This window comes from Neltuma alba, unplaced genomic scaffold, assembly GCF_004799145.2.
Source record: "Neltuma alba isolate B1F8T4 unplaced genomic scaffold, ASM479914v2 tig00012081_pilon, whole genome shotgun sequence".
Taxonomy (NCBI): domain Eukaryota; kingdom Viridiplantae; phylum Streptophyta; class Magnoliopsida; order Fabales; family Fabaceae; genus Neltuma; species Neltuma alba.
The window spans coordinates 767,471-837,571 of record NW_021636640.1 but is presented as its reverse complement, the minus strand read 5'-3'; the positions used below and the strand labels follow the sequence as shown (position 1 = coordinate 837,571).

The following is a 70,101-nucleotide window of genomic DNA, read 5'->3' as shown; positions in this document are numbered from 1 at the left end:
AAGATTAAACTAATATCTATAATATTTTCTTGTCATTCAGACTACAAAAGTCAATCTATTATAAAATAATGTGATTGACAACATTTATAATGGGTTTGACAACTGCACTAATGATATTTACCAAAAACCAGAATGTTCTATGACAGTAACTATATTTAGTGCTACCATGATTGAGGAAAAAGAAGATCTAGCCGTGTCTTCTCTCTCTCTCTCAAGAAGATGACTCATAGTTGTTATATTTTGGTTCCCATGGTTTCTTTTGATTCATAAATATAAACAACAAAGTTTCGCAATGGCCGCTATTTGAAGAAGAAGAGGATCCGTTGTATAATGGTGTGCTCCCAAAATCAATGGCGATGTCTCTTCTCTATTCTAAAATATTTCAACTGCGTCTCCATTGTCTAACAAAACCCAGTGAAAGAATGATGCAGCCACGGCATTAATTTCCCATACAAGCTGTGTCTCTCTCGTAAAAAAGACGACGAAGAGAGAGAGGATAAGGAAATGAGAAAAAGGGCATGGAGGTAATTTTTCAAAATTTGCAAATTTCGATTGAATACCTGTAGGCTTATTTGTCTTTTGTGAAGTTAGAGTGACTTATTTGGGATTTTAGAATTCAATAGGTATTTATATGGGATTTTCCCTTTAATTTATATACTTTTAAAAATCAGTTCATTTAATTCATCTTCGAAATATAAAAACTGAAAGTACAGCACCAAATATATGATTGACCAATCACATTTTCTGATGGTTTTACCCACATTTGATTTTAAATGCATTGGGAAGATAAATGCTATAAAATAATGTCATGATGTATGATGGCAATCATGAATAGCAGAAAGCCGAAGACAAGGAGTAAGAAAGTGAAAATGATAAAAGCAGACACTTAAAATATAAAAAATACACAAATTGTTCTCATGGTCACTTTGTGAATAATTCTTTTATTATTTTTGTTTCCTTCAAAGTCCAACCTGGTTGGTGAACCCTCTTTTTATTTTATTAATATTACTTTATAAATAGAATTATATAAACGAAATATGTACGATTCTCCCCATGGACTAGTAAACTAATTAATAAATCCCATATGCAACAAAAGATTCTTGTTTTTTAAAATAATGAGATTGGCATGACATTGGTCCTCAACAGTGCTTCCTATTTTTAATTATTCCTTTAATTTATTTATTATTGTTGGATTCTTCATCCAAAGTCATCCCTTACAGTGGCATTAATTTCTCTTTTTTGATTTATAATAAATCAATGAACTTCATCGCCTTGATCTTAACATAAATAATTAAATATTATACCCTTTTCAATTTCCATGAAGACTCAATGAAATTTATCATTATGTTCGATGCTTGCCATTATTTTGAATTTTGGCACTAAAAATGATTAAAAAAATATTACATCTAAAGGATAAATCCACTTTTTCCCCTTTTGATCTGCAGAAAATCCCTCCCGAAAATGGGCATAAAAAATATGAATATTAAGAAACAGAAGAAAAGCTATTGCAAGAAAATGAAAACACTTTATTGATATTGACAAGGGAAGGGCACAAACTTTCATTAGTGATAATGTGATATGACAGAATCAACATGCACCGCTATGAAATCAACAGAATAAGAACAAAAGCTCACATTCCTCCAATATTTAATGAAAGGTGTTTGATAAAAACCAAATCATAATTTTAAAAGTGTTTTTATGATTTATGAAATAAATATATAAAAGAATTTGTTTTATTTTATAAAAAAATACTTTTTAGAAGTACTTTTAAAAATCATCAAACACCTCTTAATTCATAAAATAAATAAATTGAAATCAAAATATCGTCACAGTTATTTTCTTCTGGAAATAAGAAAAAAATTTCTTCAAGAATTATAAATTAAAAGTACTAGTACTTAATTTTAAGGAGTATTAATCAGTTGTCCACGTTCATATATTTAAAAAAATGCATAAAAATTGATTAGTTACGTAGTCGAATCTCATTTTTAATATAATATATATACCAATAAAAATGTTTTAAATGAGAAAATAATATAAAATCTGCAACTAAAAGAAATTCTAAATTTCACAAGCTAAAAAACTGTGGTAAAAAGGAAAAAAAAAATGAAAATTGAGAATTCCAGGTTTCCACCAAACACGGTGCACAGTATTTACATGAGTAGTTGTGGATGATAGATCCAATCATTAATTGAAAAAATCATTATAAAATCAGAAACGAACAAAAGCTTTGGTCTGAAGTCACCTTTTTCATTAGCTTCCCCACCCTTTTTTTTAATGTGTTCCCTTTATATTCTTCTCTTTCTGATCTGCGATTTGATTTGAGACCAAAGCCCAAAGTACAGAGAAAATAAAGGGGAGGCTAAAGCCAAGACAAGCGCTCACTGCTTGTTATTCCAAACACCAACTTCACTAATTCAGCTTCTTCCTTCTCTCTCTCATCAATTACGCATACTTACTCCTTTGCCTCTTGCTCTGAAACTTCTTTTCAAAACCCTAGTTCATTCTCCGATTTCTGAGCCAACGTCGGATGGGTTTTTGTGTGTAAAGTTTTTTAAGAACAGTGGGTTTTAATCTGATCACATTTTTGCTTCTGTAAAGAATTTCTGCGTCTTTTATATATATATTTTTACTTTAAAAATATCATCTTTAAGGTTTTCATAGTGTAAATTATTGCGGCTGCTTTGGTGGTTTGATTCTATGGCTGCGGTTGCTGAGATTTCCGGTGATTCAGCCGCTGCCAGCAAATTGGACTCAAAGCCGAGGCCTGATACCGAATTTAATGTACAGAAGCTTGTTGATATGTTTACAAAGCTGAATCCTCTAGCTAAAGAGTTTTTCCCATCATCGCATTCTCATAATCATCTTCGTCATCTGAGCTCTAATCAGTTCTTTCCCAACAATTTTCTGGTTAAGCCATCTGATAATGATAATTACTCAAACAATCGCAGGGTATGGTCATTCCTCTTTGATCTCCTTGATCTCTAATTTTCGTATTTTTTGTAGACGTTTTCTTTTTCGTAGTCCTTTTTGTTTTTTAATTCTTCTCTCAAAGTGGATTGTGTGCTGTACTGGAATTCATTTTGGACCCATTTTATTCTGACTTAACCCAGTGCTGCATACAATAGTTAAACCGATCATGTGTTTTCAGTAATTATAAGATCACTCAGACCAATTTTGTTCTCTGTAACTTTTTCCCCTGTAATTGTATCTAAAATATTACAAGAAGTGAACTCAGTCTATGCTCTGCGCAGTCTTTATTTATTTTGTATCTGGCAGAGCAAATGTTCAAACTTTTTTGCAAAGTGTCGAAACTCCCCATCACTGCCCTGCAGCTAGCGACTCTGATCGGTCAGCAGTTTGACTTTTCCATACTTTGTTATTATTTCTTATGTATTACACTGTTAGTCATTTGTTTTGATAGGCTTCAGTTTGCCCTCAAGTTCTCTCTTCCTTGAACTAGGATATCCTGAGATTTGGCATAGATAACTGCAATTTTCATCATTTTGACAATTACTGTTGACTGTTCACTGAGTTCTGTGACTAACTTCAAACTTAGAATACAGCATTGCTGATGAGGGTTAGGCATGTTTTTTACCACCACTAGATAGTGGACGATAGCATTTTCCGTCAGAAAGATGATAATATCATTGAGCTAACCTTTTATCCGGAGGTTAGTCTTAATAATATCATTTTTAATATCTTGCAGAGAAGAAGCAATTTTAATCAGGGAAGAAGGCTGAATGGAAGAGTGCATAAGGCCCAAAGAGAAGACAGCATTAGAAGAACAGTATATGTTTCTGACATTGATCAGCATGTGAGTTATATCGGCTCTAATAACTTCTTGATGGCATAAGTTGTCTTTTCTCATATTTTTAATTAAAGAAAATGTTTATCTACTTGAATAGTCTCTTGTCCTTTTATAGGTAACTGAGGAGCGGCTTGCTGCCTTATTTACCAGTTGTGGACAAGTAAGTTGTAACTCATGAATATTGGTTGATAACTTTGCTATATTTGTGGATCATATATAGCTGAAGTTGTGTTTTCTTCAGAGGGTCACACACGCGGAGCATCAGACATGCATCTCCTAATTATAATGCGTTCCTTTGTGGAACACAGTTTAATAAATTGAACTCTTCCTTCATGCATGGTTATCTCTATTTTTTCTTTTGTTAGCTAGGAACATAGCTTGCCTTGCTCTCTGGCTTCCAATACTTTATTTTAAAATATGCTCACGCAAGGGTCCGTTAATGGGGTTGGATACAGGTATTTCTTTGTTTTTTTTCACATAAGCTGGTTGAACTTTTCTCAGTTTGATAGAGCATCACTATGGAACTGATATGAAGTTTCATACTTTTCACAGTGAATCTGGTTTTCTGTTTCATTATTTTTAAGCAAAACAATTATTTGGACCTGTTCATTCGAAATTTGGATAAGCTTCTTAGCAATTATATGATGCATCTATTTTGGGTGTTGTTAACTCTCTTCAGTTAATCTTATGCGTTTGCGCTTGGAAGGCTGCACTTTTACGCTATTGCACTGGTTGTGACTTTTTTTTTTTTTTGAAATTGTTGAAGGTGATTGATTGCCGAATTTGTGGTGACCCACATTCAATCCTTCGCTTTGCATTTGTGGAGTTTTCAGATGAACGTAAGTTTAGGCTTGCAAATCCAGAGTACAGACAAACAAAAAAGGCATTTGCTTTTTCGAATCCATAAAATGTGTTTTCCATGGAATTTGTGTCAACAGGAGGCGCAAGAGCAGCTCTAAACCTGGGTGGTACTGTACTGGGCTACTATCCAGTCAGGGTTCTTCCTTCAAAAACTGCCATCCTTCCTGTGAATCCTACATTCCTACCCAGGGTTGGAATAAATTTCTTGTTCTTTCTATACTTTGCTGTAGTTAGATTGGTTTAATGAACACAATTTTCTGTTCCTTGATTCAGCTGCTTCTGTGCCATGTGATAATATAGTCCATTTGGTGGCTCATCTTTAGTGTTCATTTGAGGAAACTTTTTGAGGGGTTCCACTGACAAATGTTTAGCAACTGTCAAATATGTCATGATTTCGATTGATATGTTTTCTCTCTCTTCAATAATCGATTTCCAAGAAAAACTCCAGTCATATGTTATTGGCAATAATGCTTTCCATTACATAATATATCCTTCTTGTCAAGGGAATTTATGGTTCGAAAGCTTTTCAGTGCACTCAGTTGTTCCTTTTCTTTTGTGATGTGCAGTCAGATGATGAGCGGGAGATGTGTAGCAGGACTGTTTATTGTACAAATATTGACAAAAAGGTATTTCTCTTTTCACTTTGTTGGTATAATGCTTGCTTGCTACCTTTTGCTATCAATTTGTGCCGTATTTCTGTCAGTATAATAAAAAATCGTATTGGAGTTTTACATATATGATATCAGGGCTAATTTTCTCGACTTCTCACTGAATTTACCCTTCATATCTCATTGCAGCTTTCTCAGGCTGAAGTGAAGAATTTTTTTGAAACAGCTTGCGGAGAGGTCAGATCAAAACACTTCTTTCATGTTATTGGCTGGAAATAAGTTATTTGAGGAGTCAAATAGTTGACCTTAACTTCATAATTTACAGGTTACCCGCTTGAGGCTTTTAGGGGATCATGTGCATTCAACCCGAATTGCTTTTGTGGAATTTGCAATTGTAAGTCTTGAAATACCATCAAACGCTTCAATACTTTGTTGGAAAACAGTTTCTTTAATTATAAACGTGTTTCCGCCCTAGACAAGTTACTCAGCGTACCATGTTTGTTTCTGTTCGTGTTTGTTCTTCTTGTTGTAAGTTATATGACCTGGAATTTGTAGGAGTGTTATACTGCAATACTATGCTGAAGAATGAATTATCAACAGGCAACATTGTTGGTCTTTTGTTAGTAATAAATATTGAGCTTTTCTTAAACCTCTGCCCAATGGATAAGTCCGTAGAAGTACCTACCACGTTTAGTATTAAATTGATCCTTACGCATTAGTCACTCGTTATGCAGGCAAGATGGATTTATGCTTCGTACTTCTATTTGAATACATTTGCATTTTGCTTTTGCTTGCCTTTCTTTTTATGGCTTCTTTGAATTCTCCTTTATATAGTCTTATAGCGGTTGCATCTGTATGAAATTGAGTTTTTGAAATTGAACTGTCGAAGTCTCCAAGCATTTAATGAACCGCAATAAAGAACGTAATAGCTTCTTGTGGTTACTGCTATGGGTAGTTTTTCGTTCACTTGCACAAAAGAAACCATTGTCTTGTCTAATTAGTTCTTTCATCTTGAGCAGGCAGAAAGTGCTATAATTGCTCTAAGTTGTAGTGGGATGCTCTTGGGAACTCAGCCTATCAGGTTTGATCCGTGTGCCAGACATTACTATTGTTGTTGGTTATGGAAATGCCAACTGAGCTCAGTTGAATCATATTTGGTATCTTCCTCTTGATGTAGGGTAAGTCCTTCAAAGACACCTGTGAGGCCAAGGATCGCTCACCCAATGTCGTGTTGACTGCTCGGTCCGGTCCAATCCAATGCTAAGAGAGACTATTTAGCCAACTTTTCAACGGAGAGATGTGTAGACTGGAAGGGGCGGTGAAATTATCCTTTGTTTCAGTATTTCCATCTTTTCTGTCAGCAGCAGTTACTGTTTGTTGCCTTAAACTTGCCATCTTCATCCTTAGAAAAGTATTTGAACATGTCTTCGGATTTACTGAACGCAGTTCACCTGTCTTGAATGTTGAATTCAGCATATCTGAATGACGTCCTTCAAAATATCTTTAGTCACAACTCAATTGGAAGGGCAAAACTAAGGTGCAATTTTCATGTGTCTATGACTAGGCTCTCTAACAAAACATACTCTTTCCACTTCTTAATATAAGAGCTACATAACTAATATACAGATATTTAAAAAAATCAGTTAAGTTAGTTAGATATGTGTGTGTGCATGCGATGTGGTTTTCTTAGAATATCTTTTTTAATCATACACATTGTAATTACTTTTTAACGTGCAATCGATGGGGATATTTGGGAGAGGGAATTATAAATTTGAGAGATAAAATATATTGAGTTTTATATTTAGGATCAAAATAAATCATTTGTGTAGTTCTAATATTGAGGACTATGGTAGTGATGAGCAAATATTTAAGTCAGCATCATATGATTGGGTTTCTATGAAAACAATTCACATGTGCTGAATTTATTGGACAACCTAATCATAAATACTGACCTAACATTTTGCCTAGAAAGCCAGGTCCTGATTCATTGACTGGGAGATATATTCATAGGAAAAAAAATCTATTAGTGCAGAGGATTTTTGTTCTGAAACGAAACAGAGTACGTTGTTATGGCTGTGACATGTATGACCCGCAGGATTGACTGGAACAGTGAATTCACTTTGTTCTCCAATCTTGAGAGGAAAAGGAAGCATATCTAAACTATGCAGATAGAAGGGGGCTATGAAGAATCAATGCTCTGTGTGGTATTTTATTAATCCCGTCTGGCTGCTTTTGGCAGGGTACCTTTCTTTAGTTATTCCCTCCTTTTTTGGAATTGATTCCAGTTCTTCCAGGCCTTATCAATGGCAAGATGTTTTATAGATATAACTGACCTTGGTTGAGGTGGAGTAATTAAAAAATTATTAGTCTTTATACTATTATTATATATTGAATAAAGTAATCATTTATTTAGCTTTTTTTTTAATGGATCAAAGTAGTTCAACTAATTCACTAGGGTCATCTAGGTCACATAAATGTTACACCTGTGAGATTTTTTGTTTTAATATAATCAGGTCTAAACATCTAAATAAAAACTCCAAAGCTAACGATAAAACCTTAAACTGTTTGATTACAAACTCAAGTATCAATTTCTAGCCTATTAATAGAAATGTAGAAAACACAGCAAAACGATGAAAGTATGAGGTGGCTGCTGCATCTGCGAGCTCGTCGCTTAAGTCATGGCCATGGGGGAAAATTATTTAATGTACTGATTGCGTAAGTTATTTATATGATCGGTACGATAAAATCAAGTTATAAAAATGCAATGCATGGTGTATTAATCTATATCATAATTATGATTCTATCACGTAAATGAAATATTCTAAGAGCTTTAATTTTATAATTTTGTTTTATTTTAATAATTAGTAGTATGTGGAAACAGTAAAATGCTCTTATGCCATATGGTACCGGGATTATTCATTAATATGTTTTTAAATGTGTCATTGTGAAAGAAGATTTAACAAAAATACGAAAGAAAAATTTTAGTCACATATGAGAGTATTTAATTCCTGATGTATAACTGTTAAATTCTTTCTATTTTACTACTAAACCCACATAGGAAAAAAAAAAGATATATGGCTGAGTTCAATGGAAGAACTTAACATAATTATAAGAAACTGGATGTAATTATTATCGTTTTTTAAATATCGAATCATGCATCATCTTTCACATCCTGTTTTTTCAAATTTAGTTGCTTTACTATTTTGTAGATTGTGTTTCACTAGCAAATATGATTTTATAAAACGATTCATGCATCATCTTTCACAAATTTTGCGATTCATGCAACTGGATAATTTCACTAAATCCAACCATTTATTGTTCTTTATTTGGTACTAGGCATGGGTTAAGCGTATAAATACACACAATTACATACTGTGAAACAAAAGCAAAGAAATAAAAGATGAAGAGCATCCATATATTTGCAGCTGTAGCAGTACTCGTCTTGTTCATCTCTGGTATGCCTCATCTATAATTAACAACTTCGTACATATGTTATTGTCGGAACACACGATGATTGAGCTTTGTAAATCCCAGATTATGTACATTCTCTCTCTCTTGTCCTTATTACAAGACCTTTCTTGGTAAGACCTTTGTCTGATCTGAAGCATTACTTTTTGTGGGATGGATGCAGGGAATATTGCTGAAGAAGCGATGGAGGAGGGAGAATTTAGAGAAATGAATGAATTGTGTGTTACGGCGGAGAACTTGCCGGCGTGCCTGGAAGGTATTTGTGGCAGGTTATGCAAAGACAAGTATGGGACTGTTGGGACTGTCGTGGGAGAGTGTTCTCTAGAAAATGATTCAATCTGCGACTGCATTCACCCTTGCTAAGGCCTAAAACGATGGTTCTGTTATATACAAATTTAAGTTTGTCTTCTCTATATTCGTAGTTTGGGTTAAATGTCTATTCTTTCTCTCTCTAAACACTCGCGCATCTAAGTCCGGTAAATATCATTTAAAGTTGCGATTACTCATCAAATCTGAACCGTTCATATATAATTATAATAATATGAATGAATAATTATGAGAATTAAGTAAATCTTAGACATATAGTTAGCAGAAATAGGAGAAGTGTCTTAGAAGTTGACGCATGATAAGCTCTTCGCTTATTGTTTATATATTTTCATTCTATTTCTTGGTAGCCAAACAAGTTATATACATGTGATCTCTTGTGTCCTTCGAACCTCGATCCTCGATCCCAAGATATTTCCAACATTTTTCCCCTTGAAAGTGTTTTATAATTAACTAATACACATCATGTATGTGCAATATGTACATTCTAATATGTTAGCTGTATTAATTATAATCCACAAATAATACGATTTATTAGAGTTTATTTTATATATATATATATCCACTGTGAACCTCTCTTGCGCAGAGATACATACATAGTACAGTTAAAGTAAGAAGAAAATAAACATATTTAAAAAAAACTTCCGCTTCTTATTGCAAGGACCTAATAATATTTTTACATAAATTAATAAAAATAGTTAAAATAAATTATTTCTTACAAAATATCAAAATTATTCTCTGTGGAGAGTTTGGTTAAATAGTCGGGAGTGCGATGTGAGGAGGGAAAAAATATTTTAGATAAAACATGTTAGACCATTTGGAAAATTAATAGCAGATTTCACGTTTGAAAGCATTTGCAAATGAAAATGTTATTTGACTAAACCTCTATTTTTTTTTTTCTGAACAAAGACTAGACTTCCATTTAAATGAATGTGTTGTTGAGATTGAAAGGTAAGATTACTTTAGTGACCCTTATATATATACACCTAGATTTGAAGTTTTATTAAATCCCTTGATGTTACTAATTATTGTTAATTAATTATCCGAGTATTCTAGAATTCAGCTTCTGGAAAAGAAAAAAAGAAGAAGCTAAATGTTGTATTCAAACGGAATATAATTAGAAATTTTAAATAAAAGAGGGTGGTAAGGGGGAAAAAAGCAAGTTTCAGCTTCTAGAAAACTTAAGATTCTTTATTTAATTTCTTCATTCGTATATGTTCTTTTCTTGGACCATTTGCGACATGTTTGTCTCATCAAATTATCGCTTCTTTCTACCATATGTATCATTCTATAAAGGCCTCAAGTAATACGTCTTCTCTACGTTAAGTAGTTATTAGACATATAAAAAAATCGTACAAGAAACGAGGAAATTTCGAGGATGTAATTCTCGCGGATTCTAGATTGGTTAAAATAATTAGTCTTACCTACTTAATAAACTTCCAGATTATGTCTCTAAGATTAAAAGCAGAGTGGGAAGACAGATTAATGAGACAATTAATAACAATGGAACTAAACCCCCCCCCAACACACACACAAGCTTTTATGGACTATATTTTTTAATTGAATATATCGTATGAAGGTATAAATACACATGTTAATTAAAAATATCTGCTGCTGCTGTAATAAGGCTATTGGAGGGGAAAAAAAAACAATGACAAAATTGTATTTCTCCAAATGGCAGGCCAATTGCCGATTAGGTGTCCAAGTCAGCATAATAACTTGCCAAAACAGTTGTTAATTAGCTATATTATACCACGTTATCAATTTAGGATTAAATCATTAGACATTAATAATATAAGTACTAACTTGGTGTAGCCAGCTGGCGATGTGTTTAAAAAGTAAAAAGTTGTAAACTATATAAGAAGCTATTTTAAAATTAATGTACTTATAAACTATGGAGCTATTAGATTAATTTTTCAACTTTCCTTCAGGAAAGATCCCTAGAAGTTTCATGGCCACGAAAAATGTATATTCAAGTGGGTTAGAATAAGCAGCATGAGCCGCCAACAGAAAACATTCGTTATTCAAGTCTTTTTTTTTTTTTTTTTTGCCAAAGTTATTCAAGTCTATTATTGTATTATTGTAAAGCTAAATTTTGTCTATATGGATAGTTTTTCTTATATTATTTATTTATTTCTTTATCTATTCTTTTCAAAATGGGAAATTTGACTAATAATGTTTGACACGATAAGCTAGCTAGTTTTATACGACTCAGTTTTATGCAAGTGCTTACCCAAAGTTTGTTAAGCATCTAGAAGCAAATATTTTGTTTCTTATTTTGGATAAAAATAGATCTGTGTGGTGGTGAGAGGGGGGAAAAAAAGGGAAGATAAACAAAGTAAGTAAAGATTTTTTTTTTCATAATAAGAAAAAGTGCTCACGTTTCCTTATAACATGGTCATTATATGTGTATATAACTGATGACAGCTATACATGCCTCTTAGATTAATTTTCGTCAACATCAAAATATGTGACGTTTCTAATGATTCAAGCAATTTAGATATATAATACTATTCCGGTCCTTATTATAAGGCTCGATTAACTATTTTATGGAGATTAAAAAAATTATTAAATTATTTCATTATATATAAATGAGGCAAATTAATTCAAAAAAATAAAAACTTTAAAGTGATTTGATAACTTTATTAATCTCCCTAAATTAATTAATTAAGTCTTATATTAAAGACTAGGGATAATAATATCCTAATTTATTATACGCAGTTGAATATTTAGATTTAAGAACGCTAGCTCTTATATTTTAGCATTATAAACAGACTTTCTTTTGATTTTATTTATTTTTTGAAAAACAATCTTGAAAATTTTCTTCTTTTTACACGTTGAGATATTTTTCTATGCATTTCATAAAGGCTATATGTTGCTTTACCACCCAAGCCAAGCTCGAATATTAAGAATAGGATGGGATATATATGGATGGAAATCGAGAACTTAAATCATCAAAATAATGTATTAAAACAAAAAAATACATAGATTTTTTATATTATAATAATTCAACGTCGCCACTAAGTTTAGCTTCTGATAAACAAAAAAATAATTGTTTGTGTGTATCAGTGTATATATATACACATACATTCCAAACAATTCAAAGTGAAGAAGCATATATAGATTAAATTTCAAACACGTAACAAACAGCAGGTCTAATCTAACCTATCAAAATATTAATGATAACACGCCATTTTATTTTGAAGAGGTTTATTAATCCATACAAAAAAACAAACAAAGGCCTAAGCTTTTCAACCACCCATTATTGACACGTGGCTTCATGTTAAAACCAAACGATAAAGGGTTCGTGATGATCAATAAATAAGCTGCCTCCACATCCGAAACTCTGACCACACACACACACACACGCACGCACACAAATGAACTAATTAAACAAGCAAACTCAACTGAGTTAACCAATCAACGCGTCTGATTCTGACTTTTATTGTCTAGGCTCATCAAAGTGTCTCCCAAACTAAATCACGTGCATGGCGCGTGACAGGCTTGACCCAATCCTGTGACTTGGCCATTAAGACTGCTTCCTGATTCAACTAACTTCACATAACAACACGGCGACGGTCAACCGAGTTCATCTTTAAGATCATTTTCAGGAGTTTTTTTCTTCCCTGTAAGTGTCAAGCCCACCATATCGATCACCCTTTTCAATCTTCTCTCTCAAAAATTTATATATATTAAAATAGAAACCCAACTCATCAGAAGCAGCAACCAGAGAAGGAAAGGCGGCAACAGAGAAAACCCTAAAAAGTTACAGCGAATCTACTTGCTGCTGAATTCTGCAGTTTCTTCAAGTGTTTCTGAAGATGATGTCTGCAGGAAGAGGATACAGTAAAAAGCCTGTGAAGATTGTGATAATAAGTACACAGTATGTTCAAACTGATGCTGGGAGCTTCAAGTCGGTGGTTCAGAAGCTTACAGGGAAGGATTCCCATCATCATCATCACCATGTAGAAGAAGAACCTCCTCCTCCTCCTCCTCCTCCTTCTCGAAAAGAGGATTCAATATTATTAGAGCCCAAAGCTCATCAGAGTCATCATGAGGTTTCTGGGGGTGGGAGTTCCCGCGTTTTTATCAGAGACGTCTCCTTTAAGGAGTTCGATAGAATGTTCAGAGAGATGCCACCAATTCATGAGATCTGGTCTGGTTATAATCAGTAATTCTTTTATTTTGGTCCAATTCATTCTTATTCTATCATTACATGTCATGATGCAGAGATCTATATTTTTCATATGTATGATTTTTAATTCACTGATATATAATCTTTTGACGTAAGGGTTGGTAATACGTGGGTTCTAAATATATATATATATATATATATAATTAAGTCCGTATATATCTTCATAAATATTTTAGCAAGGTGAAGATTGAGGCTTAATTATTAAAAAAATGTTATCGAAGCTTGGATATTATATATATTATCAACCATTGAAGCTCAAATCAAATTATGATTTGCACGGTAGGTTCATCATATTTATTAGAATCGTCCGATCTTATTAACGTTCCGACCTAATAATTTTTATGAATTAAACGAAGTTTATTACTTGAGAATAAGTCTCAAGTGGATTCTACGAACGGCACGATATTTTTCTCCCACCGAAATTGTTGAAATGGCAGGTGGGGGTCCGGATTCAATGAACAACAAAAGAGATTATTTGACTTTTCTTATGGGTATCATGGAGAAACGAAAATGTGTTGTGTTTGAGAGTTTGAATTTCTAGTTTGTATATATGTTAATGTGCTGACAATTTCACTTTCTCACTTTGTTTTATGATATTCTTGTGCGTTTGGAGATCATTCTAAGCCACCTTTTTCATTTTTGTTTTGTGTGGGAGTTTGGGGTGGCTCCATTTCACCCAGTTTGATTTGAAATCTTGAGCCTTTAGTGAAATTTATTAGTTGATTATTATCTAATTTTGTGTTCAGTAATTTGCTATTAGCTTTATGTTCTTGGTGTCAGGGAATTCCAAGTTGCAGCAATCGAGATTAATTTCTAAAGCAGAAAGATTAAAAATTTAATTTGTATCTTATCATACTCAAAAAGTCAACATTAAGAAAATGTTGGTTTCTTTGTTATTTTCTTAGGAGTTTTTAGGGACATTCCTATAGGATTTTTCGCAGCCTCGAAAGGAAGCACATCAAGAACAACATCCTTTTGCATAGAAGAAAAGGGTTGAGTAAAGCTTGTGTTGTTTATTGCATATAACTTCAAAACAAGAAATAAAACTAAAAAAAGGAAGAAGAATAAAGTGGAGTTTTAATTTATTGGACAATCCCTCACTTTCTTCTACCTTTCTTCAATTTTTTGACATAACTCCATCATCTTTTCATATTTTCTATAAAGGACATTGAACTCACAAACTATGAATAGAATGATGACTTATTATAAATTTAGTACATATATGGATGATTAGCAAGGGCGGAAGCAGAGACAGATAGTATTATCGTCTTGAGCACAGAGTCCACCAGCTTCAGAATTAGGGAACTTTTGCTTGCATAAACTATCACACTGTGTGTTATTACAATTCACTGCCATCTTGTATCTCGTCCCACAAAGTTTCCCATTTGCATCAATTCCCTTCACTTCCTCTGCGCTCACAGTTATTTTGTTTTCTGCATATATACAGACATGTTAGAAATATATATAAGCGCGATTCATATACAAAATTAGAAGAAGAAAATGAATAGGTATATATCAAGTTCTTAGAGAGGACATATATATACATACCAGCTGAGACGAGAACGATGAGGAGAGCTAGAATAGCAAATGTGTTAATATTAGTCTTCATCTTCTTGGTTTCTTCAGCTTGGCAGTACACTGTACAAGAGTAACAATTAAGTTTGTGTTATATATATAAACTCTCGCAAATTAAAATTGATCATCTTCTTAATTATATCAGATCTCATGGATATGTGATTATAATAAATTTCCTTGTTTGATTTTTTTTCCCTTGTAAAACTGACCCCCAGAAAGGGATCAATTCAGATTCCCTGGGATTTTGTTTTGAAAGTAGTTTTAACAAAATCATTAGGATCCATATTTAAATGATTAATGAGATATTCTGACCCCACAATATCTTGTTTATGTGGGAATGCCGTGAAAAAGAAAGGATTTTCGATTTGATTGCATCCCAAATGAATATAAATAAATGGCCTAATTCTTAATAAGGATTTTCCACTTGATTTCGTTCAAATAAAAACACATCAGTTTGGCTAAAGAACGATTTCCTCCTTTTTTCCTTTCTTTATATTTTTAGCGCCTCAAGGCAATTACTAAGAAAAAAAAGAAGAATTATAATGAGATATCAAAAAAAGAGAATAATTACCAGCAAGTCTCAATGATAAGTGAACAATTATTATTTGCTACTCTAAAATTTATTGTTCTATTATCGCGAGGACTTTTTAATAAGTTTGTTTTTTATTTGAGATTTCATCACAATTCTCGCTAAAAAAAATGTGTGCAATTAATGGCTTTAATTTTTTGTTGATAATTTGGCAAGAAAAAATATTGGCTTTCGAAATATTTTTAAAATAATATTTATTTTTTGTGTCGATGAAAATTTAAAGTTAAATATTAATTACTAAATTCACTCGATGCCATAAATCACGTGAAAAGAAGTAAGACGGAATTAAGAAAGAGATGTTTTCAAGAAAAATCCCTTTTCCTCTTCTTATTAGGATCTCTTTTGATCTGTGTCCGCCCATTTTGTTATCGACATTAATTTAATAAACGCGTAATTAGGCCTTGGATTTACTTTTATATATTGGAATTTGATCTCAAAAGTAATTACATAATATCCTTCGTTGATGATTCTTATGAACCCTTTTTTTTGACTGAGTTATCATGATTATTTAGTAGTTGTTAATTTACTCATACATATGAATTTCGTGTTTTTAAAACCAAGATACTTGCATTAAGTATTTGTTTATAAAAAATTGTAATAAAAAAATTTCGATATGTAAATTACTAAATCTTTTTTTCTGCTTTTTTGGGGTAAATTACTAAATCCATGTCATCGTAGGTGGATCCATTTTTATATTAAAAATTTTTTTATTTGGAAAGGGGTTAGGCTCACCCACGATCCAAGGGCAGGGCGAAATCTCCCTTCCTCCTAGGTCATACCAATGTTGGGTAGGGCGAGCCGTCAATTACCCTCAGGCGTTTACCTAAGCACCCAGGAGCTAGGATGCCTCCCCAAGCGCCGCGACTGGAACCACAATAAAGTGGTACTCTTCAGGAATCGAACACATGCCAACTTAGTCATATGTCTCACCCTTTCGCCAGCTGAACCCACGGACGATAGGTTAGGTGGATCCATTTTGATCAAAAAGAAAAAGATAAAAGTGGATCCATTCATTAAGAAATTTCATATCGTAAATATAAATTGGCCCATTTTTATTTGTGGACTGGCCTATTGGGCCCAATAAACATAATTAACGCTTGGGCCCATGCAAAACATGAAAAGCACATTGGTATTGGGAAGAGCATTATAAAATACGAAGTAAATTTTTAATTGTAGGATTTAATTTAGTTGGCCACTGAGCCCACTTTTTCTTTTTTAACTTTTTGTGGTCCAATTTTCTTAAAATAAAAATAACTCAATCAGTTTAAAAAATTAAGTGGCCTCGCCGGATTCATTCTAGAACTAAGCAATGGCCAGTAACGAACCAGATCCAGAATCAGCTCTTGGATCCAAGAGGAGTGTCTGGCTTGGTTGACGCACGAGACCATAATAGTTTTAATCAATTTAGGTGAAGATTAGTACTATGATAATTGTAATTAATTAATTAATTAATTAATTAATCAATTATTTGGTTAGGTTTTCATGCGGCAAGCAACATACATAGGACAATAACAAACTGATAAAGCCATTGTTATACCAATTTATATACCGTAAGCCTAATGATGCCCAGTTCTGTTGAACAACAAGCCACCGATTTTTAACCAACAATTCTTCTTCCAACACAAATTAAATAGTTAATACTGTCTCAGAATCTACTAACCAATTAATTTGTTGAAAAATAATTATTTATAACAAATACGTGTTAATTTTTTTAAAATATCATTTCTAATTATATGTGTTGTAACTATATATCTCTTAATGGAAACTCTTTTACTATATGTAATTAATATGAATATTGTGGAAAAAATTATAAAATTGAAAAATAAAATAAATTAAAATCCTATATTTATGATCAAAATAAATCTTAGACAAAGTAATAGTTCTCGTGATCTTAAACTTTTAATCTATTAATTTTCTATATTAATGTCTCAGTTGTTTATTTCATTGTAATTTTTAATTATTTTTGGTGCATTTCATTTAATTTAGGGTAAAAGGATAACAATCACCCCGATTTTTTTATATGATGCATTTAGCATTATAACCTTATTTGTTTGTTGTATCTAACACATCAATGTTATTTTTTTTAATTACATTCAACAAAAAGAAAATAAAAATGCTAGATTCTATCATATAAAAAAAAAACGGGAGTCTTAGATGCAGTTGAAAAATACTTCTCCGGTTCTTAATATAAAACCTATTTAATTAATTGGATTAGATTAAGAAAGTTAGATAAGTTAGTTAATTATAAGAAATATAACATATTTTTCCTAAAACACCATAATTATCTTTCTTAATATCCTCCCTCTCTCTTCTACTTGATTATGGTTGAAGAAGCATCTATAAAGGTAATTTAAGAAAAATTGATAAATATGAGAAATAAATCTTATATTTAGAACCAAAATCAACTTAACAATTAGGTTATGTATTAAGGAGCGGAGAAGGAGTAATAAGACAAGGATGCGGAGATACCTTTATCCTATAATTCAAATAACAAATATGCTTCTTTCATTTGATTGGATACGTGGTTGACTGACGTTGAATTGAGTTTGGTAATCCTCTTGTTCAATATACGATCCAATTGTTGAGTTGGTTTTGGTCCTAAATATAAAACCTATTTTTTATATTTATTAATTTTTTTTAAATTACCCTTATAGATACTCCTTTAACCATAATCAAGTAGAAGAGTAAAAGAGGGTATTAAAAAAGATGATTATGATATTTTAGGAAAAACGTGTCACATTTCTTATAATTAACTAACTTATCTAACTCTTTTAATCTAATCAAATTAGTTAAATGCGTCTTATATTAAAGACTGGAGGAGTATAATATATTGAGAGAGATGCCTCGTGAATCAAAATGCAAATGAAAAATACAAATATGAAGAAGGAAAGTGGGCATAAAATAATAAGCTAGGGACAAGCGTCATGATTTTTGTATATTTGTTGATTGTTGATAAACTAAAATTCAACGTTGTTGAAGATATGATTAAAAATCTCCAAATTAGGAGACATCTTCATGGTCCATATATACCCCACTTGCTTCTCAGGAGTTTGAGAGACACCAACACTTAAGATGACCTTTCATTTTAGGGTAGGTTGGTAACTACCACTCCCCCCACCTTCATTTATCTATATTTATATCTCATTTTCCCCCACCAAATTGATTTCACATTATTGTAATTTTGATGCCTCTTTATGATAGTATTCCCTAACATCTCTTTCACATTTCTCACTAAAAAAAATTTGAACTTAAAAACTCCACTTTTGAAACTCATAATATATTATGTGGTATTAATTTTGGATTTTGAACTCTTTGTTATCAAAAATTATACCCATTTTTATTCACATTGCATGGAATATGAAAAATGATTAATATTGAACAATATTGCTCATTAATAACAAAGTTTTTTATGTGGATTTTTATCTCACACAAACATATATTGTTGTTGATGATATTTATGCAGGTTTTAAATGAAGTATTGCTCTTGAACACGATGAACTTTAATCGATTTTTTAGATTTTATATAATGCGCGATAAATCCATCTCATTAATTACGTTTTTGTTTTTTTCCCCCAACAATTAATTACGTTTTGAGAGGTTAATATTGTGCATGATTTAAAATTTTTAAATTAATAAAACTATATGTGTTTGTATAAACAACATGAGTAAAAAACCTGTATGAGGTTGATGAGCATGATATCGAACACTCTGACATTGACATTCAATTCAATTAATATAAGATTTAATGTATTCGGTAGTATATTTGGCTATAATTAGTTTCCAGATTAAAATTTTATAGATTTGTTAGGTTTATATTTAAGATTCACCTTTTTTTTTTTTGGGTACTCTTAGATATGTCTTATTTGGACAATCAATGAGATGAAGAAAGAAGTTTGTAGTAACCTTATGGATAATAGAACGTGCCTTTATGTTTTTTTTTTAATTTCTTTAAAATAGCGTCGACTTATAAGATTTTTTTTCCTAATATACCCTAACAATATAAAACGAAAAGAAACATTACTATGAGGTTTTGAAAAAAATATAATTGCAAACAAAAAATATCTTAGTAGCAGGTGAGAACTGAGAACTTCAAGGACGTCATAAAACCCATTAGAATCTTTTCATTTCTTAGACGTTGGTTACAAAATGTTGGGGAAAGTGTGGTACGAGGGAAAGAGAGAAATTTTTTTAATAAAATCGATTTAAAAAATTTAAAAGTAAAATTAAGGGAAAATTGTAAAAAAAACCTTAGAATTGCAAAAACACAGATAGGGACCCTTGACAACTTCACTTTGGATTTTGACAATTTCAGGACATATTATTCTTGTCAAAAACCAAAATGAGGTTATCAAGAGTTCCTATCTGCGTTTTTACAATTCAAAGGTCTTTTTTTACAATTTTCTCTAAAATTAAATGTTTTTAATTAATTTTTATTGTTCTTTTGTATTACTTCTTCTTTTGATTAAAATTTCAAAACTCCACTTTTTCAATTTTTGAAATAGAACCCGTTAAAATTTTCTTTTCCCTTCCTTTCTTTTTACTTTCCTCGTATCAAATAATAGGTATGCATACTTTGGATAAGTTTGGAATCTAGGATTTAGGGATTTTTTTTTTGGTATTTATGGTGAGAAACTTAACACATTCTAAATGTAAAGTTTATTTTGTAATCTAATTTACAAATCAAAATGAGTTTTGTATTTAAAACTAAGGAGAGTATATGTTTGGAATCGTTGTAAGATTTTTTAAAATAAAATTTTAAAAATTTTACATTGACTCATGTGGACGTGTTAATAATTACAGAGTAGCTTCATACGAGTCTTAAAACTTAAAAGGCATTCATAATTTTAAAAATAATTTTGTTGTACGCGAAATAAACATGCAAATACGCCGCATTTTCAAATTAAACTGGGAACGTACGCGCGGTAGGGCGCGTAAAGGTATGGTCCACATTGATTCTTTCCTCGTCTACTACTCCACCGTCCGTGCCTTGCTTCGCATACGTACATAAATCTCTCTCTCTCTCTCTCTGTGTCGCTAAGTTTCCGTCGGATAGAGCACAGAAGCCGAAAGGAACAGCAACAAATTTCTTTAATTATTTTATTTTTATATAAAAAAGAAACCAAATCGCAAACAAGGAACGAGAAATCTCTCTGTTTCTGATCGTGTTCCTCTTCTTCTGAACAAATCTCTCGGTCTTCATTTTCCTCTGCAGAGAGTTCCTCCCTCTCTCTCCCCCCCTTCTCTCAGGTTCTTTCCCGAATTCCAATCTTTGTCCATTTCGCTGTTTGTTTGCAACCTTCTGTTTTATCTACTGCTCGACGCATTTCTTTTTTCTCTCCCTCCTGAAAAGTAAAAAATTACTGTCTTTTTTCTTTTGCCCCCAAATATATGCTTGTTACAGCTGGTGGCGACTGGGAAGTTACGCCCAATCTTATAGTTTCACTATTCCTATTTTTTTCCCGCTTTATTGCGTTTCTTTACGTTCCCTTGATCTTGGCTCTGTACTTTGCCAATTGTGGCCATTGAATTCCTAAGCTCTGCAGTGTGGAAATTAGGGTTCTTGATGTTGTAATTGTGATTGATTGTTCATCTGAAATTAGTATGCAATGAGTCGCTTCTGTTAGTTTTCTCTGTCTTGTCTTGGAAAGTCAAATTAGGATTACCCGCTTTCTTTTACATTTGATGTTTGCTTCGTTAGTTTTTGGCACCAATGGAGGAATGCCTCTTAATGCCTCTTGACATTAAAATTGTGGAACATAAAAGCAGTCTGACTCTTGCGTAGCTCTGTTGACATGTGGGCCGAAGGATTTTCCCCTTGTGATAATTTTATTGAGTGTTCTGCTTATCTGTCGCATTCTTCATGCCCTGCAGGACTGTTGGGATGTTTTTTCTGCAACAATCTCCGTGAAAGGAAACGAACGAAAACACCCTGTTGATTGATATTGTTGTGTATAAAGGGTTAGGAATGTTGTTCATTGTTATTTCGTCATCAATACAGTCTAATTTGTGTATGGATGCCTTTGTCAAATGTACAAGTGAATAACGTTTGACAGAGTGGATTGCTATATTTGTTATGGTGTTTCGTCTTGTTGGAGAATTCAAATAACTGTTTATCCAAGAAGTACCAAGTTTTCGGATGGGTAATAAACTTGGGAGGAGGAGACAAGTGGTAGATGAAAAATATACTAGGCCACAGGGCCTGTATAATCATAAAGATGTGGATCATAAGAAGCTGAGAAAACTAATACTCGAATCAAAGCTTGCCCCCTGCTATCCCGGAGATGAAGAGTCTACTCATGATCGTGAAGAGTGCCCGATTTGCTTTCTGGTGCGGTTCATGTTCTTTTCCTTCAGTCTTAGATTTTATTTGCCTTTTTTTGATGCTGTCCCATTTGTATCAATCAAAACTTTAATATTTTGACTTCTTGACTGGGTAAATCTCTTTTCGAACTGCAAATTTGATGGAGGATAGAATATTTCAAGTTTCCAACCTTTTTTGTACTCTCAGGCCCAAAAAAACCTCTTTTTTTTTTCCTTTTTCCATGGAAGTCTATTCCATTTTTAGAAGTTGTATGTGACTTTTCTAATTATCATGTTTTTGTCTATTTAGTATTATCCAAGTCTAAACCGTTCAAGATGCTGCATGAAGAGCATCTGCACAGGTAATTATTTGCTTATCTTCACTAGAATATGTCTTTTTAATATTAGTTGTTTGCAATCTGATTTCTTTATTTTACCAGAGTGCTTTTTGCAGATGAAAGTTCCTAATTCAACTCGGCCTACACAGTATCCTGCTTCACCAGATTTTCGTCTTCAATACAAAATGATACAGCTCATATATTCTGTCTGTAAAATGTGCTTCTTTTTTTTTTTTTTTGGTTGCTTCTGTCTTCTAGTTGTAAGATAATTGTTTTCCTTAACCATGTAAGATGTCCCTTCTGCAAAACAGCAAATTATGCTGTTGAGTACCGTGGTGTGAAATCAAAGGAAGAGAAGGGGTTGGAACAGATTGTATGTTATCTGCCATATTCATTAAATATTGTTTATCACTGTATTTTCTGAAATACTTGACAATGAATAAGCTAATTAAGTTGTACTTGTTCTTTTTAATAAATTAGGAAGAACAGCGTGTCATAGAGGCAAAAATTAGAATGCACCAGCAGGAACTGATGGATGAAGAGGAAAGAATAAATAAAAGACAAGAAATAAGCTCTTCAAATGAAAATGTGGCTCCCATGGACGTTGGATACAGCTCAAATGCAGGTAGTCTTTCTACCAGACTACTACATTTTATCCCTATGAACGATCCTAGCAATATAAACAAACTTTTTCTTTCTATTCTATAGCGGCTGGATCTTCAATATCTGTTGTTGAAGGTGAGGAAATCATTGCTTCGCAAGATTCTTGTGCCGCCCCAATGGTTAGACCACCACCAGCTGCTAGGGCCAATAGGTAGGTGTCTTAGTTTTCATGACCATAGCTGTTTCATCCCCCCCCCCCCCCCAAAAAAAAAAAGGACTTCTTTTATAATGACTCTGTGTGATGCATTTTCTCTCTGATATTTGAACTGTGAGCATATACCAGATTCTTTATTTTATGAAGTATTTGTATATATGCAATGAAGACCAATAGTACTTACGGATTTGTTCTGAAGTGAATCTTTGTATTCGAGTCAATAATCTCTTCCACAGGTTGAATGATGATTCATGATTATAATAGATGACAAAAGTTGTAGTTTTAGCATGTTAAATGATGGTAACTTGTTAGAAATACCCGCAGACATTCTTGGTTTAGTATTGGAGCATCATTTCTTTTCTGTGGCTGAATTATTTTCTTCTACTGTTTTACCACTCTAGCATTCAAATCTGTGTCATGTCATGGACGTGTGGGCAATAATGCCTCAATATTCTTGATTTTCATGCATTTAACTTTTGAATTGGCAAATATTGCAGGGATGATGAATTTGATATTGATCTCGAGGACATAATGGTCATGGAAGCAATCTGGCTTTCCATCCAGGTGAGAACTTATGTTTGGTATGTTGTGTAGTGAAATGTCTTTTCAAAGAGAATTTCTCTGCAAAAGTGGTTCTGAAATACGAAACCTATGAACATATGTCACATTCTTTTCTTGGTTCAATGGTGCAAATCAATCTGGGAATATTTGCTTTTCTGTTGGTGTTGCTCAGGTACAGCAATACCTTGACATAAACAAAGTGCAAGCAAATTTTTCCCGAGGAGTGAAATATTTTGTTATACTATTTGTGTTGCATTCTTTTTGTCCTTTGCTTGTTTGAAGCGATTAGGGATGCAAGACGTAAATAGCTATTCTGATTGACCTTAGGTGACTGGTTGGGTTGGTCTTTCCTAAACAACAATAATAAATACCTAGGTGCATAAATTTCTTTACTCGTGAATTTTGATCCCTAAACAATTAGCTTTTAAATAATACCACCTCCAACACTACAAACTAGTTTTTTTATTTAGGACCAAAGATAGTAATGACTAAGAATTTATGTGCATCTAATTCCTATATATACCAGCCTCAGAAGTGTATGCCTTCTTAATTCATTGATGATTGGCTTTTAAACTTCCAAGTTCGTGTACAGTCAGCTTAGACCGAAGTCTTTATCATGAGATCCTGCTCTGTCCCTTTTGTGTCTTCCTTTTTAATGACAATATATATCAACTTATGCGCTGACCAAAACACACACACATTATACTACAGGAAAATGGCAGGCAGAGAAACTTATATCCTCCTTATGCTCCTTCTAGACAATACATAACTGATGATTACTATGTTTCACCTGCACTGGGTCCACAGAATGTATCATCATCATCCCCATCCGGTGGCCTTGCCTGTGCCATTGCTGCACTTGCAGAACGTCAGCAAGTTGGGGGTGAATCATCTATGAGCTCCATAAATGGAAATACACCATCTTTCAACATGCCACAAGAAGCCAGCGGCTTATATAGCAGGCTGGATAGAGACTCGGTTAATTATCTGCCTGCAGACAACTTGCATGAGATTCCACCGAATGAAACTATGGTCATGACTAGGGGTCATGGTGAATGGGGGATGGGTCATGTTGCACAGGTGGCTGGGGCAGCAATCGGCTATGGAGGCTCTGTTGCTACAGAAGATAGCAGTAGCATTTCCAGCCTTTCTTTACGACAGCTTGACGACACTGATGGAAGCATTGCAAACGCCACAGACCCCATAGTTCCGGAGAGTTTTGAGGAGCAGATGATGCTAGCCATGGCTGTTTCATTAGCAGAGGCACGAGCCGTGTCAAGTGGGCAGGGTTCTTCTTGGCAGTAGATTTTGTTCATGGGATTGTTTGTTTGGTTTTTGTGCTATAAATAGAAAATGCTGGCCATATCTGTTTGGCTAGTGGAAGCTTGGGTTGAGAGTTTGAGCGAAGTTCAAGGTGGCTGTGCAATTTATTGGAGGATCATTTAGTGATCCTCCCACACGTATATAGAGATCAAATGAAATGAGATGATTCCAGTTATAGTTGCTTAATGCCTTTTTCTATAACTGATGTTTTGCCCTTCCTGATCTTTCTTCATTGGGTTTCTGTAAATAATATTCCCGAGTTTCACTCATGCCTGGATGCCAATCTTTACAGAACAAGAAAGAAATTTAAACTGCACGTGATTAAAACTGACGGAAAGGCATCGCCTTGGCCCATTTATTTTGTCCCCCCCCCCCTAATGCTCATTAGTTAATGGTTTAATAGAGGCGATGGTTTATATAAACAAGATGAAGTTTCAAATGAGTTTCAACTTTGCCCGAAACTTTTTTATTTGGGGGTAATTTCTATTTGTAATATCAGTTTAATATATTAAGGAAATCTGTTAAAATTCTGAACAGATGATCATCTGAAGATTCAGCTATAGAAATTTGAACGATTGGTCCAGCCAATTAATCTATGATGTTAGAGACTTGCGTTGATAATGTAATTTTTTTTTAATACTCACTCTACTCTATAATATAAGATTTAGTTGACTAATTTATAGAGATTAAAGAAATTACTAAATTATTTAATTATAGTATATGTTACATGATTTCTTTAAAATTTTTACGTGAATTATTAGATATCACCTCCAGTTCTTAATATAAGATCTTATTTAACTTTTATTTTGGTTCTAAATATAAGACCCAATCTACTTTGTCTTTCATATTTATTTATTTTTTTTAAGATAGTCCTTCTAATAATAATAACTTTAGTCAATAAACTTGATTAGCAAAGATATTTTGGGAAAGACAACACCTATTTATAACAAATAACTAATTTAACTTATTTCTTTAATCTATTCAAATTAATTAACTAGCTCTTATATTTAGAACCGGAGATAGTAGCAACCAAGTAGCTCATTGCATAGATATGCTAAAAAGCGAGTCCATACAACCCACAGGGGGTTGAACAGAATAATGGTGTTATCGTTGAGACAGGGGTCTTTGATGAGCAAGCCAATTCGCGTATCTATTTGCTTTTCCAGAGAAATGATTGAAGGTAATAATCCAATCACATATGTTAAAATTCTGAATCTCTGTGATTGAAATTGAATGAATAAGCAAGGTGATTCTGGGAGTGTTTATTGTTGATGAGCTTCAAAGCTTTAGCAGAATCGCTCAAAACTGAAATTCTTGGAGCGCAAATGTTCTTCAAAGATTGGATCTTGATATCATCTAGATTCCTTTGGTGCTTGAGAAGACTATCGATTAGTCAAAGGAAGCATCATTTAGTAGAGCTAGCTGCATGTAACTTCCCAGATGGAATTGCAAACAAGAGCAAAAAGCCTTTGCTAAGTGATTTTCTCTGTACTCTAGTTTCCACCCACATTTTTTTTTTGAGTCCCATAGGATTCAATCCTCCGTAGGCAAAGAAAAGAAAGTACTACTTCCGATTCTTAATATAAGATCTCATTTGAATTTTATTTTGGTTCTAATTATAAAACCCCAATCTATTTTGTCTCTCATATTTATGTTTTTTTTTCAAAATAGTCTATCTAATAATGATAGTTCTAGCTAATAAACTTGATTAGTAAGGATATTTTAGGAAAGACAACACCTATTTATTACAAATAAGTAACTTAACTTATTTCCTTAATCTCTTCAAATTAGTCAACTATCTCTTATAATTAGGAGCGGAGGTAGTATTAAGTTTAGAGATTTTGACCAATTTACTCCAAACCTCTTTAATTTCAACGCGGTCATAAATCATGTAAAGGGGAGAATAAGGAAAGTTACAGTCAAAAGGATTAGTTTTTCGGCCTAAACTAAACCCCACAATTCTAGAGACATTGTCAACGAAGAACAAAGAAAGGCTTGGCAAGTCTTTCATTTTCCACCTTTTTTAACGTACAGTTCTTGGTTCGATATTATCTTTTACTATTAACATTTTTACAGTAACCCACAAAAATCTTCTCTGATTTTTAATCTTAATAGAAATAAAATTAAGAATTTTACTCTTAAACAACTAAATTAATGACTTTGAAGTAAGTTTTTAAGCGTCATGAAAAATAAAGCCATAGTACTTATTGTCATATCAGTAATATATCATTTCTAGAGTTTTTTTTTTCCCAATCAAAGGTTAAAGTAGACATAGTTCTCATATGTCAATAATAGACTGGCTCATCATCATCTCAAAATTAAAGAAATTTTATTGATAATTAAAATCCACTCTTTTACAAATTCAAAGTTCCCATAAAAAGCTAAATACGATATTATTGCTGGGTCCTGTGGGTCTCAAGTTCTCAGCTAATATAGTGAGTGCATCATTGTGTCAAAATCATGATTTTCGATTTGATATTTCACCGCACAAAGCTATGAAATTGATCAACTTCTTTGGTCAATAATAAGGGATGAACAAATTGCTTAAGAATACCAATGATTGATCCAATTATTATAATTAAACCCATTTGATTATATATATATATATATATATATATATATATATATATGGAGGGATATGGCCAGAATGTGAATAAAGGGTCAACTAATAATGAGGTTGGGGCATGAAGTGGTTGAAGAGTATCGTAAACATTTAAACATTCACATGCATTGTCTCTTTTCTCACAAATTTTATTTAATAAATCAGATCCACTTCCCTTCATTTCTTCCTACTCCACATGCATCCGCCATCATCACCCAACGTTGTCTTTCATGCAATTAATTAAATTAAATTAAATACCATGAGAGACTTTACAAGTTGAAATATCTCAGCCATATTCCAATCTCCTCAGATAAATTCTAGAAAAAAATTAAGAATTTATAGCTTCAATTTTAACCAAAAGATAGAATCCCACATTGCGTAAAAGTTGTTTGAGATGATTTCAAGGATAACTGATTTTTTTACTTAAAAGTTATTTTAAAGATAAAGAAATTTTTTTAGCTTATGGGGTTGAGCTTTTAGTTTTTCCTCATATTTTAACCTTCTAAACTAATTTTTGTTATTATTTTTTAAGAAAAAAGTATATTAAATATAAATCAAGTTATATTAATTAATTTTTATCTCAATTTTGATCAGTAAAAGTTAATTAGAATGAAAATCATTTTGCCAACGTTTATTGCAAACAAGTCAAAAAGATTAATGACTAATCAACCATATGCTCCTCCAGTTCTAAACATAAAACCTTTATACATATTAGGATAAATACTCCTCCGGTCCTAATTATAAGACCCAATTGACTTATTTGAGAAAATTAAGGAAGTAAGTTAAGTTGGTTATTTATAATAAATAAGTGTTGTCATTCTTAAAATATCCTTGCTAATTAAGTATATTGGCTAAAACTATCATTATTAGAAGGATTATCTTGGAAAAAAAATGCATAAATATAAGAGACAAAATGGATTGGGTCTTATAATTAGGACCAAATAAAAAGTCAAATTGGGTCTTATAATAAGGACCGAAGGAGTATCTTATATTTAGGACCAGAGAAATAACTTGTTATAAATATATTGAACTCACATGTAGAGTGTAGACTCTTAGTACCCAAGTTATAAAAATAAGGGGTGATTCCCCAAAAAAAAAAAAGTAACAAGAGGCTTTTATATTTTTAAAAATATTTTTTATTTTAATAATTTGCAACTAAATAGACCAAAAAGTCATGCACGCTCTCATTAACAATAAAATGAGAGCAACAAGTTTAGATGAAGACAAGGAAAAAAAACTTAGAATTTGGGTTGGCAATTGGCATACGGTCCCTGGAGTGATTATAGTACTTCAAATGTGTGGCCCCCACGTCTTCGGTCCTGTATCTTATATTAAGGACAATGCTCTGGGGACACATGTTTATTTATTTACATCAAAAAATGCCCCTTTCTTTAATTAAATAATAATAATAATAATTCGGTGGACTTTAATTCAGTGAATGAATAATGAATCCAAAGTCTTGAATTGTTTGCTTGGAATATAGTAGTGACAAAAAAATTATATGGTAGTAGGTGGACTTAAGGTAATTTAAAACCACCTTGTTACGCACAAATGTTCTATAGTATTGTGTTATATTGTACTAGCATTTTGATAGTCTTATCTCTCATAATATATATTTTTAAATATCCACCTTAGAACTGGTTATAAGATTCGCAGGATCACCAAGATTTCAGTCTTGTCGAGTGTCTGTATTTTCCATTATTACTACAACATGATTAAGCTATGGTTTATTCCCTGAAATTACATGATTATAAAGGGAAGATATATATATGATGATTAAGTAGCTAAAGTTATCAATCAAGATTAATATTATACAGACTCATTCTTAGATGATTCTGGTGTCAGGCACGTGGACATATTAATTGACAGGATTTGGGCAGATAGACAGAAAAAAATCAAGTGGAGAAAGAAACAGAGTCAGAAAACGCTTTTCTTTATTTGATGTCCATTGTCCTCAACTGAACTTTCAAACTTGAAACTCGAAAGCATTAAATTATTATTAAGGCTTAATTTCACTGACAAAATTTTTTGAAAATGGGAAAAGTTTTAAGCTTTAAAATGCATGCAACCAGCCACACAGCGTGGGAATAAAACAAGAGGAAAATGTCAAAGATATTCTGAGGAAAATAAAAAGGTTTTGAATTTTGGAAAGAGACAAAAAGAAGACAAGCAGCTCTAATGTGCACTGTGCAAGATACAGGTTGGATTTCCAAGTTAACATTTTCACATTTAATTATTGGGTGTCTTACTCTCCAAATTACCCTTTTGTCCTCTTCCTCTTCCCGTTTTTGAACCTCATTAATACCAGCCGCTACTCTCTCTCCCTCAGCTTTAATTCAAAATCATTCAAACTCCACTCTCTCTCCCTCTCTAGTCTCCTGTTTCTGTTCTCTTCCTAGCCTTTGTGAGCTTCTGGGCATTCCATCCCATTTCTTCTTCTTCTTTCTTCTTCTTCTTCTTCTCGTTTGAAATCAAAAGCTATCCCACCATTGTTCTGTGTATGCAGATACAGTCATAAAGGTGAGAACCTTAGACTATACCCTGCTTGTTCTTGGGGCCTGTTAGTATTGAAGTTGCTTTTAGATCTCGAGCTTATGGCTTTGCCTTACATTTGATCATTCTGTTGTTTGCTGTTTCTCTTGTGCAAGTCTTTTATGTTTGAATCTCCTTGTAAGGTGTAAAAGTTTCATGGCTATTGCATTTTCCTTTTGTTGCCCCATACTTTTTTCTAGCCAGCCAAACACACTCATGAACACGCAGTTGATGAATCAACATCATCTCAAGATCCACTTGATCCCCAGAAAATGAGATTGTTTCATTTCTTGCCTGCACTGTTGACCACTGTCTTTGCGAATCCCTTTTATTATTTGTCTATCTTTTCTCTCTCTCCCCCTCTCCCCTTCCCCACACACATTTTAAAGTCCAAACCTTTCAAATGTAACTCTTTTTTTTTTTTCAACTCTTGCGATAGTGTTTTACTTTCCTGAAAAGTTGATAATTATTAAGAAATTTAACTAGAGTAATTACACTTCATGAGATTAACTTTGAAAAGAATCATTATTCTTCTTGTTAATGTTGTGTTTAACTTTACACAGTTTTTACGTTCTGTGGTTATTTTCTGTGATTTTGTCCATATATTTGAGACTTTGATAGGACGCAACCTTTCTGAGCAAATTGATAAGTTTGATACTATCGTACTGATATAATAAGATATGGATGCTTGTATTTTATTTTAGTCCATTATTATTTTAGCAAAGCACATGCTAGTGCGCTGTTATTTATTGGATTGATATACCTTTTTCGTCTTCAAGGACAACATGTATGCATGCGTATCTGCTTTTACTTTATCTTTCCCAGCTTTGCAGTTCGCACACATTCAATGCTTCTGAAAATGTGATTAATCAAATATTTATTTCTGTTTCTAACTAAAACCCTAACTTAATTCTGATTCTGATTCGAACTCATTACACACTTAGATTATATATTATGCTCAGAGTATATTCTGCTTAAAAATCCGAATGTAGAAAGAGTTTGGCAGCAGATGAGGAATCAGTATCCTCAGTCTCAAGACATACAAGAATAAATTTCTTTCCCCCTAAGTTCAGAGGAAATATCGCCTTTTCTCTTGCTCTCCCCCCCCCCCCCGGGGGGGATGATTTGTGCTATCAACTTCACTACACCTTTCACAGAATTGTATGCTATTGTTTCTATAACGCAGTTGGAGAGATTTTTTTTTTTTAAAAGAAATGTGTAAAAGGGATTAGAGTATTTATGTGAGGGAATGATACATTACCATACCACCTGTGGGATGTCATTTCAAGAAATATATATATATATATATTGATATTTGAAATCTTACAATAATTGTGTTACCTATAATATTCCACTTATCCTTCATCACTAAGTTACATAGACCCAGTAACTTCTCTAGCTGCTGATTCTCCTAAGGTTGTTCAAGTTACAATCATTCATGTTTCTTCCCATGTTTTGGTAACAGAAGTAACATTTTTACTGCATCTAGGTGCATTAATGATTGTTTTTGGCTCCCGAGTCCTTACCCACTTGAACCAACTACTTCGACTCATCACCTAGAAAACATGGTAAAAAAGTTACCAAACCAGGCAGTAAAAAGGGGGGAAGAATTGTTACAACTTTGCTAGCAGAATCAGATTGGACTTTATGAATCTGGTTCATTCCCGCTTCACAGTGTACAGAATTACTACTTGAAGTAGTCTTTACTTTCCATTGATGGGACCATTCTTCATACATTTACTACTGTTAATGGACCAGTCACTTTCAAAAGTAAAAGAGAGGCAAAATGCACAGCTCTTAAATATTTATGCTGAGTAAAAAGTAAATGAGTAAAGTGAACTCTCTGGGCACTGTATTCTCTCTGCTCCTGGCTTTATATTAAAGGCGCACTTTTGGCTTGCCATTGTTGGGACACAGGACCTGTGTGATGTGGGGTTGCTTTACTTTTGTTTATCTTCTATCCGTGATATTTATTATTTTCAAATTCACATGTCTTTCCTAGTTCAAGATAAGTTTTTGGTATCTTGGGTTTGAATCAATTCACTTTTAGTTTAATAGTCACTTCTTTAGTGAGGTAGCTCCTTCGTGATATTGAAAGTTTCATGATATTGAAAGTTTGATGATATATATATGTTTTTAAATCAAAAGGTCATTGCCAAATAGTGTTTTCTCTTTTTAATATCTCTTGAAACTTCTGAGATCTGAAAAGGCAGATTCTGTTCAAGAGAGTTATAATTGTATATTTGCTTGTTTATCTTCTCCATTCGAACTTCACATTTGTTTCTTTCATCCTTTAGCAGGTAAGAAAGCTTTTATAGAACAAATCCTTGGAAGTTTCTGTCCCGTGATATCCATACCGATCATATCAAATGCCAAGATCAAGGTATGATGATTAAATAATCTTGTGCTTAAGTATCATGAAGCTCTACTTCGACTTATGTTCTCAAAATTTGTTGCTTTTCTGTTCCGATTTCTCTGTCCTTAAACTCCAAAGGTTGGCTCTACCGAATATAAAAAACTCTAAAATGCCTTCTGCGATGCTTTCTCAGTTAAATTAACATGTTAAGTCAAGAAACTTATAAATATGAATTACCGCATAGTTTTGAGCTTGATCGAACTAGTGGATGAAGCTTCATTGATATTATTATTTTATAGGGGATCAGATGTGCCACAGAGGCAATCTCCTAGAGGGTCACATCAGCTTCGGACATCAAGTGCTGACTCAGATCCACATCAGCATCACCGGCCAATCACAGATCGAAGCCCAAAGCTAGTAGGAGACCGACGATCTCCAAGAACTACACCTCAATCGGACACAGTCAATCAGAAGAAGCTAGGCACTCGCATTGCTGACTTGGAATCCCAACTTGGTCAAGCACAACAGGAATTGAAGAGTCTAAAGGACCAGCTTGCTTCAGCTGAAGCCGCTAAGAAAGAAGCTCAACAAGAACTAGAGAAGAAGGTAGAGAAGCCTCCCTCTTCTAAGAATGTCCTGGAATCTGACAAAACTGAAATCACAGTACCCCAATATGATGATAACAACCAAGAGACCGATGTTTTTGAAGTCCCAGTAGATAAAGAAGCTAAATCAGTTGAAAAGTCTGCTCCTTTAGCAATTTCGGAGCCGGAGAAGCCTTCCATGGAGGATCTGACACAGAAGAAAGATGAGGTGATAACAGAATTGAAGTCCAAGATGGAAGAGAAAGAGAAGGAGACAGACTCACTGAGTAAAGAAAATGAGGATCTGAAGAATCAATTGAAAGAAGCAACATCCAAAGTATCAGCTGCAGAAACCATGGAAGAAGGAATGATCCTGAGAATGAAGCAACTGGGGGAAGAATTGGAAGCAAGTAAAGCGAATGGAGATAAGTTGAGTGAGAAATTGAAGTGCGTGGAAGCAGAAAAAGAGGCATTAGAGGCTGAGATGAAGAAGCTGAGGGTTCAGACAGAGCAATGGAGAAAAGCAGCAGATGCTGCAGCTGCTGTTCTTGCGGGGGGCGTCGACATGAATCCTCGGATTTCTGAAAGGTGTGGTTCTATGGATAAACATTTTGGAGGCATATTTGAGACCCCTGGTGGTTACAATAACAATGGTCGATTTATTGGGTCGCCTGGTATTGTTGAGGATTTGGATGATGGGTTTGGAAGTAGCAAGAAGAAGGGCTCAGGGATCAGAATGTTTGGTGACTTGTGGAAGAAGAAAGGCCAAAAGTGATCTTCCTTTCACTATATTTCATTGGGATTTTGATCCTCCAACTTTCTTGAAAAGTTGTCAGTGTCAATTTTAAAAGAGGTAGAGTGCATGCTTGATTATGCGTTGAAAACACTAAAATCATATGATTTGGGGGGGTTTCCAACGTGAAACCAAACACGCACAGACATTCTATATTTTATCTCTGAAATTGACACTGTCAATTGTTTTAAGAAATTGGAAGGTTCGGGATTTGCTGAACTGATAAGAAAGAGTGATTAACAGTTTGCAAACTGTTCTGCATCTTTCTGTGGTATTTTGTGTAGCTAATATTTAGAATTTAGAATCATCGTGGATGTAGTCAGAATTGCATGACCTGTGCAAGCTAGCTAGTGAGAGATGGAACTCCTGCAGAAATGATATTGCAATATGGTGTTTTCCCTTCTATTGCTGATGAAGGGACGTATTGTTATGGGGCCTTCATGTAAGAATGATATGGTGTTTTTCTCTGGTATATGTATTGGTGAATGGCGAGACAAGTGCTGGTTACTGGTGTTGAAAATAGACAAGTCAGATCAGACATGTGAATATTCATTTCTTCTAATAAAATTAAATCAAAGGGTATTATGCTATTGTTTCGCTAAAAGAACAAGGTAGCAAATGAAAGAGAAGTTTGCTGCCGGAGGGGGGGGGGGAGATGAAAGAGAAGTTCTTTTTATATGTTTTCGTATTGTCTGTTTTAAAAGAAGCTCCTTTGATTAAATACTATGCAATAAAGGAGGACAGATGGTTTCAAACAAAATTTAACCAAAATAATAAAATTAGTTAGTTAGAATAATAAAATTGCCCTAAAATTAAACTGTTTTTCATTTTTACTCATAAATTAAACAAGACTCGATGCATGGGATAAGTTTTGTAGAGAACTGAAATGTCGCTTTCCATTACAGATTCTGGAAGCAATTAATAAAAATGCTACCATTACAGGAAACTACAGCATCTTTGCAAAGATCCAAGAATTGAGGAGGAAAGAGTGGAACGTGATATTCACTCATGTCTATCGAGAATGTAACCGCTGTGCAGATAGATTGGCTCACCTAGGGCTGGAACAACATAGCAGAATCGTTTACTGGCAGTCTCCTCCCAGCGAGCTTCATCCTCTGTTGCACGAAGACCTGGAGGGTGTAGGAATTATGCGTAGTATAAGTAGTTAATTTATGTGTATTCTCTTTATTCACCCAAAAAAAAAAAAGAAATGTCGCTTTCCACAGATTATTTACTTGCTTTAGTGAGCTTTTCATATTCTCCTTGGAATCTGCAGAAAGCTATTTTTGGAATTGCGCATCAAAGATTGCATAAAACAAAAGAGAATGACTAAAGTGGCTCTCTATCAATGTGACTAGTGCAGCTTCGGATTTGAGAAAAATATAATGTGAATGGAACAAAGTTAAGGACAGTCGTAAACATGTTGATCACCACTAATCAAATGGAAACTCATTCTTGAGGTGGGGTTGAATTAGGCCAGGTCAGTCAAATTAGGATTGAAGAGTGTTTTCCTTCCCCCCTCAGACACAAACACTACAAGTCATGGGCTATAGGGCCTGTAAGTCTAAAATCTAAATGGGGTTAATGGTTCACCAATTTTGACAAAAAAAACCAGTATAGCCCAGGTCCTCAAAACTTGGATTCAGACTACACCTGTTGGACTGCTTATTTGGAACAGTTCAAAGAAAGTTTTTTTTTTGGTTGCCCTTTTAAGTTACATAAGCAAACACTAGTGACCTGATAGCCACAAGTAGGATCGAGCTTATAACCTTTCACTTACAGAAAAGTTTTTATGTTACTAGGTTACAAAGTTATTGACAGGAGAAAGTTATGTGGTGTAGCAAGTATTGTGAATGCAAAGAAGAAATTTTTGCATGGGAGCAGCCAATGAACTTGAAAGATAGCATGATGATGATGTTCTTGGGAACATAAACATACTTTATAGAATGAAATATAATTAGCCTTTTGTGGTCAGCTCAAAAAAAAAATTAGCCTTTTGTAGATTAATAGAATACTGAGGTCAGAAGCAACCTTACTAAGATTTGCTTCTTATCCTTAGCAACAGAAGTGGAGAGAAGAGTCTCTATCAACCAAAACAGAAGCAGCATTAACATAACATGTGCTCCATCTACATTATACATATGTGCAACCCCTTCCTGTTCTGTTCTGTTCGGTCAAAACCTATGTCCCTGATGTGATCCTTCTTTGGATATTCAATTCCATTTTCTTCTGCCCTTTGAATTCAACCACATCTTCCCTCTTTGGCGATTCTTCTTCCTATTTTGTTAGCTGTTATTATCCAAAAATTAGTAGGTCCCTCTGCACTGAAATTCATAAATAAGTCATAATTTTCTGAGTTTTTATATCATTAATTGATGAAAGCAGCCCAATGGTTATGAAATCTGATCTAAGTTGCATATTTACTACTGATGATTAATTATCAATACTAATATATATATATATATATATATTGTTCCTCCAACATTTAGGGGATATTTGGATAAAAACCAAACCATGATTTTAAAAGTGTTTTTACAGTATACGAGGCAAATATGTGGAGAAGTTTGTCTCGTTTTGCGGAAAAGTGCTTTTGAGAAGCACTTTTGGGTGCTTCCAAACACCCACTTAGTATCTTACACAAAACTGACCCTTTTTAGGTTCATATCAGATAGATATCTTCTTCGCATATTATTAATACTGATATAAATATATATTGTTCCTCCAATATTAAGTATCTTACGCAAAACTGACACTTTTTAGGTTCATATTAGATAGATATCTTCTTCGCATAATACATATAATAGATAATAATTTTAAGTTTTTATTTTGAAATATTATAATAACATATAACTTTTGCTAAAATGTATATAAAACTATTGAGAAATTTTTTTGCATGAAGTTGATAAAATAAGTAAAAAAACATTAAAAAAGAATCTAAAATGATATGTACTATTCATCACTTATAATAATACATCTTCATATGACCAAAATAAATTATTTTAGTTATTAAAAAGAATTTTTTTGGGAAAAAATATAGCATAGAGTATTGAAACCTGAGTAAACCAAAAGCAAAACTAATTTTTAAATCCCCAAATATTAGGACTTGTTTGTTTTTATTTTTTTTTTCTTGTTCTCAAAATAATTTTATAAATTTTTTTTTAGAACAAATTTTGAAAACAAAAAATAAAATAATTTATTTGGATAATAATTTTAAAAAAATGTTTAAAAAATATAAAAAATCACATTTGGTGGGTAATAGTTGTCGCTTGTAATAATAAGTGATGGATAGTAGATAAGAAAAAAAAGATTTCTTAAAAATTTTCACAACAAAAAATAGAAAACACAAAAACAAAAACAAAAAACATATAAATTTTTTTTTGGTTTTTAAAAATATGTTACTGTTTTTTGTTTTTTAAAACAATTAACTAAAAACAATTTTTTTTTGTTTTTAAAAATAAAAAATTGTTTTCAAAACAAGAAACCAAACAAGCTTTTAGTTTTTCTCTTTTGTGTCCCAGTTCCAGTGCTAAGCTGGCATGTAAAGGATATGTGCCACATAGTTACCACGAAAACAAAGAAATAAATAAACCCCACCTCCTCAAAATTTCCTTCCTAAAAACTTTATCTTATCGTATCTCACTTTTATCTTAAAAAGCAACACAATCTGTAGGATACATATTTGATTTATGGGGAATGAATCTGCATGAAAAGGTTCCCCCCGCCCCCCGGCCCCAAAAAAAAAAGATACCTACAAATCTCAATACGAATTATTTGCATCCAAAAAGGTAAATGTATATTTCTAGAAAAAAATTTAGAGAAATAAGATGAAAATAAAGATTTTTTTATTTATTGAAGACGTAGCTCGAAGAAGTGTTTGACATCAAACATTGACACCCTTTTCGAATCTTAGTTTACCATAATATTATGAGTTATTAATTCCATATGACAAAAAATAAATATATACTACTCCTCCGGTCCTAATTATAAGACCCAATTGACTTATTTGAGGAGATTAAGGAAGTAAGTTAAGTTGGTTATTTATAATAAATAAGTGTTGTTATTCCTAAAATATCCTTGCTAATTAAGTATATGGGCTAAAACTATCATTATTAGAAGGATTATCTTGAAAAAAAATACATAAATATAAAAGAGAAAATGGATTGGGTCTTATAATTAGGACCAAATAAAAAGTCAAATTGGGTCTTATAATAAGGACCGGAGGAGTACCTTCGTTCTTAATTATAAGAGCTAGTTAACTAATTTGGGGAGATTAAGAAAAGAAATTAAGTTAGTTATTTGTAGTAAATGGGTGTTATCTTTCCTAAAATATCTCTACTAATCAAGTGTATTGGCTATAACTATCATTGTTAGAAGGATTACTTTGAAAAAAAATGTATAAATATGAAAGATAAAATGGATTGAGGTACTATATTTAGGACCAAAATAAAAGCCAAACAAGATTTTATATTAAGGACCGGAGGTAATACATATGAATTTTATACAATCATAAAATTTTGTATATTTTGTTTCTCCGGACATTTTAACATAAATAATTTTATAAAAAAAAGTAGATTATAAAACATACATCTTTGAATGAAAAAAGTAATAAACATTACACAATTTTATTTTTATAAATGATAAAAAAATTTCTTGAATTATTTTGGTTATATTACCTCCGATTCTTAATATAAGACCTTATTTGAATTTTATTTTAGTTCTAAATGTAAGAGTCTAATCCACTCTATCTCTCATATTTATGTATTTTTCTCAAATAATCCTTCTAATAATGGTAGTTTTAGCCAATACACTTAATTAGTAAGGATATTTTAGAAAATACAACACTTATTTGTTATAAATAACTAACTTAATTTTTTTCTTTAATATTCTCAAATTAGTCAATTAGCTCTTATAACTAGGACTAGAGGTAGTTCTATCTACTAAACCAAACTATGAATTTCTATACTTATTCCATCTCATGCTTATCACTTGATCTAGTATAACATATTTTCGGACACATCACAATAAAGATGCGCACTTTCTACTACTTTCCTTCCGTTCTTCCTACACCAGAATGGTCCCTCCTCGCATACTTGAGCCCACATGGATCCATATTTCCTTTCTTTTCCTTTCTTAAATTTGTATTTGTGTGGAAACTTTTCTAATAACTTCTTTCAATTGCAGAAAATTTATAAAGCATTAAGATTTGTTACAACAACCCCACTTTAAATGAAGTTGAAGTTTTAAGTATCCATTAATTATTTTGGACTAGTTTGAATGTTTGATAAATGGAGAGGAAAAAAGTGGCAACAAAAGAGACAAATGCTATTAAATCACACTAACATTAGTGCATTACATAAGAAAAGATTTTTTTTTGGGACACTTTTTTTTGCTTCTGACTACTTGAAAAGCAGAGGTGTCATTGACTGCAAAAGATGACTGAGATGAGTATGAACCCAAAAAGTATCTGACTCATTTTGACTACCCCATAAGTGAACTTTGAAGTTCCAGAAACAAAAACATTTAAAAAAAACAAAAACAAAAAACCCCACTACATTTATATATATATATATATATATATATTATATCATATTGACAAGTGCTCCCAAGCTAGTTGTTTGATTCTTCTTTTGGTTGTTATGAGGCTGCGATCCTCTCAAAGTGGCAAAGTCTATTATCAGCCAGTCTTGTCCCATAAGCCGAGGTCTTGTACTCGAACCACGTAAACTCTTTGTACAAGCTTTCCTTGCCTGTCAGTATTAGAGAGGGCAACGGAGCTATCTTCTGGTTCAATGGTGGACCGGCGAAGTAGATCATGGAAAGCCTGGATTTGAATTGGTTCGCTAAAACTCTGTGCTTTACACTCTTGAACCGCCCGTTCGTCATAACCTGCGTGCACCGACCAATACCAATACCGCGTTTAGTTTTTATAGTCCACTGTTCTATGTCACTCCCTATATTAATTAATCAGAAACCAAAAGGCTTTTGACCACTGTGTCTATTACACAGTTCTGACTTTATTTCTTCCTTTCCTTTTTTTTAAAATGAATTTTCAATTCCACTGAAACGTGCAGTTTTATCTTTCTACATGTGATGACTATTTCACTCACTATCTTATCCATTCAAGCAGGTTTCTGATTTGTTCTACGCCCATTTGACTTCAAGTAGCAATTTTTTTTCCAATTTTTGTGGCCTTTTCTGTTCAAGTTTATCTGACTTGACTGTTCATAATTTTAGAAGAGCCTGTTGGGTGGATTTCTACCTGGAGAGAATCACCGACATTGACGAAGAAAGAGGATTGATCAGGAGGAACAGAGACCCAAGTGCCATCTCGAAGAGAAATTTGGAGGCCGGAAGTGTTGTTGGATCTCAGAAGAGCGATGATTTGGGGGTCTGTGTGTTCTCCAAATCCAATCTTGTTCTCGGTTGGATCTTCTTTAACACCATTCATGGCTAGCTCAGGACAAGGTGGGTAATGGTTGAGCCTGAAAACAGAGTCACTCTGTTTATCCGTCACCAATCTGCTAAACACATTCTTTGGCTGGATATTTAAACCTTCAGCCATCAAATCCAGAATCTCACGCGCCATTTTCCTCACGGCTGTGATATATTCATTCAATGCAGACCTGCAATATTACCAAGTTCAGAACGGAACCCAGGATTTTGTTTGCGGAACTGAAGTCACGATTCAAGGATTCATATTTACCTGAATTTTTCTGGGTTGTTCTCGGAAACAGGGGACAGTTTGAGGGAATTGAAATCCTGATTGGTGTTGAGAAGAAGGTATTCGACCCAACCGGTGTCACCGTTTCGACCGATGTGTTTGTTACCATAGCCAAAGGGATTAGCAGGGCCTGCTTTGTGTTTCTCATGAAGGGGAAGAGAGAAGAAATTGGCAGCTTCATACTCCAATCTGGTTATGGCATCCATGGGGACGCCATGATTGACAACCTTGAAGAACCCAAAGTCCTCGCATGCTTTGACTATGAGGGATTTGGCGTCGGGTTTGGATAGGTCTACGAGAGGGATGTTAGACAGGAATATGGGCGCTGGTTTGGAGTTTCGTACGTAGGTGTATTTCTCGGTGTTTGGTTTGGACAAGACCACCATTTTTTGTTTCGGTGTTCTGTTTTCGGATGATAAATGAACACAGGGAGAGAGAGGGGGGATCAAAAAGAGAGATTTGGGAAGGGAAGAGAGGAGAGTCGATAAGTTATGAAGAGAGGAAGGTTGAGGAGAACGGTTGGGCTGCCGGGGTATTTATAGCCAGAGAATGGTGGGGCATGCGAAAGAGAAGGTGAAACAATGAGCCTTCAATGTCTAGGCTCCCAAATTCCATTGCCTTCTCTTTCTTCTCATGTTCATATATTAATATAATTGAATTTTTTAAATGTCTTTTATTATTTGCAAGCGTGAAAACTGAACAATAACACTTTCACGGGAAAAAAAGAACATTTTATTTTTCAAATAACTCATGCCTGTTTGGATAATGATTCGAGGATGATAGATTTATGAGTTTATTTTACTATGTATAATTAAGAATTCACCGACTTCTTTTGTTTTTTTTCAATATTTAAGAAGTTATATTTTTTTTATGAATTTTCAAGTATACTAAAGGCTACTTCCTTTTCTTTATCTCTTTTTTTTTTTTTTAATTTCATCTGACATCTTTTTAGCCTCTGCCTCTTGTTATTAACATTTGCCTTCAGAACATTAAGATTCAACTGCATCAAAGTAGAAAGAATTGGCTAATTTCTTCTGCCTACACTAATGAAATTGAAGAGTATCCGATATTTTTTTTAATATTATCTCTTTATTTTTCAATCGTACTTCTTGCAAATTGTATTACGCTGTTCATCTCTGTTTCTAAGGACAAAAAACAGTGGTATGACTCTATTTTGGATATGATCCACTTTTTCATAACTTTTATATCCATGAATGTAAGTGTAAATCTTGGGTGTGAAAACCAATAAATATAACTGTTTGGGCCTTTGGGGTTTACTGCAAGCTCACTTTCTAGCTTTGTGTTCACATTGTCTCGTGATCATTCTCTCAGCCTCTCTAGTTCTTTTCAGATGTTAGGACCAATATGTAAAAACAACCTCCACTTTTGCGCATGTGAAAATAAAGCTTCAATAAAAGGAATTACTCCTGTCTTGTATATAAAACTTTATTCATAGATTACAAGCAAAATCTTATACTCCTCCGATCCTAAATATAAGACCCTTATACTAGTTAGTATAAGGGTCTTATATTTAGAATCAGAAGAGTATTTATAATCAGATATTATTGAGTTGAAGTAGTAGCTAGCTTTTAAGGATTTCTTGTGAAATTATTCATATATATTGTGGGGAAGAATAATTATCTGAGTTTATCTTTTAGAACAGATCTTAATTCTCAAGTAGCATGGCTCTTTGAATCTTATCCATGAATCCCCTGCCCTCCCTGACAAAAAGAAATCTTATCCTGAACAAGGAAATTTTAGGCATGTTAATTAAAGCAAATGGAAGGAAATCTAATTCTAGAGATTAATTATTAATTAATTAATTATAAAAAAGAAAGTTAAAAAGAGGAGTGGGTAAGATTATATTCTCTTTTTTAATGAGTTACCGACCTTTATGAAAATGGAATGGACATCACAATCCTTGCTGAAAGGCAGTCCGGTCATCACCTGCCTTAGTATTATCTTAGATTTCCTTCCACTAAAATATACATATGACCTCTTTATCTCGCTCAAAAAGTCTTGTCACATCACTTAGATTCCTTTGATACATGCCCCTTTCTGTTCTTCTTTTCCTTTTCATTATCTTCTTCTTTTTACTTTTTTACTGTTCTCATTGCTGCCCAATTCCTTCAAGGCTCATCCAGAACAGGAATACTTAAATAATATCATGTGGGAAACCAAAAAGATTGTAACTTTTTAATTAGATTTTTTAATTTTGAAATTTTGAATAAGCAAATTCAATTGAAACTTGGTTTCTTGCTGCAAGAGCAGACAGGTGGCCAGAGCTGATCCCAGATAAGGGATCAACTGATCGACATATAGACTTTTTGAAGCAATATTAATTAATTTATAAGTATAAAAGGGCCCTTACTGTATTTTTTTCCAGGTGCATTCCCCTTCGTATAAGAATCTTGATTCTTATTCATCCAAATCTTAGCTTTCCCAAAATGGTAGGCTATGGATATGTCTAGATTGTGCCCATTTTCGGTTAACCTTTCTTTTCTAAAAAAAATGTTTTACAATAATTCAAATCCCAATTACACAGTTTGAACCTTATCTGTACCATCAATTTATGTTGATATGCTCTCTCTTTTGCTCCATATATCCTTGCAAAAGATGAAATTTTAGGTTATCAGCCAAAAGTTTGGCAATGCAAGGCACACGTTATTAATAATTAGAATAAAATATCAATAATTAGTATAAGAACTCAATGACATCTCAAACATGTCCTAATCTAGCTATCAGTTACATTGAGATCGTATTTATTACTAATGCAGCAGGAACTTTCTGCTTCTATTCTAGAGAGTTGTCCCCCCCTTTTTTCCGTTTGTCTTGTCCTTCGTTTGGTAAGAGGAAAAATTTCAATGAGATATGAGTAATGTAGTAACTAGTAAGCATGTTTACCCATATTTGTTTTAGGAGATGTTTGGCAATAAGTAAAAGTGCTTTTAAAAATTACTTTTCCGTGAGACGAAACAAACTCATCCACGTATTTATTTTATATAAGATAAAAATATTTTTAAAATTATGGTTTGATTTCCACCCAAACACTCTCTTAGAACATAAGCAAATACTTGAATATCTACATCTCTTTTAAGTGAAACCTCTACCTCTTTTATATAATTTCAAAAATATCAGTACCCTTCTTCACTACGTTTGTTTTTAAAATAATAGATATAAATTACCTAAATAAAAACTACTTCTCATAATAATGTACTTACATAATTGACAATCATTGTTTTAGGTGGACTTAAAAAGTATAAGAAGTGACACTCAAGTCAGTTTCACTCTAAGTGAAAAATAGGGGCATTTATTGTTTATATATGCAGTGATTTTGTTGAGGAGATACAAATCGTTATCTAAAGGAGTCTGAATTTGTGAACAAGATCAAAATATATGATCCAAGAGATCCTATGAAAGGGAAAGGATATGGTTTTGTGAGGAACATGGTTAGGGTTGGCCATGCACATTTTGAGGAAATTGTGAGTGTGGGCATATATATGGTCCCTCTCAACTTGTGGAAAAAAATCATATGTAAATATGGTAATTTTTAATATTTAGTACCAACTATTTTAAGATTTTTTATTTTTCAAAATATCTGATGCAATAAATACCAACACATCAAAATCAAGTGAAAGGAGGGTTAATTAAATGAGAAAGGGAATATAGAATGATAGTATAGATATTAATACAAGAAAGGTGAAAATCAAGGGATGGGGATGCGGAGTAAGTGAGGAGACAATAGCAGTGTGGTGGGCTCTACCTGATGAGCATCTCTGACTCCCCGGGGGACCATTCTCTCTCCCTCCTCTTCTTCAATTTTGATTTCCCTTTCCCCTCCTCATTCCTTCCTTTTGATTACTACTCTTCCGGTTCTAAATGTAAAATCCTTATGTATAGTATTATTTCTTATTTAATTTCATAATATTCAATTTTTAATTAAAATAAATAATTTTTTAATATTATATGCTCCCCTTGTTCACAGTATAAGTCACTTATAAAAGAATCGTTTAGTCTAGAATACAAGTCACTTAGAGAGTAAATAATGTTTATCTATCAATTTTGTTTCTGTTATTAATATTCAAGTGTAACTTTTTATATTTTTCTCTTCCCTTTATCACCTCATTTAGTATGAACAAAATTTTTTTAAAAAATAAAATTTTTAGGCGAATTTAATAAATTAAAAATCACTTCTTGATTTTGATAAATTAATTAATGTGACTTATATTATGTATGAAAAGAAATATATGTTTAAGATATAAATATTGAACAATTCTTTTTTTAAAAAAATTTAGTCATGCATCATACTTCATACTACCTTTAATTTTAATTATAAGATCTCGTTTGTAGACAATAAACAAGGTCTCATAATTAGAACTGGAGGTGGTAGCCTTCTTTTTAAGTTATCAGAGTCTAGAAGACATTATGCACTCCACATCTGTCCCTTCCTTGGGACCAGGCTTCTTCTTTTTCCTCTTCATTATTACCATTATTAATTATTTAATTAATTACTAATATTGTTATATTCACCCCCTCTTTCTCCCGTCCATATCAGTCTCTCCCAATAATAATCTCCATCCCTCTCATTGAATCTAGATGACATTTCTGCTTATCTTCTTTCTTATATATTTTCACTGTACATGTTCCCAACATTTTATTACTATTGAAGAAGCATTTTTTAAATGAATCCATGAGGCAATGTAATTTAATAATATACAAAAAAAGCCAGTTGTATCCATAACAGAAAACCGAACTAATTAAAAAAAAGGAATTTTTTTTAATTCAAGTGTGAAATATAAAAAATTGATAAAAATTAAGGGGGGAATATATAGGTCATGGTTGGAAAAGGCAGTCAGCAGTGTCTTAAATCAGAGAGTGGGGGCAGCCACCAGCCATGAAAGGGAGCTTGAGGTTGAGATTGAGAGCGACTCATACATTGAAACTTTGATACGTCTTTCTCCAATATATAAAAATATATATATATATATATATATAAGGGTTGGCAATAATAAGAATAATATGACGATGATAATGATAATGAGGGACAGGAGAACAGAATATACCAGCATTGTGTTTTATTAATTAATTAGTTAATTAATATAATGATATTATCCATTTAACTAATTAAGTTGGGTAGGCTTGCTCAACTTTTTGGCACCCCATTAATTATTTATGTGTGTCGGCCTAATTAATGACTCATTAGAATAATGTGTTATTTTTTTAAAGTTAGCTTATTACTAGTATTTAATTAAGTGGAATTTAGGTGACTTGTTAATTAATGTCACAAATGATAAGGTGGCCGCCTTTTGACTCATCAAATAATTCAACCGTTAACCACTACTATATCATTAAAATATCTCCATATCTGTTTTTAAATTGAAGGCTTAAGTTACGCTTCCATGCTCATCATATATATAAATATATATATATATATATATATATATAGAGTCTCTTCAACTTATAAATATAAAATATTAGCAGTATTTTCAAGAGGGAAACTCGTTCTTTAAAAAACGGAGTATGGTAGGCATTAAATTAAGAATGCACACGTGGTGGAGGAAAGAGGGTTGCCCCTGTCAAAGGACATGCATGTTCACCATGTCTCTAAATATTTCTTCTACCTATTTAATTATTTTAGATTAGAAAAATTAAGTAAATTTGTTAATTATAATAAATATCACATAAACTCTCTAAAAGAACCATATAATAAATTAATTTTACAAAATAATAAATATGAAAAATAAAACGCATTAAATTTTTATATTTTAGGACTGAGTTTAATTTTTCAGTTAGCTCCTAGATTAAAGATGAGAGGAAGTCATTTGTATTATATATATTAACTGTAAAATAAAAATAATAGAATATGGTAGTATTGTCTTCACTCTTTATTATAAGAACTTATTTAATTTTTATTTTGGTTCTAAATATAAACCCCAATCTATCATGTCTTTTATATTTATCTTTTTTTTTAAAACAGTCATTATAATAATAGTAGTTCTATCTAATATACTTGAGAATATTTTAAGAAAGACAACATCTATTTATTACAAATAACTAACTTTACTAATTTTTTAAATTTACTTAAATTAGTCAATTAATTTTTATATTAAAGATCGGAAGTTGCAGTGTGTTTGGAGGAGTAGAAACAGTTACAAATGAGAGTAATAAATAAGGATAGAAAATGATTTGAGGAGGAGAGGGGAGGGGTGGCCGTTAATGATGACGTGGGGAGATATGATTGGGTGGGTCAGTCAAAGGAGGGCGGTATCGCATACACATTATGAATACGCGGGAATTGGTTGTGATGCCAGGCTGGCCTTCCCTGGCCCCCGCTGCTTTCCCACCCCAATATACCTGCTCCTTTTTATCGTTATTATTACTACTATTATTAGTTCATGTTATATATTATTCCTCCAGTTCTAATTATAAGACCCAATTGACTTATTTGAGGAGATTAAAGAAGTAAGTTAAGTTGGTTATTTATAATAAATAAGTGTTGTTATTCCTAAAATATCCTTGCTAATTAAGTCTATTGGCTAGAACTATCATTATTAGAAGGATTATCTTGGAAAAAAATGCATAAATATAAGAGAGAAAATAGATTGGGTCTTATAATTAGGACCAAATAAAAAAATCAAATTGGGTCTTATAATAAGGACCGGAGGAGTATTTATTTTAGTCATAAATAGACAATATAATATATATATCTTGAATATATATTGAATATGTTTATATGATAAAAGATTTAATTTGCATATCATTTTCGATTTTTGCTTGAATTTTTAGTTTGTTTAACATATTTGTACGTGTTATTTTTTCAAAAAAATATATTTTACAGTAGTATTTCAACCATTTTAATTTTGGACAAGAACGACTTGACCAGTGAATAGCTATATCCCTATACCAGCCTTAACAACATGCAATAAGAGAGTGGAATTATGGCTTTCCTTTTGTGGTTACTAATGTTGTTTATCAGTACGAGATTAATCTTATATAATTAAGATAATGACCTGGCTTTGATCAATTTGCTAATTTGGTTTATCCTTTAATAATGAACTTTTAGACTAAACCCACAACTACCTGTATTATACTATACAGATCCCACTCACTTTAATTTCTTGGTCCGAATACAATGAATTTGCATCACTCGCACAACACACACACACACACACACATACTGTGAAAAGAATAAAGTTAATTTACTCATAAAAAAAAAAGAATAAAGTTAATTTAGCTAATTAAGCATAATACCCACAATTAAATATACATATATATGTAGATAAACACAAACACCTAGCTAACTAGCCGTATAGATTTTCCGCAGAAGTTGAAGTGACATCATTAATTAATTAAGCAGGATGTGATGAGTATAAGCTCAAAGGGAGAGTCCAATCCCAAAAGACTAGCCTATTAAGAGGGAGAGCCCCTTGAACTTATAAACCCCACAACACTTGTGAGATTCCCCAATGTGGGACTCATAACAGAGCACCCCTCTCGAGAGCCGACGTCCCCGACGGCTCCACTCTACGGCACTTCACTCGGTCTTCTTACCGGTCAGAACCCTCCGCAGGTAGCCCTTTTCGGTTGGCCAACTCTCAATGAAAGCACCAATGTGATAAGTATAAGCCCAAAGGGAGAGCTCAATCCCAAAAGACTAGTCTATCAGGAGAGAGAGCCCCTTGAACTTATAAACCCCACAACACTTGTGAGATTCCCTAATGTGGGACTCATAACACAGGACTTAATTAACAATACATATTAATAATTGAGATTGAGTTTTCGTTAGTTATGATTAATTTATAGATGGAATAAATGTAAAGATAGAATTAAAATTGAAGAGGAAAGAGAGAGAGAGAAAGGGAATGATGGGAATAGAAGAATCTTTTTGGATGCATGGTACATTTAACGTCTCAATAATGAGGGCACGTAGATGAATGAACTCATCCACTAGTTCCTTTAATTTGCATTATTGCTTCAACTTTGATGTGACCCTTATTCAACGACTTGGGTTTTTTCTTAATTTTTTTTAAAATATAATTTTTCCTCCTCTGACAAATCACAATCTCATTTCAATCCAACGGAGAATTGCAGAAATTTCTATGGTCCCAATGTGAATGAAAAAGTTGAGAACCAAAATTGTACAAATTTTATCTCTTTTTTTAATCGAATTAATTCTTTTAAAAAAATTGGTCAAAAGCTCTTGATTAGAAAATTAATCATGTAAAGATACCTAGAATTTGTTTAAAAATTTATGTGCAAGTGTAGCTTTTTCTTTAAAAGTTATCTTTAATAACGTGTAAAATGAAAAGCATTTGCATATAGTTAAAATCCTGAGTCATTAGGTGCATTTACATAATTAATTTTCTCATAAGTGAGTTTTTACTATTTTTTTTTTCATAATTCTGATAACAAACCATGTTATTGTCTTCAATTTATCCTTGACAAATTAAAAGAATGTGAAGCCAAATATATAATGAAAAATGAAATTCTTAATTAATCAGGACAGGAACGTGTTTGATGAATTAGTTTTAGAAGACTTATTATCGGATTTAAAATGAAAATGCTTCAATGATCTTTCCTTTCCTGTTTCATCAGTCCAAATTCCAAATGGAGAAGTTTTGTTATTTTCCGAGAAATAATTTGAAGAATTAGCTCCATTACTGCTCCTGAACGTCGACCTTGTTACGATTATCTTTAGTTGTTGATTATTTTAATCAGTTTTTGCATGTTTTCTTTATTTTCCTTTTTCTTTTAAATTAAGAATTCTTATTTATTAGCTTTATCAGAGCCCCCCCAAGCTTGTTATCCTGATTAACACTAATATATCAAATAATTTTTTTAAAAAATGAGTTAAGCAATACATGTGGTAATTTTTTGAAGTTCAGTATTAAACCAGTTTCTATATATACATATTTAACTATTTTTCTATTTAATTCATTTCAAGACATCATCCTCGATCACCTATGCTAATTTTTTTTTTTAAAAAAATCATGATTATATATTATTTGACTTTTTTTGGATATACATTGCATTATTTCATTGATTCCTAATGTATAGAGCTAGCTTCCTAAAGCCTAAAGATTCCCTCCTATAACTTATCTTTCCATTTAAAAAAAAAGCTGTCATGCATATGTACGTTTATCTCTAATTATGTACCCCCCATGAATGATAAATTCGGCCTCCATGTCTTCTTCAACTTTTAGATATTCTTCAAGTTTGTAGTGTCCAATACTCAAACAATAGATGCATTTGAGTGTTCCATGGGGAACAATATCTAACCCTAATAAAAAATATCTAAATTTCCAAACGTACAAAATTTTTCTAAATCAAGCGACACATAAAGAAGAAAATGAAAATGAAAAGCATAGTAATCATCAAGAGTGAGAGACATAAAATAATAAAAAAGAAGAAAAAGAAGAAAGCTAGCTAACCTACGATTCACATGAATCTGTTTTGGGATTTTACATATATCATATCAGAGACATCAAATCATACATAAAAAAAAGAGGTACGTACTTGGACGCGCACAAGACCATGTAAATATATACCAATAATGGAGTAATCACAATTCATTGCTTAGTACCGTCGTACCCAAAACCTTTAAAATCAGAATGGTATAGATATTGTGTACCATCTCTGCGTTCCCAGGTGGTACGATTCAATCATTTCAGTACTCTTCTTCACAACCTGCAAAACGAAGAAGATTGAAAAACTACAAGTCTAGATTCATTATCAAGCATATATGCGGGTGCGCGCGTGTGAATTAGGATTTTTGTTCTAGATTTAATACTATTACTAGTCTTCACAGTTTAATTAAATTTTGATTTTGTTTCTTATAATTTCATAAATTTGGTTTGAATTTAATGAATGGTCCATGTAATTTTAATGGTTTTTTTTTTGTCTTTACACCCAGGCTCAGATTCAATCCTTATAAAACTATATATAGGGATCAGATCAATCAATAATTTGAAAGTACATGGATTAAAATTAAAAAATTGATTAAATTATAAGGACCAACAATAATAACAGTGACCCTGTACTGTGTGTATACTGATGTTTTCTCAAGACATGTGAGTGAGCGGGGCATATTAATCTTTGAGAAGAAAAAAGTGCAGAGGAGAGATCTTGTGGGGATCGATGATGGACATTATTTAAAGGGTCTTTTGGTTCATAATTGATAGGGAAGGTGTGAGTCATTTGGTGCCACGATACTATACGTTTGTGAAGGTGACACGATGCAGAAATTAATTGAGGTTGTACACACCCAACAGTAGTATGAGATGTCCATGTTCTTCTTTCTTTTTTTGTACGACCTAGCTAGGGCCATGCATGCATGCCAATTATTATCTCACCATCCTCATTCCAAGGCTTACATTATACAAGCAATATAAAATCCCTAATTTCCTCCCCCCTCTCTTTTAATATATATTCCTATCATAAAATTAAGAAAGAATTATTATAAGGTCCTAAGAAAAAATTATATTCATACTAAAAAACTTTATAACAACTGAACAATTTGTAATGACAAGTTTTAGTACAGAAAATGACAACAGGTTCTAACTGCTTACTTGTTGTTAGAGTTGTTTTAGTAATTATCTTCCTCATCTGGGATTTTACAATAATTTTCCTTGAAATAAAACAATGCACCAATAATTGATGGACCGGACCTCTGAGGGGGGAAAAAGCTGATAATATAAAAAAATGTGTGTTTTCTTATCTTTGAGCTATAATGGTGGTGGGTTTAGACTTTAGAGGATGACGAAGGCCCCTTTGGCTCTCACACCCAACATTTGTCATCAAATCATATATGAACATTGCTCAAATATATTCGCAACATGACATACATAAATGATGATGAAAGTGTTTGTCAGTCCCATATACCTGAGGGGACATGGTAGATGGAGATTTCTGCTGTCATGAACATTATTTGATTCAATTATTTTTTTTGGGATCACATTTGATTTAATTATTAATGATAGCATTTGTATGATATGTTATATATGTATGTAGTGTATGTTGGAATTCTAGCATTTAATAACGATGGATTCATTGTAATTTCATCACGACGACGGGTGATGAATTATTATAAGATAATAGTTCTTAGAGTGTTTGGATGGTCCATTAATTGTTTGCTTAATTACGATATTTTAAACCAAATCAATCATGAGAAGAGTCATTTACATATGCTAGCGAGGGGAATACATATCTCATCATATAAGAATAAGAATGAAAACAATTACATTATTACCTCTGGTTCTTAATATAAGAGTTTGTTATGTATTTAATTTGATTATGAATATAAAATCTCAATCGATTTACATCTCGTATTTACTCTCTATGATAATTACGCATGTTAATTAAGGGGTTCTTATATCAATGAGTAATTTCAATGCAATAATAAAAAGAAAAAGACTAGGAAAGACAATATTTATTTATTACAAATAACTAATTTAACTACTTTTTTAATATCGGTAAAATAGCTATATAGCTCTTATATTAAGAACAAAGCATAAAGTAGTAATTACTACTAGTGATGATGGAAGACTTGAGATATTTAAGGTATTGCGTGAAGTGCAAATTGTATTGGTTATACTAGTAAACGGCAATAAAGAAACAAGGGTCATAGAAGGAATGATGAAATGATGTGATTATTCCGATAGGAATATAATGATAATTAGTGGAATGGGGAAGAAGGGAATGTAGAGGAGCAGTGGGAAGCATGAAGAAGAAGGGCCCAAAGGGCAGGCGCGTGTTGTGAAGCTGTTGTGCGTCTTGAAGAAAAGAGCCACGTTTTGTTGTGTGTCATCCTTCACTTCAAATATCCATCCGTCACAATCACCTCACATCACCCGATCTCCCTCTCTCTTTTTACTTTGCAATTTGCATCTCATTCTTGGAGGATCTGCGCATTATACGCGGAATATCCCCCCCAATATTTCACGTGTTTTATATATAATATATATAATAATATAATTTCTAAATATAAAATCTAGTATTATAAAGGAGATTCTATAATTTGTAAATACTCCCTTCAATTCTTAACATAATAATTAGTTTAATATTTAATTTTATTCTAAGTATAAGACCTCATTTTACTTTGTCTTTTATATTTATTCATCTTTTATTAAGATAGCTCTTATAGTAGTTACACATGTTAAAAGTTCTTGTTAATACATATGATTAGTAAAAATATTTTAGAAAAAAAACACCTATTTAATACAAATAAATAACTCAATAAATTTTTTTAATCTACTCAAATTAGTCAACTAGCTCTTATATTAAGAACCAAAGGTAGTATTTTATATTTAAGAATTGCACTATAAACCAGATATGATATTTAAGATCATATGCTGTACTATTGTCTCTCTGAAATATGAAAACTAGATAACTAATTTGCGAATATTAGAAAATTAGTTAAATTAATTATTTCTAGTAAATGAATATTGCTTTCTTAAAATATCCTTGTTAATTATATGTATCAGAATGGTAACTCTTTAATATAATTATTTTGGAAAAATGAATAAATAATATGAAAGAAAAAGTAGATTGTGATTTTATTTTTAAAACTAAATTAAATATCTAATTAGCTCTTATATTTAGAATTGAAACAAATATTTTTTTAACATATATTGAGAAAATGCCTTTTTTTTTTTAAAGTTGATTGTAACTTAGTTCTTATACCTTGAGTCAATCTCAATGTGCAACTGCCTTTATAATTTTGATTCAGTTAAAATTTGATTTTTAAACTTTAACTCACTATAACTTTATTCCTAATAGTTTCAACTACGTAAAACTTTAGTCTTTTAAGTTTGATGAAATATATAATTTTATTTTCTATAATATATGAGCTAATATTTTTAATGACTAAACTGTAAGAATTGATTGAGTTGCATAAAGAGTCAAGGCATATAATATGCCATTGTAAAATAAGTTTTTTAATAATATCATATTAATTAGTTACCTTCAACCAGGTTTACTAGTATATATAATCCTCATGCTCACTTCAAATTTATTTGGTTATAAACTTATAATAGTGATGTTGGTGTTATAATTTATATAATAGGGTCATATATACATATAGAGTGCAATTTTTATCAGTATTTTCGGTCTTAGTTATAAGACTTCGTTTGTAATCTACAAATGAGTTCTTATAAATAGAACCGGAGGTACTATTTATTATGGGACAGTTGCAGCAGTAAAGGGAAGGGGATGAGATTGCGATTGATCATATCATATCACGAATCCGAATCCAAATCCAAATCTTAATCTTCTCTTATTGAATGAGTAATGCATGCGCTCTATCCGTGTGCGATCCACATCTTTCTTTGTGCACAATTTCAACATGTGAATCACGCGCAGCTACCCCTCCAAAATCAAACCAAAATTATTCCCTAATTCCTTTTGGACCACCCCACTTCAATTTTTTGCAGCAGATCATAAGTAAATGGCTTTGAGGCCTAATGGTCTAGAAGCTTTTTTTCCTCTTCGTAAGTGAAAGGCTACAGATCCGATTTCACTCTAATATCAGATTATTAATACCTCATTTTCTAATTCAAAAAAGAAGTGTTCAAAATTGAATAGAATATGAAGAAAAAAAACTAATAATAAAATTTATCATTCAAATTATCTGGGGTTTATTTATTTATGTCAGGTCTTGCGTTTAAACCTTATACGTAAAGAATTCATGTTAAGAGGGTTTTATGGGCCCTAACTGGTAATTAAAAAGGAAAGGAGAAGAAGAAAGGCATGTGAGGGTCTGAAATGTGGGAGCTGTGACGGCTACAGCAGGGGAAAAGGAGGACAGGATCTATTCCCAGCAACATCCAATCTCTTCTATTCTATACATATTTTTTTTAAAGCAAAAAAAAAAAAAAGATCTCTCTTTTTTCTAGATAACCGCCTGCTTTGTGTACATATTGTTTGATCCATATATATTTCTTTACTTTTCACAATTTAAAATGAAAAAAATCACCTTCCTTTTTTATCTTTGTAATTTTTTAAAGCTTCAATTAGATCCTTTTGAAAGATGTATCTTTACTTTTTAAGCTTGAAGATTTTTTTTAGGCATAAGTATCTTTTTATTACAAATAACTACATTTGAGACACTGTCGGGTGCTAAATGTGAATACTTCTTCTAATTAATAGGAATTCAAACATTAGTTTGAACGGTTGTTAGGGACTAACTACCCAACCCTAGTTAGTGCTTGAGGATCTATTTTGTAATCATTATTATTTGAACCTCAAATAAACTGGAATCCTCCATGGTGGAGTATATGACATAAAGGAGATCCTTGGTGAAGTGCTAGAAACCGGCCACTAGTTACAAAGCTCCAATAAGGTATCGAGAGGGCTATCACAGACACGCTAAGGTGCGAAGCAATTACCCCTTTTGTAGAGATTTAATTCGTGTATGTTTGAGTTAGAGTTTGGAAAATCCTTCGCCAACTGTAATTTGCATACTGAAAATTAATGAGCGTAATATAATTTATGTTTAAATATTTTCTAATTAAAAAAGCCAGGTTTGTAAGACAACCATGATTTTAGGACCAACTTTTTTCCAAACAAAGGAGTTTTTCTCCAATAAACTTTGAGGTTTGAAAAACGTAGTTTTACAAGCCCAAAAATAAAATCAAACAGGTCATGTTGGTGCAAGTGATGAAAGATTATGTAAGAAAAGAAGGTGGAGAAATCTCTCTCTCTCTTTCTCTCTCTCTCTTATTTCTGGTACACAATAATTAAAATCATATGCAGAACAAAATTGAGTTTATCCAAACCATTGACCATTTATAACAATAATAAACAAATAATCAGAAAATTCTTGAACTCAGGAAGAGCCAAATTACTGGTGAAAAGATGTTAATTAGATAATAATTATACTCGCGGAATCTAAAAAGATGATTCCATATATTTGCTTTTCACAAATCACGAGAGACCATCCCCCTCACAAAAAATTCCTATTAGAAATGATAACAATCCTCTCAAAACCATCAAATATGAAGAGCCTGGATCAAGACGCAACTACCCGCGCGCACATTTATGAATTGATCGATCATTCAGATATATACTATCCATCCATGTTCACACAAAGTGGAACAAACTCGGCCTAATATTTCGTTGACAAGACCCCAGAATGTGTTTGATTCTCAAACAGACCAATTTATAATACTCCTCCGATCCCTAATATAGAATCTAATTGTTGAGTTGGTTTTGATCCTAAATATAAGATCTATTTATCATATTTATTAATTTTCTCTAGATTACTCCTATGGATACTCCCTCAACTATAATTAAGTAGAAGAGGGAAATGGGGTATTAAGAAAGATGATTATGGTGTTTTAGGAAAAATGTGTCACTTTTCTTATAAGTAACTAATTTACCTAACTCCCTTAATCTAATCAAATTAGTTAAATGGGTATTATATTAAAGAACGGAGGAGCACCTAAACCCACAAGCTAATGATTGAGATTTTTTGGTGATCATGATCATTATTGAACTTTTGCGGCTCTGAAATAACAGATGCATTAATTAGGTATAGTGGGGTTTGTTAATCAGCGTGAGGGAAATGAATTGAAGCTAAAAGTCATATTCTGTAGATGATAGGTATTAGAGACTCTGATGATTAATTATCATGATTAAATTGGTCGGCCTAGTAGTGTGATTTGTACTTCTAGATTAGAGCATTAAGCATGCCTTGATATATCATTCGCCCAATTTTCGATCATGATTATGTTGTGATTATGCTGTCTGCATTATCCACAGGTTAGTGTTTGTGTGTGTGCGCGTGTGAGGATAAAGATGTTTTGAAGGATAATAGCCTCACACCACAAAATTAAAAAGGCTAATTAATTAGCTTCTTTACTTAATTAATTGGACCTGTATATAAACCAGTTTCGATTGCTATGTTTAACAAGTCATTATGCTCAAACCAGATATACATTAAATCACTAACATATATAAGAGCTCATAAGGCACAAGCTTCTTTTCTTTTCTTTTTAAATACAAAGTTTCTTTCTTTTTTGGAAAAGGCTATATATATTTGAGTTGATCCTCAACAATTGACTTCTAGGCTTTTACCTTGATCGTCTCAACGTTTGAATTTTCTACAAGGAAGATCCATATTTCTTTTTATTACATCCTCCACGTTTAATTTTAGAAGTTTGAATTTTACTTTTCATTAATATATTACAACTTAAAGATAAAGCAAATGAGAAATTTTAGATAAGCTGAAACCTATTTGAGTTATGTATCTGTAAGCTTAACGTAGAGTCGTTTATTCTAATTTGACATCGTTATAGTGAAATCTCTGAGATTTCCCAAAAAAGACTATCCACAATTAGAGAGGCTAAATTGGGTTTTGGGTTAGGCATTAATCAATCCTTTGTACACTTCTAAACCATGGTAGAATTTGTACTATTTATCAAAATTGGGGCATAATAAATTCTGATAAATAGTTACAAACTCTATATAGTTTTAGAAGTGTACATGGGACTGAGTAATGCCTTGCGAAATGGTAGATGATTTTTAACATGTCTTGAATGGGCTAATTTCAGGGCAGAGCAGGATGGGTTGGATTCCATAAGGCTCGGTAATAACCCCATTAAGGTTTTAAAATAGAAAAAGAGAATGTAATGGAGTGGTAATCTCAGTTGTTACTTGGCAATCTTAGGTTTGACAGTTGATTACTTTTCTCTGGAATTGCCTGTTACAATGCCAGCAAGTGATTTGTTTTGGAGATGTAGTTTTATTTATGTTGATCATTAGGTGAAATTAAACACAGTTGCTGCTGAAAGCGTTACATTTTGTCTGTGTTGGCCAAGAAAGAAAACATGAACATTTCTTTGGAACGCTTTACCATGATGTTGAGTCTTTTAAAGCAATTTAATTTTATTAAGGAACTTATTAGTAGGCATCTAACATTTGTAAGTGTAACTGAATTTTTCTGTTGGGAAATGCTACTGCAGAATTGTGGACTAAGGATACAAGGCTATGTTTTAAAGGACAAAGAGATCCTTTCGCGTCAAGGAATACAGAATGCAAATCTGAACCAAGATTCCACCACGGAACATGTTGAGTTGTTTTGTATTTTACAGAGAGAACTCTATTTGTGTTGCAAAGGTTGGGTAATAAAAACAGCAGAATCACACCAATTAAACATTTCCATTATCATAAATGAAACATTTCACAAAAACCCTTCGTTTTTACCAACATTGCCCTCCTCTTGTTTTGATTCTGGTTCATCCTCATGTGCAAGGTCATAGGTTGTATGGACACCTATGAATACATAGTACAGAAGCATTATTGCAGAACAAATCAGAAACCTCCAGAATGCCGCAGGATCTAATGATCCCAACAGAAAAACGTTCATAGCAATGGACAATGAAGGCAGCCATGGAACCAGTGGAACACCCCAAACCTTCGGAGTTCGCTGTTTTGGAAGGAAAGCCATTACCAAAGTTGCAACAAACCAGACAATAGCAGATACTGAATAACCAATCCAGCCTAGCTTACCTGAGCTCCAAAGTGCTGTTCCAACAGCACAAGAACCAATAACAACACATAAGAGCACCACAAGTTTGATGAAATCATTTGTTGATGTTCTATCCCTGACATAATATCTCCTCACCAGTAAAGCAACACCCATGAGCATAAAAATGAACAGAGTGCTGAAAGAGAAAACACTAGACAAAACATCCAAACTAGAGAAAAAGGCAATAATTGCACTGCCTATAGTAATCAAAAGTGTAGCATTCACAGGGGTTCCAGTTCTTGGGTGAACACGAGCAAACAAGGGTGGGATCATGTGAGATCTTGCAATCTGAGTTGTATACCTAGCTTGACCTAGAGATCCAGCGAGCAAGCTTGTGGTCATTCCCTTCAATGCGCATATACTCACAAGATACTTAGCCCAATTCATTCCGATTTTCACAAAGGCAACAGAATAGGCAGCATCCTTATCTATCTCAGTGTATTTCTGCATCATTGTGAGTGCTAAAGCCATTACACAATATATCAAAGTAATCATAGTCATTGAACCAATCAAACCCACTGGTATATCCCTGGAAGGTTTTTTGGTTTCTTCAGCCATGGTTGCCACCATGTCAAAACCAGTGTAAGACCAAAACACTACTGCTGCGGCCTCAAACACTCCTTTTGCCCCAAATGGGACAAAAGGTACTAAGTTTGAAGTCTTGGCGTGAATAAAAGCGACCACGATTATAAAGCCAATTATAAACGTGGTAGCTATAGAACTAAGCCAGTTCAGTATTGAAGTCCTTCTTGTTCCAGAGACAGCAATGCCATTAGCAATTAGAAGCACCGTAACAGCCAAAGGATCTAACATGTTAAAACCTTCTTTGAAAGCACCCACTCGAATTCGTAGAAAATCAGGGTCGTCTTTGATCATAGTAGAAAAATAAGATGTCCAAGACCGACCCAATCCAGCAGCACCCACAAGAGCCTCTAAGAAAATGTTTCCAGCGGCAATAAAGGCCACAAAATCACCCAATTCGATACGCAGGAAAGAAAACGAACCTCCGGCGACAGGGATTTCGACGGCGAATTCGGTGTAGCAGAAAGCGGAGAGCAACGCGGAGAGGCCGGAAGCAGCGTAGGATAAGACAATTGCCGGTCCCGCATGGGCACGTGCTTCTTGGCCGGTAATGACGAAGATGCCGGAGCCGACGACAGCGCCAAAGCTTAGCCACATCAAGTCCCACCAAGTGAGGCACTTCCTCATATCATTCTCGCTCGCCTTGGGTAGCTTAAGGAGCTCATATTCGTCAGTGGAGCGGTCGGTGAGACGGTCCAAGAGGCGAGGGCATGTCTCCGACAACGCCTTCCTGTAGGATTGGAGGCTATGGAAAGAATCTCCCGGGAAAAGATCGTACTTGGTCAACCGCCAGTAACTTCTTCCGGCGCCGTCGGAAGTTGGTTCCGACTTTTGCGTCCGCTCATCCATGGCGTGCCAAGCAGACGAAGAGGAAGGGAATGCAAGAAGAAAACAGTCTACAGATCCATGAACTGATGAAGAAGACGATGATTAAACTTCGTTAACGCAGATTGATGACAAAACATTCTAAGGGCCTGTTTGGATGCTCTGAAACCGTGCTTTCAGAAGCACTTTTCCGCAAAACGAGGTAACTTCCTCCACATATTTACTTCGTAATTCGTAAAAGCACTTCTGAAACCATAGTTTTGTTTTTATCCAAACACTCCCTAAATTCAATTCAAATTCAATGTGATTCGCGAGGTTCTCAGATCTCTGCTCGTCTTATTATCAGGATTAGAACATGTTCATCTGTATTTAATTATTAATTGAGATTGAGATGTTACCGTCGAGATAATTGGGAATGCATCAGGTTTGGAATTGCCTCCACATTCATTATTTACTGTATAATTCACGAATCAAGAATTATATTTTTGTATATTAAGCTATTTAATTTACTACTTTTTTGATACGCAGGAAATTATCTCATTTATATTTAGAACTTTAAAACACATAAATTCGGCGGAAAATATAATTTATTAGTCAAACATAAAAATTAAACATAATTAGCGGAAAATCCTGGAAAGAGAAAAGACGGAAAGTCAACTATTAGGAGATAAGCTGCAAACAGAAACTGATGCTACTGTTAAATGTTGGCATTGAAACATTTTTAATTATTTAATACTACCTCCTATCCTCAATATAAGATCTTGTTTGACTTTTATTTTAGTCCTAAATATAAGATCCCAATCCACTTTTTCTCTCATATTTATACATTTTTTTTCAAAGCAGCCCTTCTAACAATGATAGTTCTAATCAATACACTTGATTAGTAAGGATATTTTAGGAAAGACAACACTTATTTAGGACAAATAACTAACTCAACTTACTTCTTTAATCTCCTCAAATTAGTCAACTGGCTCTTATAATTAGGACCAAAGGTAGTACTCCATTATGATTAAAAAAATGCTATCAAAAAATTGATACGCTATTTTTGTGCACTAAAAGAAAAATATTCAAGTCTGTCCTCTCCTTTTCTTTTCTTTTCTTTTTTTTTTGCCTTTTTTACCCTAATATTGTGCAGGTCGTTATTTAAGTTTTCTTAAAGGAAAACATTTGCTTATAAATAGCGGCAAGAGTTGATTGACTTATATTGAATTGTTTACCTTTATTTGTTTGTATTAGTTTCTTTAAAAATATTGTATACATTATAATAAGTTGACGTTGGTTTAATTTCTTTTTTCCAACAGACTTTGGGTTAATATTCGCAGTAGTGGTTTTTTTATTTCAAATTAAATTTTATAAATTAAAACTGGAGTAAAACTTAATGAGTGCGATGTGATTTATATTTGAATATGTTTTTTTTTTTTTGTAAAAAGTTAGTTTGAGAACTCCAAAATGTATTTTTAGCTTCAACTTAATTTTTGGATTATTTATTTATTTATTTGACTCTAATGGCAACGAAACAAAATTTTTGAGCTGAAATTGGTCAAGTTAGTTTTTAGGCTTTTAAAATTACAAAAGCTAATCCAAATAAGACTCTGCAAGCGTGAATTTTATTTGAAGTAAAAGAAACAATTAGCAGTTTAAATCGAAAAAAAGCTAAAATTTTTGGATAGGTGAATCCAACTTGACTCATAAATATGTGAAATTTAGCAATAAAAATATAATGAGTATACTAAATTTGATTAATGCTGGCCGACACAATTGGCCGACTTAAAAGGTATACAGCTTTTGAAGGGACATTAACGAGCTTAATCTGGCAGATAAATAACATGGGAAGAATGTGACGAAAAACAAAAAATGGGTTTAGCGTGTGTACCACTTACGATAGCAAAACTTATTTCACACCCAATTAACATAGAAATCACAGATTTTACATTTTAATAAAACCATAATCAGTTTAGATTTCTTGATGAGTATGCTTCTTTGGAAGTAAAACTCGAATAATATGGAACATTGGAGTTCATTTGTCGTACCAATATTAATTAATATCCTTGAATAAAAAGAGAAGTAACTAAATTTTATTCCTATAATGAATTGCATAAGACTAATACAATATCTAATAATATCAGAGAGAACCAAAGAAACTAGAAACATTCTAAAATTGTACATTTCACTGTCTCATCATAAGCATATTTGGTTCTAGACATGCCTGATAAACCAATGAGCTTATGAAGAAATATGACACTTTAAAAGGAAACAGATTAAGCCCAAGAAATGTCACTGTCATCTTTACAATTTCCAATAACCAAAAAAAAAGGGGGGGTATGTTTAGAAGAGCTAAATTATGCCTCAATCAACTAAGTATTGAAAATTTTGAGGCATAGCACCTACTCCATCTACAACCTGCAGAATTTTCAAGAGCTAGAGTTCATAATGACTGTAAGTCCTGGCAATGGGGTTAGTACTCCCATAATATACATACCTACCACAGTCGCCATTTGAAGGAGGTTCAATTGAAGAATGGCTGGCACTTTTTGACTGGTTCATTCGCCGTGCCCATTCGAGATTATGGTTCGACAAATCGGGGTCAAATGGCGGATGGTTTGACAAGTTGGTGCCAAATGCCTGCCCATTCTGGGGAACGAATCTTGTTAATGGCCTACTGTGTAAGAACTTCCTGTGACAAACAGAATTTCTGGAATTTTCTGTGGTGTAATTGAATATTGATGAAAATTGATCCATATTGCATGAATCACCATAATCCACAGTACTGAAGGAGTCCCGAGTACTCTCAGTCGTGAAAGAGGCCTCATCGGAGCTGGTGAAGAGTGACCAATCACTTGATGTAGCATCTGAAAACTCTCTGCCATTGTTTTCAGTGTAGGTTTCTGTCACTGGCAAAAAGTTCCTATTGGTACTTCTTTGAAGGGTGCCATTGGAAGTATCAATATAGTTAGTAGTGCTTTCAGGTCTGGCATTGTGTGAAGGCTCTGGTACAACAAATTGTCGGCTATCTCTTCTGTGTCCTGATTTAGAAGGCTTGTGGGATTCTACTGGGTATTGCTTTGAAGAGCTGGGAACTTGTTGCTGTTTGACCTTCCCAGAAAATGCAGATTGAGGGCGAGGGCTAGACCTGCGAAAAATTATGCAACGTATAAAATTTATGATGAGCCATATTATTCCCAAGCGGTGGGCAGTGCAATTAATTCCCGAAACTCTGCAATTTATAGGTGGTCCACCTAGTTTACGAGGAAGAAAGATTCTAAACCATTATGAGTTTGTAACAGAATCTCTACCTCATGTAAAATAAGATATAAGCTCCTTCTAACATCACTTGACTAATTAGCACCGGCTGAACCTGATAATAGAGTGTAATAATATGAGAAATTAACCCAATTAAACTTGATAATTCAAGCAAATTATTAGTAGCAATAATCATAGAAGAAAGTGCATGTCACTTTCTTGGTTTTCTTCAGATGGAACCATATTTAACAAACATATAATAATATATACATGTGTGTGTGTGTGTGTATAAATTTAATGACAGATTTAGGTTCTCTATGAACAAAAAACAAAATTCCAAAGTTGAGACGGGAGTACAGAAGTCACTGTCACATCTCGGACGTATGTGCTTATTGGTTTTAATAATAAGGCATTATAAGATAGTCGTCAGTATCTTGTTATTCAGATTAACTTCTCATCCATATATAATATACAAAATACAGCTACACAGGGAATAATCATAAGCTTCATAGGCCTTTCCACACAAACCCTAGGTAGTTTTGAAAGCTTTCTCAGATCAGAAGTTATTTGCTCTTTGCTTCTGTTTAACAATAAATAAAGAATTAATTAAGCATCTCTAAATTCAAATCTACCCCATAAAACATTATCTGGTATGTTCTGGGTTGAGTATGTAGAACCATGAGTGAGGATCTTATGAATGGTCATTGTGAAAATTCAGCAAAAGCATAAACTTTAATCTAACAGCTTTACTGCGACCCCCCCCCCCCCAAAAAAAAAGAGGATATATGACAAATGAAAGTTCACAAAAATCTGAACTCATTGACTTTCATGATCTCTTACCTTTTCCAAACTTATATGACAAGAAATTCAGGGAAAGTGAAATAGTTCAGAAAGAAAATGTCGTGCAATAAAAAGAAGTTAAATACACAAAATGACTCACAACATGCAGAGAGCAAAGAAGGCAGCAGACTTACTTCAGTATCGTCTATCCTGAACCAATTTCCTTGCAGATCTTTCACATATGAAACATAATGTCCAGAGAAAGATGCATTTAGTGTGTCCAGGTGAACAACAACAGCATAAAGCATGTAAAGTGGAGGAACATCCCCCTTTCCAGTCATGAAAGGAGTCATATTCAGCATTTCAGGGAAAGTTATGCACTTGTTAATTTTTCCATATCTTCCTTCCTGATGATGCAGAAACAAAAGCAGGATATTTAAATGGGTTAACATATGAAAAGGAAAGAATTTAGACGCAATCAGATATTTAATAACAAAGTTCCACCAAATATAAATCTTAGAGAGGGCAAGTGGCTGTGCCTGAGACTGAATACCAAAGAACGGAACACTGAACAGTGTAAGTTTTTAATGAATGGACGAGCAACACAGTTTATAGAATGATCTAACATTATCTATGTAATACCTGAAATCTTTTCAAGACAATCGTGAGGATGTTTGGGGCCTCGTGTATGCTGAGCTTCTTTCTAGCACGAACATATGTAGTGCACCTTGTTCCAAATGTGAAAAAGACAGGTGAGCTTCTAAAACTGAAAGTGATAGAACTAAAGGTCTCATCGCTTTCTTTTGCAACCTCTCTTTCTTTGTTATGATTAATATAACCAATTATGATACATGCAATGCAATAGTTATACAAAAATGAGATTATCAGACCTTCCACATTTGTACATATTTTCTCCATCCAAGTCTTCTGGGGATGTAAATTGCGTCAGTGCATCTTCCAAAGATTCGACCCAACCCAATATCTCCAGTGTTAGATCCATAATGTTCTCATATCGTTCTGACTCATGGTTACAATTCAAACATTTCACCTATAGTCATGAAATGGCAATGTCATCAAACATTCAAAAAGCTGCCCATAAAAACTTGCAACCAGAGGAAAAAAAAACTTGACAAGACAAAAGTGTGGCGAACACCTTGGATTGAAGACGACCACCAAAAGTGTGTTGTATAAAAGTTGTTTCTTGAAGTCTAGGATCAACCTTTTTCTCACCCCCAAGTCTCTCCAAGCATATAGATTGCATTGACGCAATTAGAAGCCTACATAAACAACGCCTTCAGTTGCATATTAACTAAGCATAACTTAAGACCTTATTATCATATTTTAGCATAAAACAGAGAACTATATCAAGAAAAGTACAAAACTAAATATCAAGGAATTAATGAGAATAGTATAAAAAGATGTTTGAAGAGGAAAATTAGTATCCCTTAAACATGTGAATGCCAAAAACAAATTGACCAGCTTATCCAAAAGACCTTAAAAATTCATGGGCGTCTTCTTGACTTCCATCACCCATTTGGGAATTTATGCTCCTCATATGCCAAAGTATCCTGCTAGGAGATAAAGGGCCCCCATTTTCTCTTAAAATCATTATCTGTTGCTCTAGCTCACACATGAGACACCAGTCTTTTGTACAACCTGGCAACAAGATTAAAAATAAAAACATTTCCCGGGAAAGCAACTATTCTCGTTTTAGTAATGCATGTTTATTTATATTTATAATAATATTGAAGAGAGAGAGAATGTACATACAGGCTTTTGAATGTGATCTACAAAGAAAATAGACGACAAGAGGCTTTGTGCACGTCAAGCATTGCAAGACAGCATTGGCATAGCAACTGCAAAATAATAAAGATATATAAATTGATCACCATCCCATGACATCTAAAATTGATTCAATATAAAGATTTCCCACAAAATTTTCTTCTAGCAGAATATGGGCTATTTTGTCAATTAAACAAACAAGTCTCTTCTACCCTTTCAAATTTCTAGTGCATAAAGGTTTAAATTAATGACAAATGATTGCATGCCTACTTGAAGCAACAAGTTAAATAAATTAGTTGTACTGTATCAAATATGCCTACGGCACTCAAACATCCACATGGCCAACCTTCTCTTTTTGTTCAATACGTTTCAAAACATTTTGTAAGTTCCAAAATAGCTCAAGAGCTTACAGAAAATTTTACTAATGCAAATCGCGATGAAAGTTGCATTTAATTTAAATTAGAAACTCTAGATTTAGTTCATTTTATACTTTGATAGACATCTTATGTTACATTTGATATGTTTGTTTAAGACTCAAATTTTATGTACTTAGCTTTTTCATGTGCTAATTTGTCCAAAACACACCCTAACCCACACCCAAACCCTAAAATTTAGACATTGTTATATCATAGATATTGTATCATGTCATAAATATGTGCACCATATCAGTGCTTCCAAGGGCAGCCCCCTTGTATTAACAAAAAGTACAAGTGATCTGTCCACCATGTAATCGTCATTTCTATTGATCTTTCCTCACATTTCTATGATTTGTTGGATTATGCTAGTAATACCTGTTTCCACAATTTACAAGGCCCCTGGGGTATATGCCAAACACTTCACTCTGGAAAAACCGTACAAAGTCATCATAAGGGAACAACATCTGAAACATCAAGAAATGTCAAGTCAGAATGGAATCAGTTTCCAAATCAAGGCCTCAGTCATACGTTCTTGAGTAGGAAACTCATTAAAGAAATTAAAACTTGATGCGTCTACAGAAAACTTACCTTCATCGTCTTGCACCTGTCTCCACTACCTTCAGAGGTGGCCATCTCAGTATGTTTTGCTGACTTCCTTAGCCCCATCATTTTCCTTATTTCAATGCTTGCAGCTCCATTGCTACCTTGTGAAGGCATGGTGTTCCTGATCCCAGAAACTCCTGCATGATCAATAAAGATTTCTTTTTGAGATAGACTCAGCATCATTAAACAATGCCAAATGTAGAGCACCATACAAACTACCAATAGTGAACTTGAATTACACAAATCACATAATATAGTGAATAAAAAAGAACTTTTCTACTGTACTAACTTGGTTCATCGGCAGTTTGCCCTTCCATCTCCATTTCTCGGCAAAATAAATCAACTGATGCCTTCAACGTTGATTTGGAACATTTAGTCTTGGGAGGGCGGGGTGATTTTTTAGCTTTTATGCTTCCTTTGATTGTCGTTTCAGACAAGCATTTGGCTTGTTCTGCTTCACTGGAAGAACAATTTACCCCATTGACAACATGTCCTCCATTGGCAGCATCATCTATTTGAAATTGATCCAATAGTTCACCAATGACTGCTACATTTGATGAACACGAGTGTCCTTCATCGTTTTTTGGGCTACAAGCATTTCCAAGTTGATTTTGATGGTTATCATCGTCAAGCATCGTGCTCCTTGGGGCGTTTTGTCCGTTTATATAGACCTCATTAGCATTAACCTTCTTAGCATTTTCTTCTTCCTTTACAGCATAGTCATTATTTTTTAACTACAGCAACAATTTATCATGATAATTAGACATAAAAAATTATCAATTTAGAAAATGTTTTAACATTGAATATCAAAGTCAAACAAGCAAACCTTCTGTCTCACAGACACCTCTTTTGATGCCACAACAGAAGAGGGAGAACTGCTAGCTTTACATCCAGAGGAATTAGTAGAAGAATCATTTGTGGTCTCACTGTTTCTTCTACGTGCTTCTCTACTGGATTTATGAGATGTTCTTCTCTCAGAGGTGGAGACATGAGAATTATTAAAGAGAGCACAATTTTCCATAGCAGAGGAGTGATGCCAATTGGCAGGTGGACCAAATTGTCTGAAGGTGAGTTCTCGTTAAAAGTATTCACCAAGTTATGAGCACAGAGCTGAGAGTTCATATTTTCATAACATAAGCCACAAATATGACTGAACTCGTCAACTGGAACAGCTAGAGGAGATGAGTTTAATTTATGAGTTTCCAAAATTTGACATTCATGCTTGTGAACTTGCCTCCAATGAATTATTTGACAATTCCCAGAGCTGCAAACCAATTTAAAGTGAGTTTTGAGAAACAAAATTTGAAGATAAAAAAGAATGTTATGTTTTCTGCATACATGACTGCAATAGGAGATTTTTCAAGCAGGTAATCAAATATAAAATCTATTCACGCCTAAGTATGGAAGTTTACTATCATTCACCGAATCTGCATACTAATAGCTGTCTATGAGTACAATAGGAAAGCTTGATAATTATTAAATTAAGAGGGAGGAAGCTCTCTTTATTCAACAAAAGAAACAAGAGAGGCATTAAATTTGTGAAAGAAGTGCATAATATTTATCTGTACGCACATTTTTTATAATTTTTAATACACACTATAAATACAATTTGATAGGACTCCACGTCCTATCCTAGTTTACTCTAGGAAGAAACGTTCAGTATAAGGGTAGTAAACTATGTCGCTTTTCATGTTCCTTGGAGGGATAAGCGACCAATTTTCTCTATTTCTTTATCTCCCTATGAACTGCATGTTTGCAACAAAAGGGGCAGAAGTTTCTTAATTCCAATCGACTAGGTGTATTGTGGCCATTCCTTTGAGACTTTGAAGTACCCACTGATTTCTTATATAGAAGGCACAGAAGCGAAAAAGTAACAAGAAAAAAGATAACAAAACTCCAAATTCCCTAATTCCATTGCTCATCCCGTCAACCTTTAGAAAATATTAAAAAGCAGAAAAGTTCTAGGGAAACAAAAATGAAGAAATTCAAACGAGAACAACCCAAATAGGAGAGGAGGCAACTTATTTAAGCATGATTTCCTTGTCCAGTGGTGATTTTCACATCCATTAGTGAAGTCCATCAGTTACAAATATCAAATAACCTTCCCGCTGGAATGCACTAGTCCCCAGATAACCATCTTCAGACAAATGTTCATTGATATGAATTCCAAACACGCTTGAAACTTGTGTCTGAAAGTATTAGGGATCACAGAAAATAAAATTTCTTTTGCAACAAACATCAGGTAAACAAATTACCAATATCTAACGGTCTTGCATCTGGAGCACCGGGTTTTTGCTGGAGCAGAACACCTAGCACACACATGTAGTCCAATCTTTGGAGAAGAAACAGGAGGAACAACATCAGAAATAGCCATTTCTTCCACTCTGCTAGCTTCTTCAGCAGCCAATTGTGCAAGTAAAGTTATCCTATCTCTCTTCTTTGCAGCCTCACTCCATTTTCCAAGTAAGAAATAAGCAACCAGAGGGAGTACAACTAAAACCACAAACAGGGCAGGTATATCAGATTCACGCGGTTCAAGCATGTCCCCACCAGCTTACTCATATCCAGTTTTGCTGTAAATCACTGATCAGAAAATGAGTCCAAGTAAATGACATCCAGATGAACCGGAACTTCGAGGCAGTGCAAGTCAAGGACCACCACGCAAACCTGTCAAGTTGTGGTCCTTAAATTTGATGGACTAAGGTTACCCAAAATTAAAGCAAATAATCGACTTATAAAGTTGACCAAAAATAAAAACAAATAATAATCTACCCATAAGCTGTGCTGATTTAAGACATTTTACTTGTGAATGATGTATGCTATATGGTTGTTAGAACTATAATTGAATAAAGGAATAGATGCCTTAAACTTGCTGATTTAAGCATAAGCATGGGTATAATTAAAAACAATATCAATTAGTTTAAGTGAAAATGAAAATACGAAGTAGAAACTGCCAAGCTGTATGTTATCATTAAGCATCCTGAGCAGTTACCTCATAAACTATTCCAGGCTGGCGAATTCTTTCACATCATGAAATTAATCGTTCATCAAAGAACACAACGAAAAAATAGAAATATTTGTCACGGCCGCTCACCAGGTCTGCGAAATAAGGAAAAACAATTAACCATACTAAATGACATCTCAATAATACACAAAAAGACGTCAATGGCGAGAGCAATGATTGCAAATAAAAAATTCATTAGAACAGACGAAAACTCTCCCCAAGGACACCCATTACTCGAATTTTTAACTCAACTAACACCCATTTGCCGCCAGCATAAAATTTCACGATTTTGCAAAGAAGAACGACGATTTTATCAAAAGAAACCAGCTGAACCACCCTAGAGTTCCCCAAGCTGCAAAATTCAGCAACACAGACTTCCCTCTCATTCAGCACAGCAGCGAGAAAACTAGCCCAAATCTCAGAAACGAATGAGAGAAACCCAGAAAAGATGAAGCATTTCCCAACCGAGATTCGAGTACAAGAAAGTACAGGATAAAAGCAAAGCAAAGCAAGTCGAAAACTTTGAACAAAAACTCACACTCAATAATGCAACCAGAGCGAAATCCACAGGAAACTTGGTGCGCAGTGTCTTCTCCTCCTCCTTCTTCAAAAGATTCTTTGATTCCCAAACCAGACTTCTTCCCCACCAACAGCTTGCTTCCCTGCAGCGTCCGCTTCACACTCAGAACTTAGCACCCTGTTGTACTCTTCAATTTTTAACATTTGGGATTTGCAAGATCTCATCAGCGAGTCCCGAAAAAGGGTACAAAATCAATGCCCGTACACGTGGCACAGGTCTACTTGATGGAAAGTATCCAAAGGGGTGGGCCCTACCGAAAGGAAAGAGGAGAGAGATTGGCCAAATGAATGGGGACCGTAGGATCTGGTGATGATGGAATGAGAGTGTATGGTAGTTGGTTGTGAGAGAGACATGATAACATAATAGTCAGAAGGAAGGAAGGCGGGGGAGGGGGGTGATGTTCGTGA

At 33.3% G+C, this 70,101-nt stretch overlaps 6 protein-coding genes across 6 annotated transcripts; 3 read left to right on the top strand and 3 right to left on the bottom strand.

Moving 5' to 3' along the window:
• Positions 1-2,354: 2,354 nt before the first annotated feature.
• LOC114722109 (polyadenylate-binding protein-interacting protein 9) lies at positions 2,355-6,828 on the top strand. Its single transcript, XM_028908043.1, has 10 exons — positions 2,355-2,949; positions 3,707-3,814; positions 3,924-3,968; positions 4,575-4,647; positions 4,747-4,859; positions 5,236-5,295; positions 5,467-5,514; positions 5,603-5,671; positions 6,297-6,358; positions 6,455-6,828. The coding sequence occupies exons 1-10, from the start codon at positions 2,698-2,700 to the stop codon at positions 6,510-6,512; spliced, it is 888 nt and encodes a 295-aa protein (XP_028763876.1). The 5' UTR covers positions 2,355-2,697; the 3' UTR covers positions 6,513-6,828.
• Positions 6,829-21,312: 14,484 nt separating this feature from the next.
• Positions 21,313-24,968, top strand: LOC114722070 (E3 ubiquitin-protein ligase DA2L-like). The gene is made up of 8 exons (XM_028907997.1): positions 21,313-21,756; positions 22,039-22,090; positions 22,169-22,214; positions 22,358-22,439; positions 22,547-22,691; positions 22,775-22,880; positions 23,381-23,447; positions 24,156-24,968. Exons 1-8 carry the CDS (start codon positions 21,565-21,567, stop codon positions 24,747-24,749), a joined length of 1,284 nt encoding a protein of 427 aa, XP_028763830.1. The 5' UTR covers positions 21,313-21,564; the 3' UTR covers positions 24,750-24,968.
• A 4,898-nt stretch (positions 24,969-29,866) lies between these two features.
• On the top strand, positions 29,867-33,710 carry LOC114722071 (interactor of constitutive active ROPs 4-like). The gene is made up of 3 exons (XM_028907998.1): positions 29,867-29,889; positions 32,202-32,284; positions 32,557-33,710. The coding sequence occupies exons 2-3, from the start codon at positions 32,271-32,273 to the stop codon at positions 33,614-33,616; spliced, it is 1,074 nt and encodes a 357-aa protein (XP_028763831.1). The 5' UTR covers positions 29,867-29,889; positions 32,202-32,270; the 3' UTR covers positions 33,617-33,710.
• Positions 33,711-38,935: 5,225 nt separating this feature from the next.
• Positions 38,936-40,825, bottom strand: LOC114722082 (gibberellin 2-beta-dioxygenase 1). The gene is made up of 3 exons (XM_028908010.1): positions 40,338-40,825; positions 39,894-40,257; positions 38,936-39,520 (listed from the first exon to the last, which is right to left on the bottom strand). The coding sequence occupies exons 1-3, from the start codon at positions 40,739-40,741 to the stop codon at positions 39,269-39,271; spliced, it is 1,020 nt and encodes a 339-aa protein (XP_028763843.1). The 5' UTR covers positions 40,742-40,825; the 3' UTR covers positions 38,936-39,268.
• A 16,504-nt stretch (positions 40,826-57,329) lies between these two features.
• LOC114721998 (cationic amino acid transporter 8, vacuolar) lies at positions 57,330-59,428 on the bottom strand. Its single transcript, XM_028907909.1, has one exon. The coding sequence runs from the start codon at positions 59,311-59,313 to the stop codon at positions 57,535-57,537; it is 1,779 nt and encodes a 592-aa protein (XP_028763742.1). The 5' UTR covers positions 59,314-59,428; the 3' UTR covers positions 57,330-57,534.
• Positions 59,429-61,342: 1,914 nt separating this feature from the next.
• Positions 61,343-69,809, bottom strand: LOC114721997 (ubiquitin carboxyl-terminal hydrolase 15). The gene is given in 16 exon segments (XM_028907908.1): positions 61,343-62,419; positions 62,583-62,644; positions 63,504-63,716; positions 63,952-64,036; positions 64,200-64,357; positions 64,463-64,586; positions 64,803-64,965; positions 65,080-65,165; positions 65,883-65,971; positions 66,096-66,247; positions 66,400-66,844; positions 66,937-67,139; positions 67,142-67,374; positions 68,366-68,808; positions 69,103-69,209; positions 69,653-69,809. Coding segments are annotated over 14 exon segments (3,012 nt in total). The 5' UTR covers positions 68,653-68,808; positions 69,103-69,209; positions 69,653-69,809; the 3' UTR covers positions 61,343-61,707.
• Positions 69,810-70,101: the final 292 nt, after the last annotated feature.

Coding starts and splice junctions, on each gene's coding strand:
- LOC114722109 (XM_028908043.1), top strand. CDS start 2,698: ATGGCTGCGGTTGCTGAGATTTCCGGTGATTCAGCCGCTGCCAGCAAA. Junction 4,648..4,746: donor TGTGGAGTTTTCAGATGAAC/GTAAGTTTAGGC, acceptor TTGTGTCAACAG/GAGGCGCAAGAGCAGCTCTA. Junction 5,515..5,602: donor TTGAAACAGCTTGCGGAGAG/GTCAGATCAAAA, acceptor CATAATTTACAG/GTTACCCGCTTGAGGCTTTT.
- LOC114721998 (XM_028907909.1), bottom strand. CDS start 59,313: ATGGATGAGCGGACGCAAAAGTCGGAACCAACTTCCGACGGCGCCGGA.
- LOC114722070 (XM_028907997.1), top strand. CDS start 21,565: ATGGGTAATAAACTTGGGAGGAGGAGACAAGTGGTAGATGAAAAATAT. Junction 22,215..22,357: donor AATTCAACTCGGCCTACACA/GTATCCTGCTTC, acceptor TAACCATGTAAG/ATGTCCCTTCTGCAAAACAG. Junction 22,440..22,546: donor AGAAGGGGTTGGAACAGATT/GTATGTTATCTG, acceptor TTAATAAATTAG/GAAGAACAGCGTGTCATAGA.
- LOC114722082 (XM_028908010.1), bottom strand. CDS start 40,741: ATGGTGGTCTTGTCCAAACCAAACACCGAGAAATACACCTACGTACGA. Junction 40,258..40,337: donor AACAACCCAGAAAAATTCAG/GTAAATATGAAT, acceptor GTAATATTGCAG/GTCTGCATTGAATGAATATA. Junction 39,521..39,893: donor ATGTCGGTGATTCTCTCCAG/GTAGAAATCCAC, acceptor CGGTGCACGCAG/GTTATGACGAACGGGCGGTT.